Source organism: Vicugna pacos, unplaced genomic scaffold (assembly GCF_048564905.1).
Source record: "Vicugna pacos unplaced genomic scaffold, VicPac4 scaffold_113, whole genome shotgun sequence".
NCBI classification, from domain to species: domain Eukaryota; kingdom Metazoa; phylum Chordata; class Mammalia; order Artiodactyla; family Camelidae; genus Vicugna; species Vicugna pacos.
In genome coordinates this window covers 305,022-375,670 of record NW_027328793.1, presented here as the reverse complement: position 1 = coordinate 375,670, position 70,649 = coordinate 305,022, and the positions used below count along the sequence as shown (strand labels likewise).

General features: G+C 48.9%; 1 protein-coding gene and 5 long non-coding RNA genes across 6 annotated transcripts; 4 read left to right on the top strand and 2 right to left on the bottom strand.

The window, feature by feature from the left end:
• Window positions 1-1,234: 1,234 nt before the first annotated feature.
• LOC140694941 (endonuclease/exonuclease/phosphatase family domain-containing protein 1-like) lies at window positions 1,235-9,777 on the top strand. Its single transcript, XM_072957935.1, has 4 exons — window positions 1,235-1,336; window positions 3,859-3,969; window positions 7,347-7,481; window positions 9,638-9,777. Exons 1-4 carry the CDS (start codon window positions 1,235-1,237, stop codon window positions 9,737-9,739), a joined length of 450 nt encoding a protein of 149 aa, XP_072814036.1. The 3' UTR covers window positions 9,740-9,777.
• An 8,686-nt stretch (window positions 9,778-18,463) lies between these two features.
• Window positions 18,464-20,565, top strand: LOC140694947 (uncharacterized). The gene is made up of 2 exons (XR_012070602.1): window positions 18,464-18,834; window positions 19,738-20,565. It is a non-coding gene; the product is annotated as an uncharacterized lncRNA (long non-coding RNA).
• A 2,769-nt stretch (window positions 20,566-23,334) lies between these two features.
• On the top strand, window positions 23,335-39,554 carry LOC140694951 (uncharacterized). Its single transcript, XR_012070606.1, has 4 exons — window positions 23,335-23,624; window positions 37,806-38,264; window positions 38,582-38,671; window positions 39,332-39,554. It is a non-coding gene; the product is annotated as an uncharacterized lncRNA (long non-coding RNA).
• On the bottom strand, window positions 28,622-30,548 carry LOC140694956 (uncharacterized). The gene is made up of 2 exons (XR_012070610.1): window positions 29,188-30,548; window positions 28,622-28,824 (listed from the first exon to the last, which is right to left on the bottom strand). It is a non-coding gene; the product is annotated as an uncharacterized lncRNA (long non-coding RNA).
• LOC140694952 (uncharacterized) lies at window positions 32,451-37,843 on the bottom strand. Its single transcript, XR_012070607.1, has 2 exons — window positions 37,639-37,843; window positions 32,451-34,611 (listed from the first exon to the last, which is right to left on the bottom strand). It is a non-coding gene; the product is annotated as an uncharacterized lncRNA (long non-coding RNA).
• A 7,637-nt stretch (window positions 39,555-47,191) lies between the features above and the next one.
• LOC140694931 (uncharacterized) lies at window positions 47,192-48,662 on the top strand. The gene is made up of 3 exons (XR_012070596.1): window positions 47,192-47,359; window positions 47,684-47,773; window positions 48,433-48,662. It is a non-coding gene; the product is annotated as an uncharacterized lncRNA (long non-coding RNA).
• The last annotated feature ends 21,987 nt before the right edge of the window (window positions 48,663-70,649 follow it).

The following is a 70,649-nucleotide window of genomic DNA, read 5'->3' as shown; positions in this document are numbered from 1 at the left end:
CTCTTTTATCAGCCATGTAATCTTGAATGTGAACTCATTTTGGGGCATAACCTTTCCAGGCTGTACTCGTGAAGAACTGGTAGAGTGAGCGCTGTGCGGGGCCAGGGGCGGTGTGTAAAACGGGAAGGCTCTGGAGCAGGCTTCTCAGAGCTGGCTGAGCTCATGAACCCTCCCCACCTCCGGGAGCTTGGGAAAATACAGATCCCAGTGCAGGAGGTCTGAGCTGGGCCTGAGAGCTTGCACTTCTAACATACTGGTCCACGGCCCACACTCTGAGTAGCAAGGACCCAAAAGATGCTCCCATCCTTAGGTTTGCTGCGAACTGTAGGTGCAAACAGACAGCTATGTCAACAAGCTGGCAAGTCTTTTTTCAGCCCTAGAAATAGAAGAGAATACCTGCCCCTTACCTGACGCTGATCATGAAAGTTTAGGCATAGGGGGCTTTCGGCCATCAGCAGTCTTCTCCCTGGTCCCTTATATTGTTAATTGTCCCCAATAACATGAGAAATACTGAAGAAGAGGGCAGGGAAAGGGACGATCTACTCTGTGGGCCCAGAGAGGTCATCAAGGACCTTACAAAATACCTTACATACCTCAGGGTTCAGGAGTTATGGTTCCTTATCTCCCAGAGTTTCCCTGTGCAGAGCGTCTTTCAGGTATAAAGCAAAGAAAATGGAGAACGTCTTTCCTTCATCAGTAACACCAACTTGCATCTCGAGTCAGAGTCGCCTGGAGGGGCTGTTAAAGCACAGATTTCCAGGCTCCTCGCTGGGGATTCTAATTCAATAGCATGTTCAGATCCCAGGGGATACCGATGAGCACACTTGGACTAGCACCACGTGAGTCCCCAAAGCCTGTCTGTAGGAGTGGTGCACGTGGGAAACATGCCAGCCTGTGCCCCCTCTTCCCGGTTCTCACCCTGCCGATCACAGTGGCTTTGCCAGGAGTGGGCATGTTTACGCTGCACTGGGGTTTGCGGCGTGAACGAGAGGTTCATCTGTCTCCAGATGTCTGAAGGTCCTGCGAGGGTTAGGAGAGATGAGATTTCCGGCTGCCTGCAGATGGCTCTTCCTAGCACAGCGGGCCCCGAGAGGCTGAGGCTCTGTAATGTGGCTGGTTGGCTGATCACCTGGGGGGGGATGTTTAAAAATAGAGCTTCCTGGGGTACATCCTAGGAGACTCGGGCGAGCAGCCAGGCTTGGGACCCCCTGCGTGGAGAGCAGCGAGGCACCAGATGGGCAGTGGAGAGCTGCTCTCACTTTTAACGATTCTTGGATTCAGCTCTAATGATTACTCTACTGAGCAAATGATTCCCCAGCAGGAAATTGGACCATTTGTAAGTACATTTCCTCGCTGGATCCCTAAAGTCAGAGTTGATAAATTCCTCTTGCATTTTCCAAAGTGGTTCATTTCTCTCCCAGGGATAGTTACCAGCCAGGACCATCTGGTCATGGGGGTTCATCTGGGGTGAAGCGTCCCTCGGGAATAACACTGTCCACGGCCTCTGGGCAGTGTTGAAAGGGGAGTGGACAACAGTCACCGATGAGCAAATCCCAGAGAGAACACTTCCCAGGCAAACTCAAAGTCAGGTTAAAATTGAGGCAATGTTAGATAATTAGCTTCAAGGAGCAATCCCTCCTCTCATTTATCACACGTGGATTTGAGGACGGTGGTCTTCCCTGGAGTCTCCTGGTTCACCAGGAGATGCTTTCAGAGCGTCACTGGGTGCCATGCGCTGTGCCAGGTGGGCTGCATGAAGGTGACTCGGGTACAGTCCCTTCCCTTATGGCAACCACTGTTGGCGAGAGGCAGGCACTTAACATCTAACTGTAAAGGCAGCTTAACTCCTAGAGCAGCGTGTATCTGGAGCAGCCTCCCAGCACGCTCCACCCTTGCCCGGTCTCATTTTCTCCATAGCAGTTGCCACAGAAATGACTGGCTGAGTACTTGCTTATGCCTCATCTTCCCTCTTACAGCATAAGCAACAGGAGAGCAAAGAGCAGACCGTTAGATCCTGCCATCTCTCGGCCACTGGATGTGAGCACCTCAGGAGGGGCACAAGTGCTGCTCTCTGCAGCTGAGGCCTTCCAGGAAGGGGCTGCCCCAAATCTGGGGCAGATGCTTTGGGAGGAGGTAGCAGCTACAGTGGTTCTCAGACATTAGCAGACATCAGGATTACCTGGAGGGCTTGTTAAAACACAGATCACTGGGCCTCACCCTAGAGTTTCTGATCTAGTAGGTCTAGGATGGGGCCAGAACTTTTCTAACAAGTTCCCAGGTGATGCTGATGCTCCTGGGCCCAGGACCACACTTCGAGGGGTGGGGCATCAGTGCAGCCGTCACAACTGACCCAGCGGACAGGTGGAAGGTGACCAGGTAACAGAGGCAGGGAGACTTCTTAAAAGTGACCCAGGTGAGAGGAGATGGGGCTCTGAAACAGGCCACAGCAGTGGGACTGGAAGAAGAAAGAGGGTGCTCCAGACACACGTGATGATGGGCGGGGCTGGATGCAAGATGGGACACAGGAGGAGAGGCAAGAGTCAGAGCAGCCGGAAGGATGCAAATGCCAGGAACCAGGATGGGCATGGGGTGGGGCAGAGGAATGGCATGTTCCTTTGGGACCTGCTGCTGGGTTTTCACTTCTATAGAGACCTCCAGATGGGAATGTTAAAAAGGAAGTTGAAATGCAATTCACAACTCATGAGGGAAATCTGAGCTGCAGGTATAGATTTGAGGGCCTTTGGGGTAGAGGTGTAAGCTGAAGCCGTGGGGCTGAGTAAGATTAGGTAAGGCTGGCTCATTAAAGAAAGAGCAGTGATGCCCCAGAAGGAAGCCAAGAGACTCGCTTGGAGTGCTGGGCAGAGACAGAGAGGAGTGGGGTGCTCCGAGGTGCATGAAGCAAAGGGACAGGAGGGTGTCACTGGGAAGGGGCAGTACCAGATGTCAGGGCATCTCAAAAACTGAGCCCGTATCTGAAAAATTCGAGGACCCCTCAAAGTAGCCATCCCCAAGCGGCGGGGTTGCATGTGAGGCGTGAATTAGAGGAACTGGTCCACACACTTTCAAGCCCATAGTTTTTCAACTCCTCATTTTACTTTGCCTGTGCAGTTTTAGTTTTCCTTGACGATAAAGTCGCCTTCTGGTTCCATATTGGTGGAACACGCACAAGCAGAAAGAATCTCACCCTGTAGACACACGTGGGGCGTAGGAACCATCACGACAGGAGGCGTTTCTTCTCAGAGCAAAACCAAGGTGGACAGTATGATGGCTCATGGTGAAGCTAGGGGTCAGCTGGTCTTTCTTCAGTTGAGGCATAATTGACTTACAATATTGTATTTGTCGCAGATATACCACATAGTGGTTTGATATTTTTATACATTATGAAATGATCACATTGTCTAGTTACCATTTTTCATCATGCAAGTTATTTCACTATTATCAACTAAATTCTGGGGGCAGTTTTTGCACCTCTAAGCTCCACGGTGGGAAGACAAGACACCATGTATTCATCTTTTTTCCTCTGCATCTGATACTGATGTAGACCCTCGTGGAACCTTGAAACCCCTAGTGTTACAAGAATTAAATGGATTCTGACAACTTGTTTTGAACTATTTGCGGTAAAATGCTGCAAAGAGAGTCGATTGCTGTGAACTGAGTGTCCCCAGGTGATAATTGTGTCTTTCATAGGTGGACAGTTTGTTTAATTTGTGGTACCTGTTTTGTCGTCTGGGTCTTTGCAGACCCTGGTTTTTGAGAACACGGGGATGGAATCTGATGAGACTCTGATGAGTCAGGATCGAGGTTTACTGGCTCTGCCTGCTGTGAGAACACACACCAACCTGTGCTCTGTCTTCACAGTTCTGTACGGAGCTCAACCAGCCAATCCTGCCCAACATCCGCAAGTGGAAGGGGCCCCGAGGATGCTGGAAGTTCATTGTTTCAGAGACGCCCTCGACTCAGCTCCAGAAGGTATCCTCATCTGCAGAACTTGGATTTTCTTCCCATTTTCTTTTCCTCCCAACCCTAGACATTTAAATGTTTCCTTTGCCAACATCCTTGGTGTGATTTTGTATTTCTGCCCACTTTTTAGCTCTTTGCCATTCATTTCAAAATGCCCTGGTTCTCGTTTCCTGTTTGGATCGGGAAGGGACTGCCGCCCAGCGGAAATGGGAGTTTGGGTGTTGGGAGGAGAGGAGAAATCCTGTCTGGAACCAAGGCCACAAGTAGGGTATTTCTGTCCTTTGTGCTCATAATCCCTTCTCCACGGTTCCAGCCACTGCCAAGTTTGTGGCGAGCCCATGTTCATTGACTGAAAACTTCAGACCCACTTAATTGCGTGTGCACTCTTGGCTTTCAGTGGGAGGAACTGTGCACGTGGAAATGGTCTGTGGGAATTTTCAGCCGATTTTAATTTTGCATGTTCTTTCAGTAGGATCACCCATCTGGGTTTGGGTAAATCTCTGTATATATAGATTTTCACTCTGGCATATCATATTCAAGATCGGTTTTTATTCACTTGAAATGTTCAGTATCAGTGGAGTTGTAGATTTAAAAAAAAAACCCGGCTAATTATGAGTGGAAAAAATGTATCATCATATAATTTTTCTATAAATGCAGATGCTTTATTTTTTTCTCTCTAGTATTCCTAGTATGCTGGTAAACACACATGAATGGTGCTTAGCTGAGTGATGTTGAGATTTGAGGCTTTTAACTGATAAATGTTTACTGGATTAAAAGTATCCAGTCATTTATTGACAGTAAGCTCTCTTTTTAGCTACACCTTAAAGTGTGACCTATGTTCTATTTCTCTGGCTTTTGGAGTGTGTAAATGGTTGCTGTAGGTGGGAGCCAGCGTGCATTCACAGGAGGCTGGAAATACTGTCAAACTGGAATGTATCTGGTCTTTACCACTCAAGCCCACAGCTGTCCCTTCTCAGTCCACATGAAAATAACAATAATGCCCCTTTCCTTTTTTTTAATAGCACTTCACACATAGGTAGGTTCACAAGGCTCTTAACAGCGCATTTAACGCTTTTTATTCATTCATATTCAACAAATCGTTAGAAAGGCGACTGCATGCCAGGCACTGTGTTACAAGCCAGATCTATATGGTGACAAAAACAGACCCAGCCACCCAGCCCAGCTTGTTTTCATTCATTGCATGTCCGGGGATCCGAACCTGAGCCTGACAGAGCCTGTGGTGGGGACAGGCCGGGTAACCGGACTCCAGGTAGGGTGTCAGGGCTGTTGGAGAACAGCAGGGAGGCCCAAGTTCAAGCCTCTTAAACCTCGCAGCTTCAAGTCCTTCATCTGTAAAACGGGAGCAACTAGCCCTCTCTTCACTCACAGGATGGCTGTAGGATTTAGAAAGATAACGTGCATTGAATGCTTGATTAACAGGCACGGGTGGCAGACAGGCCCGGTGGTGCTGGGCAGGGAGCGGGTGCCTGTCTCAGGTTGCCATGGAGAGTTGTGGGCCAGTGGACAAATCTCCTGGTTTCTCAAAAGGTGCCAATATCTGGATTTTAATGTGAAATTTCCTGAATTTTAAATGTGGGTAGATCATTTTAAAATTATTTTAAACACTGTCTGGATGTAACAAACAGTGTGCAAGTCACAAATGTGCCACCTGGACCGCGGAGCAGCAGGAGAGAGTGTGGCAGCAGCTGCCGTTTCTCCAGTGTCTGAAGGGACGTCCAGGTGCCTCCTCCTTGGTCTCCAGCCTCACCCCCTGGTGGAGGGGCGGTCCACACATGAGAACACTGAGGTCTAGTGAGACAAAATGATTTGCCCAGAAGTCATCCAGCTGATGCGAGGTGGGGTTCAGGCCCCGACCCAGCTAGCGCTCTCTGACTCTAATGCCCCCTCTCCTCCCACCACGCCATGTTGAGGGCAGCTCTTCTGGATAAGGGCCCACCTGAGCTGGGGGCTTGGGAAAAGCTCCCAGAAGGATGTGAGGAACCAGTAGTGGAAGAAGCAGCAATACAAGGCCAGGAAGGCCCAGTCATGCTGGGAACATAGGCGAGCAGGCGTGCAAGGCAGTGATGAACCGGGAGGTGCCCACCCGGAGGGCCCCTGGGTTTTACAGCAGAGGGTGACCTTAGTGGTACTTAAGGTTACTCTGGCACCACCGCTTGGGAAACAGTAAATTGGGGGGAAGGGTGTATCACCCTCTGATCCAAACAGGGCAAATCATATTTCCTTCACTCTACACCTGAGAAAACAGGTTTAGAAAAACACAGCAGCTCCCCAGAGATCCCACCGCTAAGTGGCTCAGGCGGTTCTGAGACCCAGGTCTTCTCATTGTTAAACTAGTGCCCCCACGAGTGGGTGGGCAGGTCGATCATTTTAAAATAGAAAGGCGCACAGCAGGCAGAACGCTGTTCCTCCCTTCCCTCCTCTGCCACACACGTGCGGCCGGGACTAAGCTGAAGCTGGCGACTCGGCCAGAGCCCACTCAGGATATGCAGTCACTTCTCCTTTCGCAACGAGCATCGCTGCCCCCACCGGGTGACACTGCTGATACCCGACCCCTGCACAGAGCCCCCAGCAGCCGGACTGGCGGTAGGGGGAGACTTTCCTCTTTCCACAAGGCACCCGGTGGCAGCAGCAGGAAGCAGGCAGATTCAGAGTGGTCCCTCTGATGGCCAGAGACCTTGACCCTGCTCACACCACCCTGTCTGTCTGCCCCACTCACTGGCCCTCGCAGCGCACTGCCCTGGGGCTTCAGACCCCCACATGGGGCCCCATCCACCTGAAGAGGACCCTTGACCGGTTCCAAACCACTGAGACTGTTACTCCTGACCTCTGTTCATCTAGCACATGTTTATTGAATTTCTGCTAGGTGCCAGATCCCAGCTGTTGTAAGCAAAACCACCCTTTGGATTCTCGTATTTGATCCTCAGCATTGCCACTTACCAGCTATGGGGTTTTAAAGAAGTTACTTAACCTCTCTGAGCAGCTGTCTTCATCTGACAGATGGGAGTGTGAGCAGCTACTTCATGGGGTGTGATGATTAAAAAGATAACTCCATGCCTAATCTGGGTCCCCATTCCCGCCCCATCCCCTCAAAAAGAGAAGAGCCCAGGCACCCCTGGCAGTATGTGAAGCTCCCTGAAATTGCCGGTCTGGGAAATTGGGTGGGGGGACAAGGAGGCACACGCTGTGGCTTTGGGTGTGCTTTTGTCTCGGAAGCAGCCCCTGGGCATGTAATCTCAGGACCCAGAGCAGAGCTTGCTGCTCCCCATCGTCTCCTCCTGGGCTCACCTGCCTCTTCCTCCGCTCAGGGCTGAGCCCTGCCACCAGATAGACCCCCTACACACACTAACCCTCGTCTTCTCCTGCAGGGGCCCGGGTTTGCGGGATTCCTGTGGGACACAGCAGCCGGGGTGGAGCTGAGAGACGCCGCCTGGCAGGAGAGCTCGCCTGGCAACGGGCACGGGAAGCCCGTGGGTCCCAGCCCGTACCTTGCGAGGTTCAAGGTACCGCTCATGTCGCCGTGAAGAGCCACTCCGTCTGAAAAAAGGGAAAAAGGCCCTTTCTGAACTGTGAGCTGGAGAAGCTCATCTTTTGCCTTGGTTTTCTTCTCTCTGGGCTGGGGCAGCACACCCTCCTGGGGCTCCCTTGGCTGGGGACCACGTCCAGAGCAAGAATGAGAGGGATCTGGAGGATCTGTAGCTCTGGTCACGTTGACATGCGGGCGGGAAGGTCAGGGGGCTGCTGCCCAAACCTGACCCACCTCGGAATCACCCGGAGAGATTCTTAAGATCAGGGGTTCCTGGACCCTGCCCCAGACACACACAATGTCTGGGTTTCAAGCTTCAATGCTTCTTCAGTCTTCCCTGCACAGGGGTTAACGAGGCTGGGCATTTGGGACTCACTGGATTAGAGGGCAACTGGACTTCTCTGAGGACCCTCTCTCTTACCAGGGAGAGGGGGGACTCTGAAGGGGTCATTTGGGCTTGAAAGGGGCTCAGAAGGAGCTTCTGGGCAGTGGAGCCAGGGAAGCCCTATGACTGACACCTCCAGACAAGCCCTGTCTCACCAGAGTCCAGAGCAGCAAGCAGCCAGATCTGTGCTCTCTCTCTAATTTCCCCAGACATCCCTGGGAAATATTAATAAACAGCAAGCAGTCAGAAGCTGGGCAGCAGGAGCAAGAAGAAGCCAGCAGTCAAAACAGATCAGCAAGTCAGCAGTTGGCCTTATCCCTGTGAAGTCACAGGATCAGGCAGCGGTCCCTGGCCATAGCACTTAGCAAGCCACCTGCTGCCCACCCCGCCCACCCACCACACGCTCCAGAGAGGTTCCGTAGCCTGCGAATTGCTGCAGACCCCAGCACAGTTTCTGGCAGCGCCGGGCTGGGGCAGCCAGTGCTGGGGCTGTGATGGCTTTGGTTGGGGTCCAGCCCAGGACTGTCCCCCTCAGGCCCATAGCTGTAGAGGCACTGGTGTTCCGTGTGCGCGTGCACACACACACACACACGCACACCCCTGGGGTGTCTGTGGGTTGTGCTTATGGTGCTGATGTGGAATTCAGCCAGGTGTCACCGTTAATACCAGTCTTGCCTCCACACTGGATCCCTTTTCTCTGTAAAGTGGCTGTAATGGTTTTGGCCAAGCAAGGCAACAGGCAGAACCAGCCAGTGACGCTAAGAGGCAGGCTGTTTTTAATGGCCAATGAAAAATGCTGTCAGGTCACGAAATATTGGCCAAGGCGTCCAAGTGAAGCGATCGCCTCGACAGACGCGCAGCCTGCCGCACTTCATGGCATGTCGCGGGCCAGACAAGTGGTAGGAGCAGAGATGCGGCTCACCTCTCCACACTGGGTTTTCCTGCCCACAGCCTTGAGGTGGTTCCCCCACGGTCAGAGCCACAGCTGCAGAGAGAGCCCTCCACCCTCCAGGCTGGGCGGTGGTGCTGGCACATCTGTAAGGCAGAACTGGCAGCCTCCACTTCCTGCACCCTGCTGCTGCTTGGCAGCGCTTACTCTTTGTTGCCATGACAGACGGAAGGGCAGGTTGCTGAACTCTGAGCAGCTGAGCAACGCTGCGGTGCTCGAGGACCGCCCGCACTTCGCGCTTCTGCACCTGTGCACCACGGCCACCCCTGGGGACGCGGCACAGGCATAGCCTGCGCTGCTAGGGTCCGGCCGGCTGTCGTTCTCGACATGTCTGAAATCGGGTGACAGCGCGCATCAGGGCACAGTGGTCTCTGGTGGGAGAAGAACATGTAGGGGTGGGCAGTGGGGAAGGAGGAGGGTCCCAGCAGTGGGTCCTGGCAGGGGATGGAGGTCTGGCCCTTTGCCTAAGAGCCCCAGGTCTTTGGTAACAACCAGTCGCTAGACCCCCACTTCCCCCGTGTTAGTTGCTTAGAAGAGAAAAAGCAAAAAGCAAAAATTTGCCATTTCCAGATGTGCCCAATTTTCCAGGCCCAGGAGGAGCAGGTACGATGTCGGGGTGCACTGATAGAACAAGATAGGTCTCTGTCCTGCAGGGGGTCGGAAAACCCTTCCGGTGCCCATCTCCCAGGGTGCGCCAGCCTCTGTGCTCAGCGCTGGGCGTGAAGCTGTGTGTGAGTCAGATAAAGCGGGAAGTAAGAGCATCGCGCCTGTCCTTGATGTGTCCTTTCCTCTTGCCCAGGTGGGAAGTAATGACTTGATCCTTGTGAACCTTCACCTGGCAGCCCTGACGTTCCCAGGGAGCGAGAACCCGAGCAGGAATCACAGCGACAACCACCGCTAGGCCAGCTTCGTGCAGACCTTGCAGGAAACCCTGAAAGGTAGGAGGCTGTCTTTCTCAGCTCCCACTTCTGCAGGGCAGGAGTTGTAGAAGGGGTTGCCTCTGTGTGCCCCTCCGTCCGATCCCTTCATCTGGCCATCTGGCCAGAAGGCAGCAAAGCCCAGGAAACCACCACACTCCCTGCATCTCAGGGAGCCCAGCTGCCCTGGACATGCTGACAGCTTTTCTTCGTGAGTCTAGCACACGGGTTCCATGGTGTCAGCTTTGCGGCTCTTCAGCCTCTGTTTGATGGAAAGGATTCAGTGATGACACCCTCCCCGGTGACAGCTCACTGTGGGTCAACTGCCCTGGGTGCGCTGCCTGCACATCTGCACGTGCTCTTCTTGTGAAGGAGGAAAAGTTGATGACAAGGGTGGGAAAGTCTGGTCGAGCAGTGAGTTGCATTTTTCTCTCCGGTGGGATGCAGACCTTACCGAAGGAGCCTTGAAGCTGACGGGAAAGCTGAATTTTAACCTCAGCTCTTTCTGTAGGACAGAAAAAGTTACCACCCCTTCAAGCTCCGTCTAGCGGGGGACGGACAGTGGTGACCTGATAGGGTGCTCAGGGGGCTTGGTGACCTTCTGAGGAAGTGCCCAGCACATAGTAGGCACTCAGCTAACATGAATTGACTCAAAAAAAAAAAAAAGCCAATGGGTTTACGAAAACATAGAAAAGAGCTGAACTTTAGAAGAAAGGTGGGCTGTCTGTTTTCTGGGTTCTGCCGCCAATAACACAGAAGGTTTTCTGTGCATGGTTTACCAGAAAGAAAACTTGACATGGCCGTAAAGATAGGGACGTGTGTGACTGCGCTTGGTTTTTTCAAAGCTTCTCTAGATGAGGGTTCACAGCTGGAGGCTGGAATTCTCTTCCATAAACTAGAGTCTTAACCAGTGTTCTCTAGCTTGCTCAGCATTTTTTTCCTTGTTAAGTTGGCCCCTCACAATGGGCTTATGAAGATTTGGCTATAAAAATAATTCAGTCAGACTACAAAGTTACATTTTGAAAAGACTTCTTATTGTGGTAAAATACGTATAACATGAAACTTACCATCTTAACCATTTTTAAGCCTTCAGGTCAGTTATATTAAGCATATTTACATTGTTTTACAACCATCACCACCATCCATCTCTAGAATTTTTTCGTCTCCCCAAACTGAAACTGCACCCATTAAACATAAAGTCCCCATACCTCCTTCTCTGGGTCCCTGAGCATCTCCATTCAACTTGCTGTTTCTATGAATTTGACCACTCTGGGTATCTCCTGTGAGCGGAATCTTACAAAATTTGTCCTTTTGTTTCTGGCTTATTTCACTTAATGTTACATCTTCATGGTTCATACTATGTGTCAGAATTTCCTTTCTTTTTAAGACCAAATACTATTCTGTTTATTGGTCAATGGACACTAGGGCTGTTTCCATCTTAGGGCTGCTGTAAACATTGATATGCAAGTTACATTTTGAACCAGGATGTGCTGTGACCAGCATTCTCCTTAAATTATGAGTCTTCAGGCTAAGATAGTATCAGAAAGATGTTTAAGCTGAGATATTTCATCCAAGGAGCAACTATGTGGGAATTGTTCACCTGCAGTCTCCAGCCTAAAAAGGCTGACTTGATAGCTTTTCAGATCCATGCATGTTTCTCTTCTTTTCAGTCTCAAGGTTTTCCTTTTCGTGGAAGCAGAAAGGAAAGATGCCAGCCTCTAGCTTCTCTGATAACCTTAGTCTCTCTCTGTTTTGGTTTTTTTTTTCCCCTCCCTGATATCCAGGGACTGGTAAGGTTTTTGTTAGCAAACCTAGGCAGGTTATGTTCCAAACTGCCAGGGGACTATCGATCGACCCACAGCCTGGCTTGGCCTTGACACACCCATGTATGGACAGTGACTCATGTTTCTGTGTCCCCCTGTGTGTAACTAAGGTCCAGTTCATTGTTAACTGGTGACGCGGCAGACCCAGGATTCAGGAAGTGCTGCAGCCTGCCCGGGGGGCAACACGGGTGCATCGATGAGCAGAGGCGTTTCAGCTAAAACAAAGACTAAGCCTATATTCCACGGGCTTCTTTCTATCAGAGCAAACAGAGCCGACTTGATTAGTAAACTCTGGGCTTTTCTGCCTTTGTCTGGAATGTGCACCCAGGTTGACGTCAGCTTGGGTGTGCCCATCCTCTGATGGAATTCTCTGCTTTCACACCCGCCAGGGGGCCTTCTCTGTGAACTCAGCAAAAGGGACACAGGGTGCAGTCATCCTTGACATCTGGGGGGGACCTTCCTTCCCCCCGTGGGGACCGGCTTCTGCTGTTTTCACTGGCATTTTATAAATCCTGAGACTTGGAGCAAATCAGCCCCGAGCATTCTCCCCTCACTCCCAGCAACCAAGATGATTAAGGCACCCACCCCGGTGGACAGCCTTCTAGGAGAATTCCGGTCTCCACACATCTGGGGACTCTCAGGCAAGGACTGTCGCCATGTTATCACCCAACTGATTTAACCGAAAGAAAAAGCCTAGACGTGCCTGTTCAAAAAGAGCTGTTATTTTCATCCCTAAAGTTACACAGAGCTCGGCTCATTGACCCTCGACACCTGCATCTCCCCTGGCTTCAGAAGTGTCTCATATGGCTCACACTTCTTCAGATCTGCACCCCAGTGAAAACCTCCCTGCCACATGGGAACCTCCTGCCTCAGACTTTCTTAACTTCAGTTTTCCTTGATAGTCGATAAATGCAGCACCTTTACCTTCTTTCCTTTCAAAATTGCACTGCACCCTAATTTTGAGGTTTTCCCCTCACTTTTTTCCCCCTCGCCTTGTTCACTGTTTCTTCCACACGTGTCTATCAAGCATCTGCCGGGCAGCAGGCACTGTTCCAGGCACACGGGGCTTTTCCATCCTTGCTCTTTGCTAAGAGCCCTGGATTTGAGTGCTGGCTCGGTGACCCTGGGCAAGCCTTTCCACCTCTCGGAGCCTCAGCCTCGTACCTGCACAGAGGGTCCAGTGCACAGTGAGGGCTCGGTGAATGGTCATTAACACTGGCCACGGATGAGATGTTATTAATGTTATTCTCAAGTTAGTTTTGCTATTTGGAAGGAGGCACCAATTTCTCAAGACCACGTGATTGGGCTCACCCTGCTCTTGTTAGGATCTAGCATGAGGGGTTAAATCTCTGTGGGCCACACAAGTGGCTGCAGGGAAGGCTTCCCTCCACTTTCCTTCTGTTCCGCCCGCCCCTCGGTGGAGGGCGTCACGTGCAGTGAGCAAGAGCCCTCTGCTGGTGGCGTGTGTCCTTCCACTTTAGATTTCTTTCCCTCCAGCCATTGTTACTGAAGCATGTTCATGTCCAGGAAAAAGATTTGCTGAGTCTCAGATGCATTTGGCCTTCGTTTATGAACTGCTTTCCTTAAAGCTTCCCTTGCAAGATGAGACAGAAATGCCGCTCCCTGTGATAACGTGGCTCCCCTGAAGGGACCTTGGAGACAGGCCATGACGGTCAGGCCGTCCATACGAATCCCAGGGAGGCTCGCTCGGGCCCACTGTCCTCTCTGCTCACTTTGGAAAGTACTTCATCACTATCCCACTCACTCTAGTAAATCAAACTATGAGAGAAATATTGAAGATACTTTAAAGGGAAAAGCTTTCCACTTTGGCCCTGTGTTAGTGTGCTCAGGCTGCAGTCACAAAATACCACGGTCCAGGTGGCTTAAACAAAAGGAGGTTACTTTCTCGCAGTTCTGGAGGCCGGAAAGTCCATGGTCAAGGTGTGGGCAGATTTGGTTTCTTCTGAGGCCTCTCTCCTTGCCTTGTGGATGGCTGTCTTCTCCCTGTGTTCCCAAGATCTTCCCTCTGTGCTCGATAAATGTTTGTTGAGCTTTTGTTAAATACCTGAGCAGGACCCTTAGGCCTTTTTGTGCTGTGAGATTTGGAGCCCATGGGTTGGAGCAGGGGTGATCTCTCCATCACACTGACCCCCATTTCCAGATGTGTCACTAATCTGTTCTTAAGTTTGGGAGGGGGTTGGCACAAGGAGTTTGGAAACACTGGGAGAATAAGAACCATGCTGTAGTCCTAACCTTAAGAGTCAAATCAGACAGCCACGATCCCACTTAAATGGGCTGTGGTCAGTGTTGGGTTCATTTCTCACCTCCTCTTAAACTCCTGATTTTCTTTCTTTCACTTCCAGGAGAAAAAGACGTGATCGTTTTAGGGGACTTCGGCCAGGGGCCAGACAGCACTGACTATGATATTCTGAGGAAAGAAGAATTCTGCCCCCTGATCCCCGCACGCAACTTCACCAACATCAGCACCAAGAATCCTCAAGGTTCAAAGACTCTGGACAACATCTGGATCAGTAAAACCTTGAAGAAGGTTTTCACAGGTAAACACAAGTCACTCGTCCTTCCTCCTGCTCCGAAATGGAGTAGAATGCACCTGTCTGAGCTGACAGTTCCGGATCACTTGGTTTGAGCAAGAGCCAGGAGTTGCCTTCCCAGGCATTTACTGGGTTATCATTTAGGTGACTGTGTCATTATCATTCAAATAGAGTCACATTTAAGAGTGAAGGGGTGTGAAAAATAATTAAAAGGCATTCACTGATGTACCACAGGGACAACGCCAGTGTATCCTGGGCAGCATCCCCAGATTCCAAGATGAGCTGATAATGTAGCCTAATTTTAAGGACACTTAGTCATTCAGCAAACACCTCTCCAGACCTATCATGTTCAGCCGCTGTGTTGTGGCCTGAGGTTTACTGACTCACCGTCCATGCCCTGAGGAGCAGTGGTTAGGGGTGAGTTGACAGGATGGGAGAAGTGCTTTAAACAGGACTCCTCCAGGACCAGGGTGTGGTGGGTGATCTCAGTGCTGAAAAGCAGTCCCCCCCCATAGCAGTCACTTGCTGAGCAGACTTTGGATCAGAAAACAGAAATATAGTCGCAATGGTAGGGTCTTTTGATGAAAGACAAGAACAGTTGTTCTCAGTCCTGCCTGGAAGCTTCACTAATGCCAATGGATGCAGAGTATACTTCAGCGAGACATTTAAGAATGTTTTAAGTACTAATGCTGGGGTCCCACTGTGAGACCCCGACATGCAGCTGAGACTTAGATCCTCAAGACTAGAATTTCCCATCCTGGGCACCGGTTTCCTGTTGGACTGTGTCATGGGAGGATCCAGAGGATGAAGAAAGTGGGTCTCAAGAGGAGTGACAGTCATCAAACTAGGTGAGATGCAGTTTGTAAGAATGGCCTGCTGGCAAGACAGAGACTGGGGCTGCAAGGAGGCGCTAGCGGAAGGCAGTGCTCTCACCACGGGAGCTGGGGAGCCTGAGAACACTGGGCTGTAGGGAAGTTAGAAATCATTTCGTCTGCCCCCTTGCTGTTAAGCTTTTTAGGGGTAGTTTCAGTGCTTACCGTGGTAAACCCTCACTTGCTGAGAAAATCAAATGGGCTGAGACAGCGCATTTGCACAGACAAGCCAGGCTGAGTCTCATCAGGGAGCCCAGGTGTGCAGCCACTTGCCAGCCTGCGACACCCCGCCCTCACATCCCCCATCCCCTATATCCTGACCTCTGGTTTCTTTTCCCTCTGCCTCAGGTCACTGGGCTGTCGTGAGAGAGGGCCTCACGAACCCTTGGATTCCAGATGACTGGTCCTGGGGCGGAGTGGCTTCCGAACACTGCCCCGTGCTGGCGGAGTTTTACACGGAGAAGGACTGGAACAGGAAGGAAGGCGCCCGGAACAGCAGCGGGGTCACCCTGGAGCGAAGTGAAGCCAACATTAAGCACGAGCAGTGATGACAATGAACCGGGTTTCCACCCTTGGACCCCGGAGGCCAGGAGCTCCCCCTCCCCGGTGAAGATGCAGAGCGCCAGGAACTGTCTTTTCATCTTCATTCTGACCACGTCCGCGCCCGGGCCTGGACCCGCTTGCCGTCTTGGCGGATGTGTTTGGACCTCTGGCAGGGGCGGGAGCACGCTGGGCCCTTGAAGTGCTGGATGGTCAGATCAGAAGCCCAGCAGAGAACGGAAATGTGTGCCATCTGCGGTTGCCGCCAATCTCAGCCCACCGGCTGGCCACGCCCGCTGCCTGGACCGCTGCCTGGACCGCAGCCCGGAGAGGAGCAGCTGCGGCGGCCGAGCAGCAGGGAGTGGGAGATGCCGGGCCGCCGGGACCTGCCCGAGGGCTGCCGGGAGCTCTCCTCTCTGCCCACCAGTCTGCGATGTTCTGGCTGCAGATCACATAAAGCTTTTAACTTGAGCAGTCTTCTCAAACATTTTGAGTGGTGGCTTTTAGTTTTGTTTTGAAAAAATAAACAGAGATGAACCAGCCTGGCTGCAGTGAGAGCCCGGGGACAGTTCCCCTGCCGTGTGTGTTTTGTGCTCCCTTTGGATGCCCCTGGTGGGCTGTGGCCTGAGGGGTCCCGAACACAGTGCAACCCCCCAACCTCAGTCCCCAGGAGCCTGCTTCCTTTTCATCCCCGCCTGAGACCTTGCACAGGTGTCTGTCACAGCCGCGTAGACCCCCTGAGACCTCTGTGTAATCTCAAATCATCTCCTGCCTCCCAGAGCGCGCATCTTCTGACTTTTGGTCAGACCGTCTGTTATGTGTGTTATTACATTTGTGCCTCCAGATCCAGTGCAGGTTCCCTTGTGCTGGGGGACAATTCCATCAGAACGATGTCCTTTACTCTTTCCCTCCCTCCGTCCCTCCCCACTCCACCCCCTTTCCGTGTCCCCGCCCTCCCAGCCTCTAGCCCAGAGCCTCCCTCTGCTGCTTCTGAGGAATAGCTGTTGATTCTGGACCCACAGGGAGCCTGGGAACACTGGGGGAGGGAGGGTCCTTCTTTGTCGGTGGGTGTTGGGGGCCGGGAGCACGTGTTAACTGCCACCAGGCACCCTTCCCTTCCTTGCGTTGGGTTCTCACTGAGGTCCCTGTGAGACCAAGATGATGATGCCCATTTCACAGCCGAGGAAACTGAGGCTGAGGGAGCTTCACATGAAGGTCACTCAACTAGTAAGTAAATAGACAAGATCCACGCTCAGTCCAAAGCGCATGCCTATGGGTCAACCCTGTGCTGCCAGAAGTAGTGTGTCAGAGAGAATCAACACAGAGAGTGAACATGTGAGCCGTGACCCGGCTCCTTGCAGTTTACCACGGACTCTGAGGGCTTAGCCCTCCTCCAGCACTGAACACGGCATGGACCACCAGCATCACGCTGTGGGAACCCAGGGACGTGATGGCCTGTTTTCCACCAAAGGCCACCTTTGGGGCCACCTGGCTCCAAGGAGCACCACTGGTCATTGGCATAAGAAGGAAGTCCTTTCTGGGGGCTCCAGGTGTACCTGGGTGTCAGCCACGCCCACTCTGAGGGAGTGTCTCTCCAGTGGGAGGGTGAGTGGCACCTGGAGGCACTGAACCTGTGAGGGCTGAGCCTTGACCCAAAGCAGCTGAGTTAGAGTGAAAAGTCATGGCAGGTTGGAAAGGGTGCTTCCCTGCTGAGCTGACTCATCTAAAGCTAAAACCTCCACCTGCATTCAGCAGCCAGCTGCCTCGAGTCCTTGCAGCCAGATTTCTGCCCCAAAACTGGGGGAAGAAAAGGCTCCTCAACTGTGAAGAGGTAAAAGAAATTCAGTTGAATGACCTCTGGCTCATTTGGTTTGAGCCAGAGGCTGGGGAGCTGCATTACAGTGGCCACACCTCACAGGCAGGGTGGGCTCGGCCTCTTTGCTTCTGACATCCAGGGCCGGCTCGGGGAGCCTGGCCACAAGGGGCCGCTGGTCTTGCTCTGGGCCCAGCCCTCTTGAGTTTTCTTTTTGGATCTTTTGTTTGTGTTTTGTTTTGTTTTGTTGTCATTGTCTTTAATTAATAGACTTTATTTTTAAGAGTAGTTTTAGGTTTATGGAAAACTTGAGCAGAAAGTAGCCCCCCAAGCCCTGTACAGTTTCCCCTATTACTAATGTCTTGCATTAATGTGATACATGTGTTAACCGTTGATGAATTAATATCGGTATATTATTAACGAAGCCTGTAGTTTACACGAGGGCTCGCTCTTTGTACTCCATGTGGGTTCTGACAGAAGCATGTTGACATCCGTCCACCTTACAGAGCATGCAGAATAGTTTCTCTGATCTAAAAATCCCCTGTGTTCCACCTGTTCATCTCTCCCCCTCCCCCGGCAACCAGTGATCTTTCTACGTCTCCCTAATTTTGCCTTTTCCAGAATGTCATGTAGTTGGAAGCATACATACGTAGCCTTTTCAGACGCTTTTTCACGTAACAACCTCCCTTTAAGTTGCTTTTGTGTCTTTCCAGGACCTGAGAGCTCACTTCTTGTTATTGCTGAATAATGTTCCATTGTATGGAATTTTTCTGCTTGGCCTTCAGATTGTTTCTAAGCCCCTGCCCTTCTCCAGAGTTTTCTACCACTTCCTCTCCCCAAATACAGCATCTCTCTCCGATTCTCCCCTCCCCATTCTTTCCTTCCTTCTCCTGCTGTCAGGATTGTCCAGGAAGAGGCCCAACTGTGGAACCACTTTGTCAGAGAAGCCAAGGCGTGTCCCCTGATGCTGAGCTGGGTTTCTGGAAGGAGGTGGGGCATGGGGAATTAAGTGCTAGGGAAGCCTTGAGAGCCCCCAGCTGCCCCTTTCCCCCTGCCCCAATGGAACCTTTGTCTCCTGCGCGCTGCCCCGCAGGAGACCCTGTGATGGGAGAGCCCAGCCCTTTATGCAGGAGCCCATCAGAGGCCCGCAGCCATGTAGCTCAGTCCTGCTGCCCCAGCCCTGCCCTGTAACAGACTTAGCCCTCCTGAGCCTCAAATAACGGGGCCCATGCTGTGACTCCCTCACAGCTGCTCTGGGGATGTCAGGGGGAGCAAAACAAGTGGGGTCCTTGGTAGAGGGCTGCGTTCTGCCAAAGCCAGAGGGATGTCACTGTCTTCTTTGTGTTTCTCTGGGCCTGATGGTTGGAGTTCTCCTCCAGTGCAGATACCTCGTCCCACTCGAGAGCCCAGACACCTGGGCTGTCAGAGTCTGTGTCGTCACCCAGCCTGGCTGACGTCCCCGCCACCTGTGGATGGGAGGTAAGTGCACCTCACCTGAGGCCACCACGGAGTTTGCTTTCGGAGCAAAGGAAGTAATGGCTGCAACACCACTCACTCATCTTACACTGGCTCCCATTCTCACATGATCCTTGTCCTCTCTTCATAGCTCCTTTAAGCACTTTACACTTTTTTTGCATTTGAACTATAGTTTATTTACAATGTTGTGTTAGTTTCAAGTGTATAGCAAAGTGATTCAGTTATGTGTATATATACATTTTTTTCAGATTCTTTTCCAGTATAGGTTATTACAAGCTATAGTTCCCTGTAAGCACTTTATATTTTGAAGTGCTTTATTCCTCAGAAGAGTCCAGTAAAGTTGGTACTGTTATCGGTCATGGATTCCTTTTACAGATGAGGAAACTGAGGCACGGAGGAGGTAAGAGTCGAGGGCCATCAACCAGGAGTGGCAAAGCTGATGGGAGCCAGGCCATCCAGTGCCCACATCCCACGATTGCCACCACGCTCGGTTTTGGAGTCTGCTCACTGCTTCCGCTAAGCCTGAGCTGGACGCAGACAGTGCAGATGCAGAGTAGGGGCACAAATCACCCGAGGACCCCAGGAGTGAGGTCACTGCTCTGTGGCCACAAGCCCAGGGTTTGGAGCCAGCGGACCCGGCCACTGAGTCCCGGCTTTGCCATGTCCGAGCAGCTGGCCCTGCACACTCTGCTTGTCTGGCTGAGTCTCAGTTTTCTCCTCTGTTAAATAAAGATAGAAGCCCCCAGGGTTGTAAATAGTTAAAATCATCTATAAAGTTCTTAGCGCACTGTCTGAGCATAGGGCGCAACTCCAGGGAGAGCTCTGGTCACATGGTGTGAACTCAATCAGCAGCAGAATTTTAAAATTATGTTAAATGATTTATTGTGGTTTATATTTTATTCCTAGATTCTGTCTGTTCTGCTCAACTGGAATATGAGCTTTGTGGCTTCCCAACAGTCTGTGATCCTCAACTGAACACTGGTCTAGCTGGGCCCTTGGAAATCAGGACCACCACCCAGGAAAGACTGTCACAAGGACACATTTCACTGAAAAAGACCCGAAGTCTTGGTCAGGGTCCAAGACTGCCTGCCCCTCGCAGCTGCCCCTGGTGGAGAAACTAGGTAGCACACTCCGTGCATCATCTCCCAGGGATGACACCTGGGACTTGTTTTGTTTGAGTTGACAGGTGGTAGCAGACGGACTCCAGGCTCTCGGAAGGAATGGACATAGCATCTTACGTGGCATCACCGCTGGGCTAACGATGGGGACATTTAACCTTTGAAAGTCTCCCTTCCCAGCCGTGCGGAGTGATGGAGCCTTTCCCCAGCAAAGAGCCAGGCTGGGGAAGTAGCTGCCAGCTCCCGCCTCCGAGGCGCTTCCCCACCCGCCCGTGCGCCTTTAGCCCAGAGGCAGGATTTTCATCAAACTTACAGAATTAAAAGCTCAAGTTTTCTAGAAGCTTTAAGATGAATAATCGGATAGTCTACCTCTTCCCCTCCCCGCTGAGCAGTAAATATAAGAGGATTGAGTAGAGCTTAAAATCTAAAGGATACTTAAATTTACAAATTGTGGATAGTTGTTGAAGCTGGGTGGTGGGAACACAGGGGTCCATTTACTCTTCTTTCTACTTTTGTGTGTTTGAAACTTTTGTGTGTAATCACAATGAAATAAATGCATAAATAATCAAAAGCCCAAGCAAAATAAATAAATAAATAAAAGACATTACAACACTCAGCTGTCCGACTCCAAAGGCCTTCTTTTAAAAGTTCTTCAGGGGAGAGGTTCATAATTGAGAGCAAACACAGAAAAACTTGTATGGCAGAGATATAAAGCGCTGTGTCATTAGAGGAAGAGAGTATGTTTTCACCTGGAGGCAAATCTGAGGTCTTCCTGGGGGCGGTGTCCCTAAGCTTAATCTTGAATGGGCAGGACTGGGGGTGCAGGGGGTGAGCAGGAGATGGCATTCAGGGCAGGGGGTACTGAGGGCAAGGGTGCGGAGGAGGGAAGGGTTCCGTATAGGTCACTCTGGCAAGAGTTTATGATGTGTTGAGAGAAGAAGACCAAACAGAGCCAGAGGCCAGATTTTAAAAGTCAGTGGGCTAAGGAGCTGGGAGGCTGTTCCGCAGGATTTGTGCAAAGCAGAGGCTGCAGCAGCAGTGCACAGGGAGTCTGGCGAGGAAAGTGCAGGTCATCACACTGGTCCTGGAGGAAGCAATGAAGCCAGGAGCGGAGCAGTGGTGGGCATGGAGGGGCGGGGACCAGAGGTGGGCTCTAGGGGGCAATGTTAAGTGGTAGGAGGGCATGAGTTCCAGTCCTGTCTTTGCCCTGACCAGCTGAGGGCAACCACTGGAGTACGTGGCTGGACCCTAATGAGCTCCGTGGAGCTAGAGCCACATCTGTCTGGGGTAATCCTTGAGCTGACTTCACCATTTCAGGGATATCGTGAGGCAGAACTGAGGTCGGGTTTTAAGGCACCACATGTGAAGCCTGGAGCACAGCAGTGCTGGCACAGAGCAGAGCCAGTGCCTGTGGGCAGATTCAGTTGAGCTCCGGTGGCTGTAAGACAAGGTCTAGGTCATTGGAACTGCGCAGGGAAAGCTGCCCTTCCAGAGGCTTCTATGCCTGGGCTCCTGTGCTCCCATCAAGGCCAGGACACCCCTCCACGAGGACACACATTGTCTCAGGATGCCTTGGTTTCAGGCCTGACTACAAGGCCAGACTGTTCTCATCTAGAGAAGCTGGAGAATTCTGGCCCACTCTTGAAGATAATGATCATGATCATCACAATGACTCGGATGGTTTGTCGAGGGCAGGGGTCCTGTTACCCAGTATAATGGATTGAATTATGTTCCCCCCCAAAATGTGTTGAAGTCCTAACCCCTCTACCTCAGAATGTGACCCAATATGGAAATAGGGTCATTGCAGAGGTAATTGGTTAAGATGAGGTCACACTGGAGTAGAGTGGGCCCTTTGTCCAGTATGACTGGGGTCCTTATACGAAGAGAAGATAGAAACACGCAGGGAGGAACCCACATGATGGTGGAGGCAGAGAATGGAGTGATGCATCTATAAGCCAAGAATTCCAACAGCAGAAGCAGGACAAGGCAAGAAAGGATGCTCCTTACAGGTTTCAGAGGGCACACGGCCCTGATGACTCCGTGATTTGGGACTTCTAGCCTCCAGAACTATGAGATGATACATTTCTGTTGCCTTAGGCCACCCAGTTGGTGGTACTTTGTGACAGCGTCCTCAGGAAAAAACTATAGTCATCTCTGCCTCTCCAGAACCTGGCACCTCACAGCATTTGAGGAGTGAGCGAATAAATGAAGCTTAGGGAGGGATGGCGGGGGGTGGCGTGAGCAGAAAGCAGCAGTGTGGGGTGAGACAAGAGAACGACTCAGCCCTGCGTGTCCAGTGGAACGGGTTGTGCTCACCTCTCGTAGGAAGGCTCTGTGGCCAAGAACGGCAGCAGATGGGCTGAGGGGAGGCACCAGGGCAGATCCTGAGGGGCAGGGAGAGGCCAGAGAGCCTAGAAGCCCCTGGAGGTGACCCATGAAGCTGGCTTCTCACCTCAAGCGTATCCCCTCTCCTCCCCTGCTCCAGCCCACACTCACTCCCACTCTCTGCAGTATCTGCATTCGAGCCAAGGCGCTCTTCCCCCAGCACTGGTCTGGCCCTGGGGAGCAGACCCCTGGAATGGTCCCAGGAGGAGCTGGAGCCCAGCAAGGCAGAGGGTGCTGGTGGGATGAGAGGGAGGGTGGTGCTGAGTGGCACCAAGAGCTCAGCTGGAATACGTGTTATAGGCCCAGGCTCCTGTTTAAATCCATCTAAAACTTACTATTAATGTGACTTGGGGCAAGTTACTTGACCTTCCCTGAGCCTGTTTCCATATCTAAAAAGTGGAGCTATGTCTACCTACTCTGTAATAGCATCCTAAAGGCGAAATGAAATATTAAATGTGTGTGGTGCATCCTCCTTCTCCGCACCATCATCATCGTCTTCTGTGGTGGCCAAGCCTCTCTGGGAGAGGGAAGGGTTGGGGAGTTCCCCGACCACATCTCTGCCCAGATCCGGTGACAGCCCCCAGCTAAGCATGAGGAGACCCCACGGGGTGAACCAACACTATAAAGACGGACATGAGGCCAGATGCTAGGGACTGACTGGGAGCTGGGTTTCAGGGAGACCTGACTGCCGCTGAGAAGCAGGCCATGTGCCTAAAACCAAAAGTGGGAGGACCCGTATTGTGGAGGAGTTTGTTGGGCATAAAAGAGGCCACCTGTGGGGGTGGGGGACAACCCTGATGTTCAGGGTCAAATGGCACGAGGAGGCTTCACCTGGCACCTGTGTTTCTGAGGCACTTAATGGTGTCTGCTTACCAAGCTCAGCTCCCAACAGTAGCCAGTGATAAAAGTGCCCTGCCACCTCCACCATGATGAATTAACCAATTAAATGATTCTCATTGTGGGTGGGGAGCATTAAGGACTCAGGTGTTGCTGTGATAAGGAGTGCTGTTGGCCTGAAACACATCAAGCAGATAAAAGAGGCCTGTGGAAAACAAGTGGCAGGTGGAGCTAAAGCAAAAGGGAAGTCCTGGGAGTATATCTGGTGGCCTCCTCCTCACTGGTAACTGCTTGGAGGCTGAGTAGCCCAGGCTGACCCGGGAGTTGCTCCTGCAGCACACAGACTGAAGGAAAGCACGGAGCAGAGGGCTGGGGAGGGGGGCAGGCCCCCAGCCACTGCGGGCCAGGGTGCAGTGCAGCCCAGAGCAGCAAGGACGAGCTTCGAAGGCAGAGGTGAGGTGCCGTCTGGGTCCGCCTGGGGTCTCCGTTTCTCCCTTCACCCCTGGGTGGAGGCTGGAGGGGGACACTCTCTCCATCTCAGATGGGGGTGGCTGGGAGGCCAGGTTGGGCTTGGTAACATGGGAAATCCCGGTTGGTGAGAGCAGGGATGTTCACAGGCTGAAAGCAGCAGGGAAAGAGGGTGCAGCCTTGTGCTTGTGTGGAGGTGCTCCAGGTGGCCTGGGAGGGAGGGAGGGAGGGAAGAGCTGGGGGGAGAGGAAAGGTCCCAGAAGAGATAGATGCCCCACCTGCTGGCATTCTCCTGCTTCTTGGGGGTCAAACCACACAAGGCAAGCTTCACTTGGTGCTTTTGGTTCTGGGGTGCCTAACAGTGTCTGTACAGTCAGCGACGGAAGATGGGCTCCCCTAAGTGCCCCGCAGCCTCCATTATGATAAATCGTTTAATTAAATGAGTTTCCTCACGGGTGGGGAGCATTAGGGCTCAGACCCCAGGCTGAAGACCATTATTAGCTGCTAAGCGGGGAAATCTCTTTGGCCAAAGAATCTAGTGTCTTTACTCAATGTGTCCTTCTCTCTTTTTCTCTAAAAGGAAAACACTGGTTTTCCTGAGAACCATCTTGGGTAACTATGTTAGGAAGCTGTGGTAAGATAAACAACATCTGAATCTCAAATTGCTCACATCTCACATTGCTTGTTTCAGACACATTAAAATGTTAATGAAGATCTCTCTCAAGACTAAATAATACATACTTTAGCACAGAATAGACTCTCTATATTTATACAGAGTATGTATATTGCTTTTCAGCCCAACCCATCTTAAGGAATTTTATTTCAAAATTGCTCAGGAGAAATTTAAATTGGACAGAAGAGGAAACAGATTTTGGAACAGGCCTGCAGGACACTTCATAACTCCTCCTCTTTATCTCTTTAGAGCGATAGGCAACTCGTTCCTAGTAAAGCTATGCCTGCTTAAAATCAGAGCATATGTTTGGGTGTAGCTCCAAGGGTCGATCAGCACGATTAATCATCTCCAGGGCTTCCAGCCTGAAGTAAAATACTAGAAGGGAAAAGAGCTAGAAGGGAAGGGAAAAAGAAGAGCTGTGGTCCCTCTGGTGGACAGTTTTGGAGTGGCACCCAGAAATTCACTCAAGAATTCTTGCCGGTGCTCAAACAGCTCACAGGACTAGATCTTTCAACACGAAAGACGGCTGTTGTTTCCCTAAATCCAAGAAAGTCAGTCTACATGTAAAATCCAAGCTACTTAATACAGTAATTAACTAGGAAAGTACTGTAAATGTGATAGAGGTAATTTCTAAAAGACAAGAAAACCAAATATCTGGTTTATCTGAATTTTAGATGTTTACTCCTTAGGTCATCACATATTTGCTGCTCTTAAGAACTCTGATATATAATGAAATTATTGCCATTGAACTTTCACTTAAAAAAAGGGAAAGAAATTTAGTTGATGTACAATATTTGTTTCAAGTGTGAGACGTAGCAGTTTGACATTTGCATACATTGTGAAATAATCACAGTAAGGCTAGTACGTCTGTCCCCATAGAAAGAGAGAAAAAGCAAAAATAAACAAATGGTACTACATCAAACTAAAAAGCTTTTACACAGCAAAGGAAACTATCAACAAATGATTTTTTTTCTCTTGGAGACAGATCCAAAAACATATTTCTAAGACCAATGTCAAAGAGCATACTGCCTATGTTTTCCTCTGGTAATTTTATGGCTTTGGGTCTTACATTTCATTTTTCTGATGCAGTTGTGTTATCTTCAGTTTCTTTCATCAATATCTTATAGTTTTCCAAGTACATCTTTTACATCCTTAGATTTATTCTTTTTCATGCAGTTATAAATGGGATTGTTTTCTTAATTTCTCTTTTTGATAGTTTATTGGTGTATAGTATATAGATTCCTGTGTTTTAATTTTATATTCTAAAACTTTGTGTTACTTTTAACAGTTTTTTGTGACATCTTTAAGATTTTCTGTATATAGTATCATGTCATTTGCAATCTACAGTGACAGTTTTCTTCGTCTTCAATTTGAATTTTCTTTATTATCTTGTCTGATTAATGTGGCTAGAGCTTCCAATACTATGTTGAACAAAAGTGGTGAAAGTGGGCATCTTTGTCTTGTTCTTAGAGGAAATGATTTCAGCTTTTCACATCGAGTATGATGTTGGCTGTGGGTTTCTCATATATGGCCTTAGTATGTTGAAGTATTTTTCTTCTATACCCTGTACTTGAGAGTTTTTATCATGAAGGGACGTTAGATTTTGTCAAAAGCTTTCTCTGCATCTATTGAGATGACCATATGATTTCCATTCTTCAATTTGTTAATGTGGTATTTCATATTGACTGATTAGTGGATATTAAATCATCCTTGCATTCCTGGGAGAAACCCCACTTATTCATGGTGTACGATTTTTGTAATGTGTTATTAAATTGGTTTGCTAATATTTTTTGAGAACTTTTGCATATATATTCATCACAGAAGTGGCCTGTAGTTTTCTCTGTAATGCTGGCCTCAGGATGAGTTTAGGAAAATTCCCTCTTCAATTTTATGGAAGAGTTTGAGGAGTGGCATTAATTTTTCTTCAACTGTTTGGTAGAAAGCTCCAGGGAAACCATCTGGCCCTAGGATTTTGTTAAGAGTTTCAATTACTGATTCAGTCTAACTCATTATTGGTCTGTTAGAGGCTCCATTTCTTCCTTATTAGTTTTGGTAGATTGCATGTTTCTAGGAATTAATCCATTTCTTTAAGGTTATCCAATTTGTTGGTGTATATATAATTGTTCATGGTAGTCTCATGATCCTTTGTATTTCTGTGGTACCAGTTGTAACATCGTTTTCATGTCTGAGTTTGATTCTTCTCTTAGTTTAGCTTAAGGTTTATCAATTTTATCTTAAAAAAAAAAACCCAGCTCTTTTGTTGACCTTTTGTATTGCTTTTTCTGGTCTCTATTTCTGCTCTGCTATTTGTTATTTCTTTCCTTCTATTAACTTTGGGCTGAGTCTATTTTTTTCTACTTCTTTAAAATTTAAAGCTAGCTTATTCATTTGAGACTTCTTTTTTATTAATGTTTATCACTATAAACTTACCTCATAACTTTTTTGCTGCACCCCATGAATGGTTTTGGTAATGTTGTGTTTCCATTTTTGTTTCAAGATTTTTTAAAAAAAAATTTCCTTTTGATTTCTTTTCTGACTCATTGGTTGTTCAGGAGCGTGTTGTTTAATTTTCACGTATTTGTGTACTTTCCAGTTTTCCTCCTGTTACTACTCATCTCTAGTTGATGCCATTCTGGTCAGAAAAGATACTTAGTATGGTTTCAGTCTTATTAAAGTTTTTAATACTTGTTCTGTGATCTATCATGTGATCCATCCTGGAGGATGTTCTGTACGCACTTCAGAAGAATGTGTACTCTGCTGCAGTTGGATTGACTGCTTCATATATGTCTGTTAGGTTAATTTTGTCCAAAGTGTAGTTCAAATGTTTCCCTACTGATTTTCTGTCTGGATGGCCCATCCATTGTTGAAAGTGGGATAGTGGGAGTCCTCAGCTGTTACTGTAGTGTTGTCTGTTTCTCTCTCCAGATCTATTAGTATTTTCTTAATATATTTGGGTGCTCCGCTGTTACACAGTTGATTGTTACATTCTCTTGAATTGACCTCTTTATCGTTATATGTGACCCACTTTGTCTCTTGTACAATTTTAGCTTAAAGTCTTGAAGTCTATTTTGTCTGATTTAAGTATAGTTATCTCTGCTCTCTTTGGTTTCTACTTGCCTGGAATATTTTTTTCCGTATCTTCACCATGGGCTTATGTGTGTCTTTAAAGCTGGAAGAATCTCCATAGGTAGCATATAATTGGGTCTTTGGTTTATTTTCTTGCTTTTTTCCCCCCATCCAGCCACTCTATGTCTTTTGTTTGGAGAACTTAATCTATTTACATTTTGAGTCATTACTGATAGGTAAGAATTAATGCAATTTTATTGTCTTCTAGCTGTTGTGTTGTTCTTACTCCTTCCTCCCTCTCTTGCTGCCTTTCTTTGTGTGCTGCTGATTTCCCATAGTGATATGCTTTGATTCCCTTCTATCTTTTGTGGAGCTACTGTAGGTTTTTGCTCTGTGGTTATCATGAGTTCCACATAAAACATGTTGTAGATGTAACAGTCTATTTATGCTGATAACAACCTCAATGGCATATGAAAACTCTTACCACTTGTACATTTTTATGTCACAATTTACCTCTTTTAATATTGTGTATTCACTAAAAAATTTGTATAGCTATAGTTATTTTAATGCTCTTGTCCTTTTACCTTTACACCAGGGTTATGTGATTAGCACACCACCATATTAGAATATTAGAGAATTGTAAATTTGGCTATATGCTTATTTTTTTATCACTGTTACTAACTAGCATCCTTTCATTTCAGCTTCCTGAAAGAAATTCCTTTAGAAATTCCTGAAGAATTCTTTTAGCATTTATTTATAGCATTTTCAGAGTTCTTTATATATTCTATATACAAGCCCCTTTCAGATACAAGATTTGCAAACATTTTCTTCCATTCTGTGGGTCATCTGTTTTTTATGGTATCCTTTGAAGAACAAGAGTACTTAATTTTGAAAAATGCCCAGTCTATTTTTCCTTTTGTGGCTTGTGATTTTGGTTCTAAGGTATGCAACTAAGTGGAAATAGCAATATATGGAGATTTATGTAACAATCTAGTTTTCTGAAAAAGGATGGATGAGAATATATATTTGTTTGCCTGTGTATGCACAAATTGGTAAGTTATATAGGAAACTGAAAAGAGCAGTTGTCTTTGGTTGGGGAGAACTGCAGGGATTGGAGTCATGGGTGGGAAGGAGACTTTATGCCATTTTATTTTTTCATGTGAAATTTAAAAATTTTCAAAATGCAATGATTAAGAGTAAACCTAGAATTCTAACACTCACACTGATTAAAATAAACATGGACTCAAAAAGGCAAGAAAATTTTAAAGACAGTATATGTATATGGCAGAGAACATTCAAATAAAAAGAGCATGGAGTGAAAATGGGTCCCTTACTCCTGAGTCCTAGTCCTTCAGATGTCACCACTCTTCCCAGTGTCTGGTGTAGCCCACCAGAAATATTCAGTGAGTATACACATGTGTGTACAGGTACAAACATATACCATTCCTGTTAAAAAAAAAAAGAAGACTAAAAACACTGTCCTGAAACATGCTTTTTATACTTAATAGATCTTGGAGATTGTTCTATAGTGATGTAGAATCTGCATCAATAATTACAGGTCTACTTTATTTTTAAACAGGCTAGTTTTATAAATGTCATCTAACTAGTCCTTGCTAATGAATTTTAAGGTTGTTTCTACTCTATTTTTACTACAATACTGCAGTGAATTTCCTTATACATATATATTTGCACAGGTGTACAATGTATATGTGATGAATGTGTGTAAATACTGTGCAATTGTGGGGTTAAGGATATATATGCTTTTAACATTTTTGTGTATTTTCTAATAGAACTCTATAATCAACTTACCAAAAATACCCTTTGAGGATTGTGCCTGGAAACATTTCTTGGAAGGCAAATCTAGTGCTGATGGACTCCCTCAGCTTTTGTTTGTGTGGGAAATTCTCTCTCCTTCATTTCTAACGGACAGCTTTGTCAGGCAGAATGTTCTTGGTTGGCCATTTTCTCTCGGCACTTTGAAACTACCATTCTGCTCTCTCCTGGCCTGTGAAGTTTCTGCTGAGGAGTCTGCTAGTTACAGTATAGGGGTTCCCCTGTAATTCACAAACTTCTTTTCTCTTGCTGCTTTTAAGATTCTTTGTCTTTGATTTCTGATAGTTTTATTACAGCGTATTTTGAAGAAGATCTCTTTGAATGATAGATGAACTTGGATATCCAAATTTGTCCTCAGATTTGGGAATTTCTCAGCCATTATTTCTTTAAATAAGCTTTCTGCCCCCTTCTCCCTCTGGAATGCTAATACTTTGCAAGTTGTTTCTTTTGATTGTATCCCATAGGTCTTATAGGCTTTCATCATTCTTTTTTGTTTTCCTGACTGAATAATCTCAAAGTTCCCATCTTCTACCTCATAGATTCTTTATTCTGTGTGATCAGTTCTGATAGGAATGCTATTATATTCTTCACCTCATTTTATTTTTCTACTTCAGAATTTCTGGTCCTTAATATCTCTGTTAAACTGCTCATTTTGTTCATGTATTTTCCTGATTTCATCAAATTGTCTTTGTGTATTCCTATAGCTCACGGAGTTTCCGTTGATCACCAGGTCATCCAAATCTGGGTGACAGTTGGGTTTCCTCAGGGGCACCCAATTCACAGTGGGTGATCAACACGTTAAAAACACTTATTTAAATTCTTTATCAGGTAAATCACAGCTCTCCATGACTTTGGGATCATTTACTAGAAGATTATCATAATCCTGTGGTCATATTTCCTTGATGTTTTGCTTTGTTGTCTTTGTATCTGAAGTAGCAGTCACCTCCTCTAGTGTTTACTAACTGCTTCAGGAGAGAAGTAATTTTAGTAAGCCCGGCTAGAGATTCTGAGGCTTTCTCAGATCGGTTATGGATAAGCCTGCTCCACACTTCTTGCTGTCTTGTGGTATGCCTTCTCTTGATTCGGCAATGCAGAAGGCTGGGTGCTGACACCCTCCCTTCCACCTCCCAAAAAGTGGGGCTAAAGCTTACGCTGTGGTCTCTCCCTGTCCTGTAGATTCAGGCTGGCTTTGTTTGCAATGCTCACTAGCCAGCTGCCAAAGCTTCCTCTCGATGCTGTCAGGAGCACATAGAGGAGCCAGCCACAGGGTGTGGGGGGGTGTTGTGTAGGTGAGGCATTGCTGGTTCCATGGGCCAGTCAGGAGATCTACCGGTAAAGTGTCCCCAGCGGTGTGGGGCTAGCTTCTTGATGGGACCATAACAGTAGGCTCTGTGACCCTTCAATGCCCTCCAAAGGTTCTGTCTGCTGCTGTTCTAGCAACTTCCACCCTCTGGTCATGCAGCTCATGATTCAGTAGTCTGGATGAGAAAGAGGGGTCTCTTTGGCAGCATCCAATATAGTTGTAAAAGCTTGGTACTCAGTCTTTCCTTCCCCTCCAGGAGAAATCACAGGTTGAGGTCTCTCTTGATACTGAACTGTGCCACCTTAGGGGAGGGGTGATGAGAGTAAAATCAAACTGCTCCTCTTCAAAGCATCTGAACTCATTAAATTTTATTGCTTCAATGGCACGCTGAAAATTCTCCACTGGAAACCCAGACTTTCACAAAAGCCTTCTTGTCCACGGTGACTATCTAAGATAAAACTTTCCAGGGGTTTCCAGAGTGTAGCTGAGTGGGACTGGAGCTGGTTCACAGACCACTGCAGGGTCCAAGCAGGGACCTAGGTCTGTATGTCTATTACCCAATGCCCAGGTGGATGAGATTCCTACCAGATTGCTTGGTACATGGTGTTGGCTCACAAAGCTCCCACAAAGGCATTTTTGTCTGTAAGTGGATGCCAAATTGTTGGGGGTGGGGGACACAAATGAGGGATGGCTTACTCAGCCATGTTGATGTTACTTCTGAAGTTGGTTGTCTTTGAGGATAAATGGATGGCTGGGGCGAAATGAGTATTCAGTAGTCTCTTCTTAGTGATCAGATTTCCTTGCTTTGCCCTCTTTCTTTAGGTACAATTCTTTTCAGTTCTGAAGGCTAGAAGTTCAAAATCAAGGTATTGGCAAGTTTGATTTTTTCTCCTGAGGGCCTAAAGGGAGAGGATCTGTTCTAGGCATCTCTCTGGCTTGCAGATGGTCGCCCTGTTGCTTCCTCTGCATATGCTTTTCACTCTGAGTACTTGAAATTCCACATATTCTTAAAGCTAGTGAACAAATGTTGGTATTCCACATCGTGGCATTAGTTTCAAGATATTAATTCTTTCAGCCATTGGAATCAGAGTGAACAAAAATGAATGAAATCATAGCCAGCTAACAAGGCTTTCACAAGTGCCATAAAGGTTTGAATTCAAAGACCAAGACAATTAAAGATAAAGTGTTGACTCTTTTGGGCACTTGCTGACAGCCTCAACGGCTTCCTCCAGGCCTCTGACAACCCCAGCCACTGTGTTCCCGGTCTATTCCTTCCCCTGGGCTAAAGCTGCTCAGGCTCCGAACCTGCGCCCTGCAAAATATAGTAAAGAAAGAACATTGTGAACATTCACTACTTTGCAAGTGATCTTTCTCTCTGTGCTTCAAACACATGAGCAGGTCCATTCACTGTGGTTTACAGTCTTTTGGTGACACTTCCCGGGTGTGGGACTGGCAGTGCTGTAACCCGGGTCTGTGCCACTCTTCCTCACAATTGTCTTCCTCATCAAAGGACCTCTGACACTCAGCACAGATCCTGGCCCTCAAGAGGTTCTGCATGACTCTTGACTCAATAAACAGGGTAGTAAATTAAGACAGAATTTTCCCTATGCCACTTGAGAATATAAGCTAAATTAATTAGGGGAAAGGTAGAGTGTGGCAAGTTGAATATTTCTCTCTCCTATAAATAAGAACGCTAGAAGACAAACATCGTCTTTTCAATAATAACCACAATAAAAAACCAGAAACACCACGATAAAAGTATTGTTCTGGCAAAACAGAAGTTTGCATGCGTATATATCCACATAGTTCATTTGAGAACCTCAGGGCTCTTTATTTCTGTTACAGCTAGACACAAAATGCTCAGATATATAAAACAAATGATAACAAACTGTAAACACTTACAAAGGTGAAAATATAAAGAAATGAAGATGATGGATTTATGTTTGCAAACAATTTTACTTTGAATCTGTCTGGTGTGAAAACCTACCAGTTTATCAAAATTTGTATGTGATACAACTGTACGTTAGAATTACAGTGGACAAAATGCATGAGATCCCAATCATCAATACCCTACAGCAATTAATGATTATAATTAAAACTAATATGACCTCCAACTATTTTCCTAAGCACTGCTGTTATGATTTTCTATTTAAAATTTTCATTTTGGGGAACAAAACTGACCTTTATTCTCTTTCTTGAAAAAGTATGAACATTAATTAAATCTTCAATCTCAAGTTTTAAAACTTAGAGCTCTTTAAGTATTTCTGCTAGTCTTTGACTATTTTTGGTACATTGCAAACTTTAGGAATACCTTGATCAATGTGACTTAAGGTCATTTTTTTTTTTTGGTCTGGATAGTGCTCATGCTTTTTGTCTTTATACCAAAGCAGTAAGGCAAGAAAACTTTTCCTTTTTCGTATCACATAAAGAGACAATATCTATTCATTTGAAAATTCAGGGACTAGGAGCAGTGCAGATAATCCTACCCACAGGAAATTAAGGCTGCTGTGAGTTTCCTTTCTATTTAAACCATAACATAAGATGAGCAGTGTCACTGCCTATAAATGTTGTTTATAAGCATTTGGGCTTAAGTCACAGGAGATAAATATTGCCATTTCTGTTTGTATTTCAATACTAGTTAATAAGACACCGTTTTCACAATTACCTTTGATAAGTTTAAAGGTGAAGTCAGAAAACACTACACGAAGCTGAAGCTGGATGACTTTGCTACAAGGAAATAATGGTTGAGGGAACAAGAATGGTTTTCCAGTGTCTGGCACTGTGCCCCTAGCTCTGCAGAGACATGCAGGCCACACTCCAGCCAGCATGGCACAGGTGTGGGCACCTTCCCTGCTCCAAAGGGCCTGACCTGCTATTGCCAAAGGCCCAATGCACAGCTGTGCATGAACCACCAGGTGCCAGTTAGAGTATATCCTGTTTGCTGAAGTGTATCAGTCTTTTCTGAGGCAAGCCTTTCTAGATATGTGAAAGAGAAAAATCACAGCCTAGTCTTACTGTAAGAGTTCCCAAAATCATTTCCTAATATGAACATGAACTCGGCTTTGCAGTACGCATCCATCAGCGTTAGCACCATATTTAAGCCTGAATTGAGGTAAAGATAAACTCTCAGACTTTGGGTAGAAATTACAGCAGCAATTTTGAATGGGGTGTTAACATCGGTATTCTTTCTGATCATTAAAATAAGTTGTTTGAAAACTACTTGATCCCAGGTATACATGCCCAAGTATATATTGAAACTGATAAATTATAAAGCTGGGTGTATGAGCTTTTTAGCCAGAAATGTAGCAAAGCAGAATTCACATTTCTGGAGTTCAAAAAATGTTATTATTGGCTTGATGAAGATTTTGTAAAAACACTGTGAGCCAATATCACAAGGCTGGCTGATCAAATGGCAATGCCTGAGACTGTTTCTCAGAGCACAGTCAAGTTTCCTGTGAATGCCACCCAGTCAACACCAGTTCCTGCACGAATCATCCCCTGCTTGTTGCTCATTAATAAGAAGGTAAGTAGGTTTTCTTTTCCCCAGTTATTTGAATTTATGTAGAAAAACTTCCCTGAAACTTGTACTTAACATTTGTATAAAGGAACAGGGAGGAAAGACCCTAAAACTTAGTTAAAATTTTGAAGGGGTAAGAGTGAAAGGATAACTGGACTCAACAAGGGAATTCTCTACTTAGTTCCTGTAAACTGATAAGGTGAAACAACGTATAAAACAAAAAACTAGGAAAAACTTTACAAATTGCTTTTCCCTCCCTTTAACAGTACTTAACATATAAGAGAAATAATAAATCTTAAATATAGCTTTTGGGGGCATAACACAAACTAATTTTTCAAAGGAGAACAATTACGATTATTTATTAAATAAAATAGAACCTTGGAGTTTGAGCAACAGTGGAATTCCATCTCTAGTCACAGCTGGTCTTGGTGCGCAGGCAGGGGCACTGAGACCAGTGCTGACTGCTCAGGCAGAAGCTTCTCACTCAGTTTGACCAATATTCCTCAATATTCATCAAAAACACTCATCAGCAGTATTTTCATCTGACTCTGAGATTTAGATGAAGATACAAGTAACTTCCCTGCAGACAAAAGAAACATTTTAGGGAAACAGTACAAGGTTTGTTTGTAACCTCAGTATTCAGCTGAAGACTGCAGATCATTCTTCACAAAACCCATGTAAACAGTCACTCTTCTTTATAAATCTGCTGGTGCTAACTGCACCTAACTGCTAATAGACATGGAGGTACAGCTTTGCTAAGTTTGCAAGAATCCTAGTTAATATATAAGAACTCTCAGTTCCCTATCGGTCAGTTCATTCACTTCCATGATCTTCTCTAAGTGTTCCATGCATCGACCATGGTCCTACAAAAAGTAAGGGACTCTCATATTTTCAGTAACTGCCAACCCTTTTAAGCGATCCACGTCTTCTTAAGAGACCTGAAAAAAGGAAGGTGGGTTACTCTTTAAATGCAACTGGGGCTGAGCCCCCTCTGTGCCCACCCGCACCTTCTTCTAAAAAATCCCACTATGAATCCCCTCCAGCACCCGACCTAGACTTCCATTCCCCTGGAGTGATTTGTGTTTCGTTTTGCTTCACTTTCCTCTGTTTGTTTCATATTGGTTATGGCATCCTTTATTTTGCCTTTTTAAGATACTTTTAATAAAATATAGACTTTGTCCCTCTGAACTTGTGCAATTCAGGAGCACTAGGTGCCTTCACGATGCTGTGCGACCATCACTACCACGCAGGCTCACACCATTCCTTTCTTCAAAGCAAAACCCTGGATCCAGAGCACGCACTCCCCACCACCACCCCAGCCCCTGACAGCCCAGAGTCCTCTTCCCCTCTGGGTGTCTTTACCTCTCCTGGGTGTTCCCTGTCAATGAAGCCACAGGAAAGGTGGCTTTGCATGCCTGCCCTTGTGGCTTAAGTGGGGGCTGGAGATGTTTTCTTTTGTTTTCACTTGAAATCGCATTTTGATCATTTGAAAGGGAAATCCAGGTGGGCTAAAGATGTCATGTGCAAAATGAAGCCCTTTCAGTAACTGTGCATAACCTCAGGAGAGGTACTGCTCTTCCCCCTGTCACACCAAAGCCACAAGACAGAAGGGAGATGCTTAGCTCTTCCTGGGGAAAAAACAAAACCTAGCAAATCAAGAAACCAGCAAAAGCCCAGAAATATAGCCAGAAAGACACTCCACGACCCGTAAGATGCGTTCCTCAGAACCCAACGTTGGAGAAAGGCTACACATCCCTGGGGTCCAAAAACCTCTCGAAACCCAGTGCTCTAAACAAACACAACACACACGGGCAGTTCCAACGAGAGGCACAGCAGATGGCCAGTGTGCCTTAGAGGTGCTCGACCTCTTGGGGGAGGACACAGGCAGATGGACACACTGTGGAGACAGCACTGGTCACCATGACGCTGGCAGGTCTTTAGCCTGGTGACAGCCAGCCCTGGTGACAACGTGAGGAGGCAGAGGCCCCAGCAGATCCCCCGGAGGGACGAGAGAACAGACACTCCTCTCCAGGGAAACAGTGTGCAGGACACATCAAAGGGCCACAGGCGCAGCAGCCCTTCCCCGGCAGTGCCGATCCTTAGAGCTGACCCCACCAAAGTGCTCACACAACTTGCAAAGAAGTTTTACTTCAGCAACATGAAAAGAATCAGTATGTCATCAAGACATTTTCAGAAGTGACCTGCCCTGGGCCCTAATGATACAAACACGTAAATACACAGATACGCACATGCATCCAGGAAAAGAGACAGAGAGACTGAAACACAGACAGGCAGAGGGAGAGAGAAACAAAGAGAGAGAGAGACAAGACAGGCGCTGAGAGACACAGAGGGGTAGAAGGAACAGCAAAGCTGGGAACAAGCGGAAGTCACGCCCATTTTCAAAGCAAATATACTGAGGATGAAAAGCTTATTTCATTTATTCCAGAAAGAAAGCTACTCATAGGCTATCTTTATTTCAGAAACTAATTCTCTCCTGGTCATTTATTGCGATGATATATTGAATGGATAATAGACATGTTCCATTCAACATATACACATTTATATGCAACAAAATATATATTATACATAAATATATATATTTACATGCTCAATTTTATATTTTATAAAAGCAACCTGAAAGAATTTGAAGGGCAGAGTATACAGTTGTACAAAAAGCCACCTTTCAGAACACATTAGGCGATGTCTTTCCTATTTCTCTGTAACTCCTATGCTAGCCAAACGAGCCGCTAAGCAGCCTAAAGATCTGCAATGAAGGGTGCCTCTCTTTGCAACTTTTATGCTTTTCATGTCCACAGCATAATCGGTGATAGGAAGAAACTGATTGTTTTGGCCTTGGACCTAAATGTCACTATGCATTTGGTTGGCTTAGACTTTCCAAAGGATAAAATCATCCCTTTGTCACGTCAAAGAAAGTACCAGAAAACAAAATTGTCAAAGGAGAGTTATAATTTCCTATAATGGAAAAAGAACCTACCTTGTGAGAATGGAAGATTTCCAAATTATAAAGGAGTCAGATCAGTTGGGCAGGAGCGGGAGGCAAGGGCACCAGCCCGCTCTGGCCAGGCAGGCCGCGGGCGACTCTGAGAGTCCAGGCGCGGGGCGGGCTTGGCGGCGGCCCGAGCTCCACGGAGGCTTCCGCGCCCGTCAGCAGAGCGCCCAAGCGGAGGGGGCACAGCTTTGGGGCCAGGGGAGGGATAGGGAGCAACAAGGGCTCCAGGGTGCTCAGCGTGGGGACCGACCAGGGCTCCGTGGTGCTCAGGGTGGGGAGCGACAAGGGCTCCGGGTTGCTGAGTGTGGGGACGAAAAGGGCTCCGCGGTGCTCAGGGTGGGGAGCGACAAGGGCTCCGGGATGCTCAGGGTGGGGAGCGACAAGGGCTCCTGGGTGCTCATGGTGGGGAGCGACAAGGGCTCCAGGGTGCTCCCCGCGCCCTCAGCCGTGGCCCCCGGCGCCCAGACTGCCGGCGACCGCCCTCCCCGCCCCGCAGAGGCCCGGGGGCCTCCCTCCGTACGCGGGGACCCGGGGCGGCAACCACCGCATCCTCCCTCCTTCCAGCGCCCCGTGCCCCGCCGCCGTCGCCGTACTCACCTCAAGGGCGCAAACGGCACAGCCGGCCGTCGGCCTCGTTCCCGCCGAAGCGTCTCGCTGCGGTACTCCCTGCGTGGGCGGGCTGTTCCCCGGCGGTCGCACGGGGTTCCGGGGTGGGGGAGCGGGGAGCAACGAACAGAAGCGCAGCCTGCTGGCATTTTCCACAGGCCGGCGCCACCGCAGCCGCCTTGGGTCCGCACAGCCCCTGCCGGCCGCAGCTCTTGCTGTCCCGCGGAGCCGACAAGCCTTCGCGGACAGAGGATGGAGCCGCGGCGAGAGACGGAGTTCGGGCGGCGGTGTGCGCAGACTCTTTCCTGTGGGGATTGCGCGCATGCTCAGCAGCGGGGCGGGACCCGCGGCCGTTGGGTGGGGGCCGGCCCCGCCCAGGGGCGCTGGTCCGGCTCAGCCAATCGCGAGCGCCGGGTACCCCGTCGCGGGCGCTTTGAATGCTTCGTGGGCCGCCTGAGGCAGGGGCAGGCTGGCCACGCCGCTGCCGTTTTGGGAGATCTTCTGAGATCGGGAGGGGAACCCGTCCCTCATGCTTTCGCTGGAGCCCCACCCTCGCCTGGCCGCGGGACTGGCGGAAAAAAAAAACAGCTGGGAAAGTAAAACAACACTGACTTCAGGTAAGTTACCTCTTTGGATGGAAGGAAGGGAATGGGATAAAGGAAAGGTGAAAAAGAAACTTCAAGCATTTGTATATTATTTGATTTCTTAAAAGAAAGATTTTTAAATGCTAACATTTTGCCAGAATGCTTAAATTTTTTAAAGAAATAAAATGTTTATAATTTTGTTACAAAAATACCCAAAATATATTCATGATATGCACACAGATATGCATATTGTATATCTAAACGTAAAAAACATTATTTAATGAATAAAAGTATAGAAATTTTCTTTATCATTGAACTTTATTCTTTTCCTTAACTTACTATTCTTTCAGGTACTTCAGGGCTCCAGTGCTTGCCAGGAGATGCACATATCCATGAAGGCCAGTCCCCAGCAGGGAAGCAGGATGGAGCCCCAGGTGCAGGTAGGTCAAGGGAGGATGGGGATGCTGGGGATGGTCGGAGGCAGGCAGGCAGGCTCGAGGTTGGGCAATGGGGAGGGAAGCATCGGGGTCTATGTGGGGCACAGGTAGGCCAAGGCAGGATGGAGTGAGGGCTGCTGTGTGGGACCCAAGTAGGAAGGGAGGGGAGGGGTGCTTCAGGAGCCAGGGTCGGGGTATCCCCCCCAACCTCCTGCCACCTCCCAGAGCAGCAGCTGAATCCCTCCTGAGCTCCCTGTCGGACAGGCCCAGCTTTGGTATCTGCATCCTTGCTGCAAGTTGCTACACAGCTCCCCTCATCTGGATCCCACTGCCCGCTTTTCTTCCCCGCCAGCGACCTGTGCTCAAAGGCCCCGCTGGCTGGGACACCAGACCCAGTGCACCGTCCAAGGGACACCAGGGGGATTCCCTTGTTCTGTGAGCCAGTGTTCTCCAGGTGGACAGTTTTCCATGCCTCTCCTCCCGATGTGCAAGGCCTTCTCTCTAGGTGCTAAGGCCCTACACATTGACCTGTTTGGGTTTGTTTCTCGGCCTCCAATTTTACCCTGTCAGATGACTGTCCATAAGTTTATAAGAAGCCTTATAGGGCTAGGAGGGCAATGTACACTTCTTGTTCTTGTTCCATTTTATCTTGGCTCTTCTTAGAAATTCCTCATCCCCCACCCGTGATGTCCAAGTCCTTGGCTGCCCTGAATCAAGAATCCTGGTGCTCGATACCTGACCAAGCTCCTCTTGGTACCTCTCCATCCACAGAGCCGCATACTCTGCCCGGTGGCCAAGAACCCTCAGCTGTCTTTGCTGTATCTGGAGTGGAGTCCGATCTCTCTCCCTTTTGGCACTAGCCTTGAATAAACTCTTTCCTACCATTTTTAACAAGTGTCCAGTGAATACTTTCTACTCACCAGCAGCACCATGGAGCCTGCCGCGTGGCGGTCACAGCTCAAGCACACCCAGGCTTACACCCTCAGTTACTAGGTTTCCCGCACACGCCCGCACGACACAGAACCTGAGAAAAGTCTGAGCGCTTCCAGAGCGTGGAACCCGCGCACCCCACCTCTCCTCCAGTGCGTTCTCCTGGGGTCTCATCCTGCGCCTCCCTCTGCCCATGGCTTCCTAGTGGTCCAGGCTCCCCACTGGCAGTTCTCAGATCTCCATGGTGACCGTGCTCCTCTCCTGGCCATGCTTCACACCACCCCACAGGCTCATTGGGCAGGAAGCTTTGGAAGTTCCAGGGCAGGGATACAACTTAACCTGCTCTCAAGGGGGACAGAGGCACCCACTGACATTCTCTGAGGATGCAGGAGAATTAGCATCTGCCACAATTAGGGCCCACACTCCACTCTGGGCTGGGATGGATTTTTTTCCCTAAATCACAATAACAGCCATCACTCACACAATCAGAAGGGGAGCAAACCCCACGCCAGGGCCCCGAAGGAGGACAGGTGACTGCATTGTAGAAAATGACAGGGTACGTGAAACACACAGGAGTGTCTTTAAAACATCCACACAGTCGTCTGTTTTTCAATTAAATTGGCCACGGAGTTTAGTCAAGCAATTTTTTTCCATTATTTTTGTTAAATAAGATTCCAGAGAGTATAGTGCAAACACTCAGTACAAAAGTTGCAATTAAGAAATGTACATTCACATTTAACATTTCAGTCCACTTTGTTTTTAAATAAAAATAGGACAAATTATTCAATGACTTGTCTCAATTTAACAATCTTGGAAAAGCCTGGAAGGTGCTCTACAGTGTGCAGTGGATGTAAAAATAGACCCGTATTGATTATACAAATCTATCATGAGAAGTTACCCAGTGATATTGAGTTGTGGTCCTTCTGATACAGACATCTCATTTCCACGTCTACAGAAGCGTTCTCAGTGAGCTCTACTGGTGGGAGGATGTGTCACCCGGGCCACTCTGTGCCCAGGAAGGGACACGGAAGGACTGAAGGGTTCCCACAACCCTTCTCAGTGCGTAAAGAGAACCCAAGAGTGGGCTTTGGGTTTACCTTAAATGAGAGTGGAATCTGCTGCTAAGAGGTGGCCATGATCACCTTACATCATCTCCGCGTGTGCAGGGTGGTGTGCGGTCAGTGTGCACAAGAGACGGGGAGGGGGCCGGGGCCCAGTGGGAGCGCTGCAGGAGGGTTGCGGGAGCCGCTGAGGCGCGGGGGCCAGGACCCGCCGGGGCGGGACGCACTGCGGCCAGCCGGTGGACGACCCGTGGTGACCGGGGCCTGTCCCTTTGCGCATGCTGCGTGTCTTGGAATCCACACTAAGTGACACACAATTAGGAACTTTACAGCATGCAATGCTGAGTGCAAAGGGCTTGTGCAGCCAAGGTTTCGCCAGGGCCAAAGGCAGAACTGCGGGCCTGTCTGGGACTGATGCCTGGGTGGGGAGAGCCGGCGCTCCAGGCCGGCAGAAGAGGCCACGGTATATTCATCAGGAGTCCCAGGACGTGGGGGTGGTCCCCTGAGACGTGTGCTTTGTGCCCGGGCCTCAGGGGGCGTGGGAGTTGCTGGTGGGAGGCAAGAAACAAGTTCTGGCTGCTGGTGGGCCCACTGCCCAATGCACATGCCCCGGGGAGGGAGAGCCCGCGGACGGGACGCTGCGTGGCTATGCCTGCAGGCGGCCCTGCGCAAGTTTACAAAGCCCGAGCGGTGGACAGATCTCTTGGGGGTTGGTCTGGGACTTCCTCGCTGTTTAAACACCAATTCTTAGTCAACGACTGCCAGCTGTTTTGGAATCCAACCCATCCAAAGTCTGATCTGCCTGGAACCACAGAAGTCAGTGCCTGGGGGAGCCCAGGACACCCATGCTCCAGCAGCTGCCAACTGCTCACCATCCATCATGATCCCCATCTCGCCTCCCGAACATTTTCAGTGAAATCTGTTCTTGTATGTCCTCTCATCCCCAGGAAGGAACAGTGACCACCTACATCGCTGCACAGCATGACGGGGACACGGGAGGGCTCTGATCAGGCATTGGGGGCTGGGTTGGCTCCACATAAGTGGAGAAGCGTGTGGAGTATGAGGGCATCTGGGGGCCCGCGTTCTCCCCCTGGCTGATGTCAAAGAGGCCTTACGGAAAGAGACAGGACAAGTGTCCTCACTGAGGGAAGAGTCTGTGTTTTCTAAGACGCGCTGGCAGGTGGCGCTGCCGGATACAGTTTTAGGATAGAACGTACGCTAAGATAAGGCAGGGAGTTTTCAGGCCAATGCTGTGTGACTTTGCTAGAGATCCTTCATTAAAGCACAGTCAGGGCTCAGCTCACAGCCCATGTGCTATCCCAAACTCACAGCATGAGGCCTAAGTGAGGGTGACTCTGTGCCTGGGCACATACGGGGATGGGCGGTGGGGCAAAGCCGATGCCTGGGGACCTCCATGGCTGTTCCGAACCAGCCGACCAGGCACCACAAGCACCGTGCACGCATGAGCTAAGGGCTCCAACAACACCAGGACAACTTTGCAGGTGTCACTGTTAGCTGAGAGGTGCTGAACGTGAGTGGCTCCCTGGGTAACTGGGAGGGAGGTGGGCGGGGGGCTGCCGGCTCTTCCCTCCAGAATCCCTGCACCAACACACACCTGTGCCTCTCCCCTAAGGCCATCACATATACTCAAAACCAAAACACAACAAAATGAAACAAAGGACGAACTAGGGAGAATGGGACCAATTCAGTGCCTTGATGCTGCAGGACTGCAGTAAAAGAAAAGTGAAAAGAGGCTTTCTTCCTCTCTAGGAGACATTGGAGACAGACACCCAGGCACCACTGGGAACTTGGTGGGAGTCAAGGCCACCACTGTGTCCCAGAGCTGCTGCCCTCCCACAACCGGGGTCAGGATTTCTGGGGGAAATCAAGTCATGGCCGTCAGAGAATACCCTGAGTGTGGCAGCTTGGGGAAGGGGACCCTGGGAAGTGACCTCACTTCCCTGGCAACCGAACCCAACAGAATTTAGACCCGAGGTCACCGGGCACCCACTCTGTCGAGAAGCCCCTACTCAGCTCACCCGGTTGGTGAACTCAGCTCAACTCAGTCACCCATGTTCTGCTGCGTCCCAACACCCCGAGGCTGCGGTGCCCGGAAGGACCGCAGCCAGGGGCTGGGCCAGTGGTGCCGGTGCTGGCTCAGCTCTCACCCCAGGCGCCTCTGGCCTTTTGGCCACAGGGACCCAAAGGTAACCCAGGGAGGCCCGGGGCAGGCCCGACCAGCCCAGGCCACCACTCAGGCCCCACCCGGGTATAGCCCCACATCCCCTTCCCTTTGCTGGTGGAGGTGGGCTGTCATGTTGGGCTGGGTTGGGGGGCCTGCCTCAAGCACGAGCAGGTCAGAGGCCTGGGGGGCCTGTCACATCCGCACCCCGGGTCCCAGCTGGCGGGCTGGGCTGTGGCCAGCCGGGCAGGGACCTGCCGCACGAGTCCAAGCCCGTGCCCTCTGGCTGTGTCTCTTCCCTCCCGGGTGGCCGTCTCAGCTGACCAAGGTCCCAGTCTGATCTGGCAGCAGAGGGTCGAGCGGGCAGAAGCGGGTGTGGCCCTGGCCGGGCAGGGCTCTGAGACCTCCAGGCCGGGCCCGCTGCCACTCACTGTCATTGCAGAGCCGGAGACTGCAGGAGACGCTGGATCGGGACACCCACGCCGCCTCCCCGAGCGAGGGGCCGCTGCACGCTTCTCAGGGCCAGCACCAGCTCCGGGTGAGTCTGCACACGGAAGGGTCCCCATCACCACGACGGCCTCCTCCCCAGAAACCACCCAGGTGGCACGCCAGGGTCCTGCCCGCGGCTGACAGGCAGCTCAGCAGACCCAGCTCTGACCATAACCCTAACCCTAACCCTATCCCACATGTCCCAGGGAGCAGCTCCCTGGGAGTCAGGTGGAAGACCAGGAGCCCACCGAGGCACAGCCCCAAGGTGAGAAGGGCGGGGCTGGTGAACCTGCGCAGCTGAGGGAGGGCCGAGGGCTGGGCCACACAGGGAGGTGTCCCCGGAGGCTGCTGCTGGCACCAGAGCAAACATTGGCCTCAGACCACCTGCCTACAAGAGTTCAGTCACAAAACACATCCTGTGGGCACTTGCTGGGTAGGAGCTGTCCACAAAGCTCTGGGAAGATGTCCGCCCTTGAAGAGGCCCACGGAAAGGGAGGCACGTGGCTCAAGTTTTCCTCTCTCAAAGCACGAGCGAGCGCATCCACGAGACTCAAAGCTCTCTCCACTTCCAACAGTCACAGATCCAGAGCAGGCGCGGGCAGGGGAAGATGCCACAGACCAAAACCAGGACCATCAGGATCCAGCAGGAGACCCCGAGCTCCCTCCTGCTGCTCCTGCAGCTTCTGTAGCTCCAGCAGCTAACACTGCTCCAGAAGATCCTGCCGCTCCTGCCCCTCCAGCATCTCCTACTGCTCCTGACGATTTCGCAGCTCCTGCTCCTCCAGAAGTTCCCGCAGTTCCTGCTGATCCTGAAGGTCCCACAGCTCCTGCTGCTTCCAAAGGTCCTGAAGATGCTGCACCTGCAGCTGGACCGCTGGGCCACTGAGAACCATTTCAGGCATCATCAGCCCCTGGGGCTGAGCCCCCTCTGCGCCCACCCGCACCTTCTTCTTCAAAATCCCACCATGAATCCCCTCCCGCACCCAACCTTGACTTCCATTCCCCTGAAGTGATTTGCGTTAGGTTTTTCTTCACTTTCCTCTGTTTGTTTCATATCGGCTATGGCATCCTTTATTTTGCCCTTTTAAGTTTCTTTTAAAACAATATTGACTTTGTCCCTCTGGAATTGTGCAATTCAGGAGCACTAGGTGCCTTCACGATGATGTACGACCATCACTACCTGCAGGCTCACACCATTCCTTTCTTCAAAGTAAAAACTTGGATCCACAGCACGCTCTGCCCGCAACACCTCATTCCCCAGCCCCTGACAGCCCCGAGTCCTCTTCCCCTCTGGGTGTCTTTACCTCTCCTGGATGTTCCCTGTCAATGAAGCCACAGGAAAGCTGGCTTTGCCTGCCTGCCCACGTGGCTTAAGCGGGGACTGGTGATGTTTTCTTTTGTTTTCACTTGAAATCGCATTTTGATTATTGGAAAGGGAAATCCAGGTGGGCTAAAGATGTCATGTGCAAAATGAAGCCCTTTCGGTAACTCTCTGCATAACCTCGGGGGAGGCGCTGCTCTTCCCCCTGGGATGCCACAGCCACAAGACAGAAGGGAGATGCTTAGCTCTTCCTGGGGCAAAAACAAAAGCACACAAACCAAGAAACCAGCAAAAGCCCAGAAATATACCCGGAAAGAGACTCCACGACCCGCGAGGTTCCAAGCTTGGAGAAAGGCTACACATCCCCGGGGTCCAAAAACCTCTCGAAACCCAGCGCTCTAAACAAACAAAACACACACGCAGATCCAAGAAGAGGCACAGCAGGTGGCCAGTGTGCGTTAGACGTGCTCGACCTCTCGGGGGAGGACACAGGCAGTCGGACACACTGTGGGGACAGCACTGGTCACCATGACGATGGCAGGTCTTTAGCCTGGTGACAGCCAGCCCTGGTGACAACGTGAGGAGGCAGAGGCCCCAGCAGATACCCCAGAGGGATGAGAGAACAGACACACCTCTCCAGGGAAACAGTGTGCAGGAAGCATCACAGGGCCACAGGCGCAGCCCTTTCCCGTCAGTGCCGATCCATAGAGCTGACCCCACCAAAGTGCTCTCACAACTTGCAAAGAAGTTTTAACTTCAGCAACATGAAAAGAATCAGTATGTCTTCAAGGCATTTTCAGAAGTGACCTGCCCTGGGCCCGAACGATACAAACACGTAAATACACAGATACGCACGTAAATGTACACGCACATGCATCCAGGAAAAGGGACAGAGAGACTGAAACACAGACAGGTAGATACAGATAGAAACAGAGAGAGCGAGAGACAAGACAGGCGCTGAGAGACACAGATGAGGAGAAGGAACACCGGAGCTGGGAACGAGCGGAAGTCACGCCCATTTTTAAAGGAAAGATACTGAGGATGAAAAGCTTATTTCATTTATTCCAGAAAGAAAGCTACTCATAGGCTATCTTTATTTCAGAAATCTAATTCTCTCCTGGTCTTTTATTACGATGATACATTGAGTGGATAATAGACATATTCCATTCAACATATACACATTTATATGCAACAAAATAAATATTATACATAAATGTATATATTTACATGCTCAATTTTATATGTTATAAAAACAACTTGAAAGAATTTGAAGGGCAGAGTATACAGTTGTACAAAAAGCCACCTTTCAGAACACATTAGGCGATGTCTTTCCTATTTCTCTGTAACTCCTATGCTAGCCAAACGAGCCACTAAGCAGCCTAAAGATCTGCAATGAAGGGTGCCTCTCTTTGCAACTTTTATGCTTTTCATGTCCACAGCATAATCGGTGATAGGAAGAAACTGATTGTTTTGGCCTTGGACCTAAATGTCACTATGCATTTGGTTGGCTTAGACTTTCCAAAGGATAAAATCATCCCTTTGTCACGTCAAAGAAAGTACCAAAAAACAAAATTGTCAAAGGAGAGTTATAATTTCCTATAATGGAAAAAGAACCTACCTTGTGAGAATGGAAGATTTCCAAATTATAAAGGAGTCAGATCAGTTGGGCAGGAGCGGGAGGCAAGGGCACCAGCCCGCTCTGGCCAGGCAGGCCGCGGGCGACTCTGAGAGTCCAGGCGCGGGGCGGGCTTGGCGCGGGGCGGGCTTGGCGGCGGCCCGAGCTCCACGGAGGCTTCCGCGCCCGTCAGCAGAGCGCCCAAGCGGAGGGGGCACAGCTTTGGGGCCAGGGGAGGGATAGGGAGCAACATAGGCTCCAGGGTGCTCAGGGTTGGGAGCGACAAGGGTTCCGGGGTGCTCCCTGCGCCCCCAGCCGTGGCCCCCGGCGCCCAGACTGCCGGCGACCGCCTTCCCCGCCCCGCAGAGGCCCGGGGGCCTCCCTCCGTACGCGGGGACCCGGGGCGGCAACCACCGCATCCTCCCTCCTTCCGGCGCCCCGCGCCCCGCCGCCGTCGCCGTACTCACCTCAAGGGCGCAAACGGCACAGCCGGCCGTCGGCCTCGTTCCCGCCGAAGCGTCTCGCTGCGGTACTCCCTGCGTGGGCGGGCTGTTCCCCGGCGGTCGCAGGGGGTTCCGGGGTGGGGGAGCGGGGAGCAACGAACAGAAGCGCAGCCTGCTGGCATTTTCCACAGGCCGGCGCCACCGCAGCCGCCTTGGGTCCGCACAGCCCCTGCCGGCCGCAGCTCTTGCTGTCCCGCGGAGCCGACAAGCCTTCGCGGACAGAGGATGGAGCCGCGGCGAGAGACGGAGTTCGGGCGGCGGTGTGCGCAGACTCTTTCCTGTGGGGATTGCGCGCATGCTCAGCAGCGGGGAGGGACCCGCGGCCGTTGCGTGGGGGCCGGCCCCGCCCAGGGGCGCTGGTCCGGCTCAGCCAATCGGGAGCGCCGGGTACCTCGGTGCGGGCGCTTTGAATGCTTCGTGGGCCGCGTGAGGCAGCGGCAGGGTGGCCACGCCGCTGCCGTTTTAGGAGATCTTTTGAGATCGGGAGAGGAACCCGCCCCTCATGCTTTCGCTGGAGCCCCACACTCGCCCGGCCGCGGGACTGGCGAAAAAAAAAAGCAGCTGGGAAAGTAAAACAACACTGACTTCAGGTAACAGTTACCTCTTTGGATGGAAGGAAGGGAATGGGATAAAGGAAAGGTGAAAAAGAAACTTCAAGCATTTGCATATTATTTGATTTCTTAAAAGAAAGATTTTTAAATGCTAACATTTTGCCAGAATGCTTAAATTTTTTAAAGAAATAAAATGTTAATATGTAATTTTGTTACAAAAATACCCCAAATATATTCATGCATATGCACACAGATATGCATATTTTATATCTTAATGTAAAAAACTTTAGTCAATGAATAAAATTATAGAAATTTTCTTTATCATTGAACTTTATTCTTTTCCTTAACTTACGGTTATTTCAGGTACTTCAGGGCTCCAGAGCCTGCCAGGAGATGCACATATCCAAGAAGGCCAGTCCCCAGCAGGGAAGCAGGATGGAACCCCAGGTGCAGGTAGGTCAAGGGAGGATGGGGATGCTGGGGATGGTCAAAGGCAGGCAGCGAGGCTCGAGGTCAGGCAATGGGGAGGGAAGCATCGGGGTCTATGTGGGGCACAGGTAGGCCAAGGCAGGATTGAATGAGGGGCGCTGTGCGGGACCAAAGTAGGAAGGGAGGGGAGGGGTGCTTCAGGAGCCAGGGTCGGGGTATCTCCCCCTACCTCCTGCCACCTCCCAGAGCAGCAGCTGAATCCCTCCTGAGCTCCCTGTCAGACAGGCCCAGCTTTGGTATCTGCATCCTTGCCCCAAGTTGCTGCACTGCTCCTCTCATCTGGATCCCCCTGCCCGCTTTTCTTCCCCGCCAGTGACCTGTGCTCAAAGGCCCCGCTGGCTGGGACACCAGACCCAGTGCACCGTCCAAGGGACACCAGGGGGATTCCCTTGTTCTGTGAGCCAGTGTTATCCAGGTGGACAGTTTTCTCTGCCTCTCCTCCCAATGTGTAAGGCCTTCTCTCTAGGTGCTAAGGCCCTACACATTGACCTGTTTGGGTTTGTTTCTCGGCCTCCAATTTTACCCTGTCAGATGACTGTCCATAAGTTTATAAGAAGCCTTAACACCTCGGAGGGCAATGTACACTTCTTGTTCTTGTTCCATTTTATCTTGGCTCTTCTTAGAATTCCTCATCCCCCACCCCTGATGTCCAAGTCCTTGGCTGACCTGAAGCAAGAATCCTGGTGCTCGATACCTGACCAAGCTCCTCTTGGTACCTCTCCATCCACAGAGCCGCATACTCTGCCCGGTGGCCAAGAACCCTCAGATGTCTTTGCTGTATCTGGAGTGGAGTCCGATCTCTCTCCCTTTTGGCACTAGCCTTGAATAAATTCTTTCCTACCATTTTTAACAAGTGTCCGGTGAATACTTTCTCCTCACCAGCAGCACCGTGGAGCCTGCCGCATGGCGGTCACAGCTCAAGCACACCCAGGCTTACACCCTCAGTTACTAGGTTCCCCCCACAAGCCCGCATGACACAGAACCTGAAAAAAGTCTGAGCGCTTCCAGAGCATGGAACCCGCGCACCCCACCTTTCCTCCTGTGCGATCTCCTGGGGTCTCATCCTGCGCCTCCCTCTGTCCACGGCTTCCCAGTGGTCCAGGCTCCCCACTGGCAGTTCTCAGGTCTCCATGGTGACCGCGCTCCTTTCCTGACCATGCTTCACACCACCCCACAGGGTCATCAGGCAGGAAGCTTTGGAAGGTCCAGGGCAGGGATACAACTTAACCTGTTCTCAAGGGGGACAGAGGCACCCACTGACTTTCTCTGAGGATGCAGGAGATTTAGCATCTGCCACAATTAGAGCCCACACTCCACTCTGGGCTGGGATGGGTTTTTTTCCCTAAATCACAATGACAGCCATCACTCACTCTACTAAATGCTGTTCCCAGCAGCCCTGGATTGTGCTGTTTCACCGAGGCCTCTGCCTGGAGGTGGCTATCCCCATCTGCCCAAAGGGCCCAGGACTCCCTAGGTCTGCATGGGGCACAGACCAACAGTGAGGCTGGACCCTAACTTCCATATTTCATTTCAGTCAGGCAAGTTTTTTTCCTATTGTTTTATAAAAGATTAAAATAGCGGGAAGACACTGGTTAGAGAGACTAGTCATGAGGAATTACAAATAATTCAACTCTTCTTCCCTGGAATCTCACATTTAGGTGCAAAAATTGAGCACCAAAGTATGCCCATCCACTGCTCCCACCTGTCACGAGATGGGGCTGCTCATCAGAAGGGGAGCAGACCCCACGCCAGGGCCCCGAAGGAGGACAGGGTGACTGCATTGTAGAAAATGACAGGGTACATGAAACACACAGGAGTGTCTTTAAAACATGCACACACTGATCTGTTTTTCAATTAAATTGGCCACGGAGTTTAGTCAAGCAATTTTTTTCCTTTATTTTTGTTAAATACAACTCCAGAAAGTATAGTGCAAACACTCAGTAGAAAAGTTGCAATTAAGAAATGTACATTCACATTTAACATTTCAGTCCATTCACTTTGTTTCTAAATAAAAATAGGACAAATTATTCAATGACTTGTCTCAATTTAACAATCTTGGAAAAGACTGGAAGGTGCTCTACAGTGTCCAGTGGACGTAAAAATAGACCCGTATTGATTATACAAATCTATCATGAAAAGTTACCCAGTGATATTGAGTTGTTGTCCTGATTCAGACATCTCGTTTCCATGTCTTCAGAAGCGTTCTCAGTGAGCTCTACTGGTGGGAGGATGTGTCACCCGGGCCACTCTGTGCCCAGGAAGGGACACGGAAGGGCTGAAGGGTTCCCACAACCCTTCTCAGTGAGTAAAGAGAACCCAAGAGTGGGCTTTGGGTTTACCTTAAATGAGAGTGGAATCTGCTGCTAAGAGGTGGCCATGATCACCTTACATCATCTCCGCGTGTGCAGGGTGGTGTGCGGTCAGTGTGCACGAGAGATGGGGAGGGTGCCGAGGCCAAGTGGGGGTGCTGCAGGAGGGGTGCGGGAGCCACTGAGGCGTGGGGGCCAGGACCCGCCATGGCGGGACGCTCTGCGGCCAGCCGGCGGACAACCCGTGGTGACCGGGGCCTATCCCTTTGCTCATGCTGCGTGTCTTGGAAACCAAAGGAAGTGACACACAATTAGGAACATCACGGCATGTGATGCTGGATGCAAAGGGCTTGTGCAGCCACGGTTTCGCCAGGGCCAAAGGCAGAACTACAGGCCTCTATGGGACTGATGCCTGGGCGGGGAGTGCCGGTGCTCCAGGCCAGCAGGAGAGATCGTGGTCTATTCATCAGGAGTCCCAGGACGTGGGGGTGATCCCCTGAGACGTGTGCTTTGTGCCCAGGCCTCAGGGGGCGTGGGAGTTGCTGGTGGGAGGCAAGAAACATGTTGTGACTGCTGGTGGGCCCACTGCCCAATGCACATGCCACGGGGAGTGAGAACCCGCGGACTGGACGCTACGTGGCTGTGCCTGCAAGCGGCCCTGCACATGTTTTAAAAGCCCAAGAGGTGGCGAGATCTCCTGGGGGTTGGTCTGGGACTTCCTCGCTGTTTAAACGCCAATTCTTAGTCAACGACTGCCAGCTGTTTTGGAATCCAACCCATCCAAAGTCTGATCTGCCTGGAACCACAGAAGTCAGTGCCTGGGGGAGCCCAGGACACCCGTGCTCCAGCGGCTGCCAACTGCTCACCAACCATCACGATCCCCATCTCGCCTCCCGCACATTTTCAATGAAATCTGTTCTTGTATGTCTTCTCATCCCCAGGAAGAAGCAGTGACCACCTACATCGCTGCACAGCATGACGGGGACACGGGAGGGCTCTGATCAGGCATTGGGGGCTGGGTTGGCTCCACATAAGTGGAGAAGCGTGTGGAGTATGAGGGCATCTGGGGGCCCGCGTTCTCCCCCTGGCTGATGTCAAAGAGGCCTTACGGAAAGAGACAGGACAAGTGTCCTCACTGAGGGAAGAGTCTGTGTTTTCTAAGACGTGCTGGCAGGTGGCGCTGCCGGATACAGTTTTAGGATAGAACGTACGCTAAAATAAGGCAGAGAGTTTTCAGGCCAATGCTGTATGACTTTGCTAGAGATCCATTGTTAAAGCACAGGCAGGGCTCAGCTGACAGTCCATGTGCTGTTCCAATCTCACAGCATGAGGCCTAAATGAGGGTGACTCTGTGCCTGGGCACATCCGGGGATGGGCGGTGAGGCAAACCCGATGCCTGGGGACCTGCCTGGCTGTTCCGTACCAGCGGCCAGGCACCGCCACCTCCGTGCACACTTTAGCTAAGGGCTCCAACAACACCAGCACAACTTTGCTGTTGTCACTGTTAGCTGAGAGATGCTGAACTTGAGTGGCTCCCTGTGTAACTGTGAGGGAGGTGGGCAGGGGCTACCGACTCTTCCCTCCAGAATCCCTGCACCAACACCCACCTGTATCTCTCCCCTCAGGCCTCCACGTATACACAAATCCCAAACACAACAAAATGAAACAAAGGACAAACTACGGAGAATGGGACCAATTCAGTGCCTTGTTGCTGCGGGACTTCAGTATAGGAAAAAATAAAAGAGACTTTCTTCCTCTCTAGCAGATGTTGGAGACAGATGCCCAGGCACAGCTGGGACCTTGGTGGAAGTCAAGGCCACCTCTGTGTCCCAGAGCTGCTGCCCCCTCTCCTCCCAGGGTCAGGATTTATAGGGGAAATCAAGTCATGTCCGTCAGGGAATGCCCTGGGTGTGGCCGTCATTTGTTCATGTTCCAAATTAATTTGTTCTTTATATGCATCCATCTTAATCCCAGGAACAAATAAGTGGTTTTAATTTTGCCTAAGCCATGCCATTCACACACACACCACACACACACTTGCATTAAGCATGACCTCTGGCAGAATAATTTCTTTTTATCTTAGAAAACAGATTTGATATGGAACAGATTATATTTTCAGGGTAATTAAGGAATACAAATGTTTGAGTCGTTAACACAATGTCAAGTCGTGTAAGGAGGTCTAGACCCAATGTAGGACCCTCGAAATTCGGTTTGTTATGAAACAGATGATGGAGGAGACAAATTCCGCTTCACCATCACAGGACCTGCCTCCACAACGTGTGCGCGCACACGAGAGACAAAGGGAAACTCCCCGAATCCTTTCCAAAGCATCCTGTGGCCTCCCAGACGTGAAAGTTCACCAGGCGCTCCCCGTCTGGGGTGCCGGCCCCTGACCACGAGAGGGAAAATCTAGGTCAGATTCCAGTTGCTAGGGCTGGTCCCATGGTCCATGCTGGTCTCACTGGCCACCCTGCTGGCCACGCCAACCCCAGTCCCAGCCACTCGAGTGCCCCCTGCACCCCACGCTCCTACATGCATCCCTATGTTCAGCTGCCCCGCCCACACTGCATCCCTCCCAGGCACAGGGCCTGCCTGTGGCTCTTGCCCATCAGGTCACACAGAATCAAGGGTGCCCTCCCACCACTGAGGGACTGGGCGGTGGTGGACAACTGTCTGTCAGTGCTCCCTGGGGCCAGCTACCCCTGCCTTGGACGGGATTCACTCGAGCTCCTGAGTCCATCCTGGGAAAACTCACAACACTATTCCCCCCACCGCCCACTTTGCCAACCACTGGGCACCTGGCCTGGATATTTCTGGCCACATATGTCACTGGACGATGTGTACTGTGGAATCGGAGCTCTTCAAATCTCTTTGCTGTACCCCAAAGTCAACTTGGAAGCCTGACCCATCACGACCGCCCTCCTGACACCCAGGTGGGGGTCCCCGTCCTACCTGCTGACCTCTGGGCCTGGTGACACAGCTCCCAGCAGACCTTGAACCTCCTGATTTAGACCCACCCACAGCCTCACAGCCTAAGGACTTGTGAAGCCAGATGAAACCCAATGCGCCGTACGGAGAAACGTCACGTCTTTCATCATCCACAGCGGAACCTGGAGTATTACATGAAAATGAGAGGCTGCTAGTGCAAATTCGACTTTCAAAGCAAACCGCAGCAGGGGAGGCGGGATGTTCAGGCCCAGGGACACTGCTGAGGCCGCCAACTGTCAGCTGGCCACAGCTCACCCCTCATTTATTTCACGAAACCAAAGTATTTTGAAACTCATGGTCTCTACGGAGTTTGGATTTTTGGTTTTTGCTTTGTTGCTCTTTTTTTCACCGAAGCCATTACAAAACCAAGGATAAGTCAGTTTCTGGGGAGTTAGTCACACATAACTAATGGGGCTGCATACTGAGAATGACAAGTGTACCAGCAGATCTGTGACCCCTCCCAAGAGAGCTACTCAATACAGGGCACAGTGTGACCTTGCATTTCCTGCGCGGGCGACACACACGGAGGCAGCGGTTTCCTTACAAGTCATGTGTGCGGGTCAGGGGCAGGGCTGGCCACGCGGGGAGTCCAGCAGGATCCCAACTCAGGCGATCACAGAACACACCATGCAGAGGGGTGGGCGCACCCTGGAACCTAGATGGTTCACCCCCTGCCAGGGGGTGAACCTGGACATGGTGACAGGCAAACCCAGCCCTTCCTTCTCGAGAGAGAGGTGAAAGCAGGAATCTAAGCACTCTATCCAGCTCGCTCCTGGGACGATGGTGCAGGATTTCTATCAGCTGCAGACAGAGCATCGCGTCTCTGAAGGCTGGCCGGATCCTGCCTGAGCCCAGAGCCCACCCATCAGCCAGGGTTTGGGGGTGTCAGCCCCCACGGTGCCCTGCAATCTGGGGAAACTTGTACACATGGCTTGTCTCTGAATCACCAATCTGCTTTGGACCAGACCTGTCTCTACAGTTTAGAATTAGATATTGCTTCTAGTGACAGAAGATATTGGAAGCCCTGGTGGCTTTGGAGTCAGATAAACATGGCAGGCTCAGGGTGGCTGGGTCTGGGGGTCCACCCTGCAGGACACAGACCCTGGAGTGGACTGGCCCAGGGTCAGGGTACATGGAAGCATTTGGAAGTTCGAGGCTGTCCTCTACTGAGGCTGGGGCACAGGAGGCATGCAACGGTCTCAAGGGGACACACGGAAGGGGTCGTTCCAAAGGGCAGCAGACTCGCCAAGCAGGGTGTGATGCATTGGGAACCTCACACACCGGCTACGGCGGGCTGTCCACACAGGCGGTCATGCCTGTCTTCATTTTGGTCAGAAGGAAACAGGCAGCACCTGCAAGCGGTGCACTATTTACAGAGCATCCTAAATAACTTAGAGAGACTCCTATTAAGAAGGCGCTAACATTTGGACACGAGTATTGTACAAGGTTAAAAATAACTAAGGCAGTATCATACAGTGTAATCACAAATAAAAAGGAAGTTGTTGACGAAACCCCAAGGAATGTTATGGCCGAACGGGGCCCCTGTGCCCGCAGGAAGCAGGTAGGGTTAGGAACTGCTGATGATGGAGGAGGTGCTGCTCACAAAGGGGAACATCACTGTCTCAGCACAGCCGAGGCCCTGATGGCTTCCCACGGCAGCGGTGACAGCTGGCCACATGTTCCATGGCTTTGCCAACACTCGTAGGGGGTCCCACGGCTCTGCGGACCTGAGGTCCCGACACGGCCAGACTGGACTCTCGCCCAGAGGCCCAGGGTCCATCTCACTCAGGTCGACGTGAATTCAGCGCCCATGGGAGTGGGTTGTGGGAGTGCCGATCACTTCCTCACAGGCTGATGGCTGGGGCGTCCTAACATTAGACTGGCTGTGGCCTCTGAGCTTTAAACAGCAGCCTCATGATTTGAATCTTACTGACCACCCCGCCTGCCTCGTCCACTTCTAAGGGGCCACATGGTCACACTGAGCCGACCCACGTGGCCCAGGATCCCCTCCCCAGCTTGTGGCCTGAGCTAATGCTCCTCCTGAAGATCCTGCAGCTCCTGCCGCTCCCGCAGCTCCTGCTGCTCCTGACGGTCCCGCAGCTCCTGCTGGTCCTGAAGGTCCCGCAGCTCCCACTGCTTCCGAATGTCCTGAAGATGCTGCAACTGCAGCTGGACCACTGGGTTACGGAGAAACATTTCCGGCATCACCAGCCCGTGGGGCTGAGACCCCTCTGCGCCCACCCACACCTTCTTCTTCAAAATCCCACCATGAATCCCCTCCCGCACCCAACCTTGACTTCCATTCCCCTGAAGTGATTTGTGTTTGGTTTTTCTTCACTTGCCTCTGTTTTTTTCATATTGGTTATGGCATCCTTTCTTTTGCCTTTTTAACTTTCTTTTAATATAATACAGACTTTGTCCCTCTGAAATTATGCAATTCAGGAGCACTAGGTGCCTTCACGATGCCGTGCGACAATCACTACCATGCAGGCTCACACCATTCCTTTCTTCAAAGTAAAACCCTGGATCCAGAGCATGCACTACCCCCCTCCCCCACCCCACCACCGAGCCCCTGATAGCCCCGAGTCCTCTTCCCCTCTGGGTGTCTTTACCTCTCCTGGCTGTTCCCTGTCAATGAAGCCACAGGAAAGGTGGCTTTGCGTGCCTGCCCACATGGCTCTAGCGGGGGCTGGTGATGTTTTGTTTTGTTTTCACTTGAAATACCATTTTGAATATTTGAAAGGGAAATCCAGGTGGGCTAAAGATGTCATGTACACAATTAAGCCCTTTCGGTAACTCTGTGCATAACCTCGGGTGAGTCACTGCACTTCGCCCTGAGACACCACAGTCACAAGACAGAAGGGAGATGCTTAGCACTTCCTGGGGCAAAAACAAAACCAAGCAAATCAAGAAACCAGCAAAAGCCCAGAAATATAGCCGGAAAGACATTCCACAACCCGCAAGAAGTGTTCCTCAGAACCCAAGTTTGGAGAAAGGCTATACATCCACGGGGTCTAAAAACCTCTCGAAACCCAGTGCTCTAAACAAACACAACACACACAGGCAGTTCCAACTAGAGGCACAGCAGGTGGCCAGTGTGTGTTAGACGTGCTCGACCTCTCGGGGGAGGACACAGGCGGACGGACACACTGTGGAGACAGCACTAGAAACCATGACACTGGCAGGTCTTTAGCCTAGTGAGAGCCAGCCCTGGTGACAACGTGACGAGGCAGAGGCCCCAGCCAATCCATTGGAGGGACGAGAGAACAGACATTCCTCTCCAAGGAAACAGTGCCGCCACCGCCCCGCCCACTCCCCGCCCCCTGACCAACCCGCATCCGCCTCCCTGGAGCAGGCCAACACAGAGAGCTGAACCTCTTGTACCTAGGGAACCAGAGACCGACACCAGGACCGGCCAAGGAGGAGATGGGAGCAAATATATGGGCTGGGAGGGGCAGACCTGCACCCTCACTGCAGCCTCTGACCGCAGAACGCCCACTTCCGGGGAGCAGGTGGACCTGGAAACATGCATGCTGTGAACCTGGGGCAGGAGATGCCGCCCCCAGGCCAGGCCCCTGTAGAGATGGGAGCAAACTGATCGGTTCAGCCTGGTCAGTCCACTGCCTGCTTACGTAACTGTTCCCTGAAATCACCGGAACATCATCCCAGACATGGCTGACAAGGAGACTTAAATCCCGGAAACCTGGGTTGTAGATGCTGCCCAGAGCCCAGGAGAAGGGGAGATGGGAGCAAAATGACCAAGTCGTCGAGGCATTCCTTTGAGCTGCTGTGCTGCCCCTCCTCTGCCCCCAACCTCTTCCCTGGCCCTCACCAAGCCTTCGCCTGGGGGCAGGCGGGCTTCAAATGCTTGAGTCCTGCGAATCTGGGGAAGCGGAGGCCGCCTCCTGGAAAAGCAGCTGCGGACAAGGGAGCAAATCCTCTTGCTGGCCAGTGGCATCCTCGTTCCCCGTCGCCGCCGCCGACCCCAACTCAGACCGCAATCAGCCCCTAGTGATTCTGTGTGTCTGACTTCCAGCCTGACTGCCATCCATTGGAGGATGGGAAGGGCTAGTCTACGAGTGTGTCTGTCTGTTTATGAAACAAAGGGGAAGACGACTAGCATGTCTATCTCCTTGCCTTCATATCTATCTATGTATCTCTCTACTTATCTATCTATCTATCTATCGATCGATCGATCTATCGATCTATCTATCTATCAAGGTGAGGTATAGGAGTAGGCTAGTGTGTCTTTTATTTTTTTGTCTGTTGAAGGAGGAGGTTAGTGTGTCTATCTACCTATCTACCTATTTGAGCAAGCGGATGGGGGCAGTATGTGCGTGTGCGTGTTTGCATGCTGGTCTGTCAATCTATGTATCTGTAAGTAAAGCGGGAGGAGGCTACTGTGTCTATCAGTCGATATATGCATCTAATGGAGGAGGAGAAGGCTAGTATGTCTGTGTGTGTGTCTGTCTATGTATAAGCTATCCATGTATGAACTTATATCTAATCGAGAAGAAGGAGGAGGCCCGTGTGTCTGTCTATCAGTGTGTCAATCTAGCAAGTGTAAGTAGAGGCTTGTGTGTGTATCCATCAATCTCACTATGTATCTAATGGAGGAAGATAAAATTCTATTAAGATTGTGTAAGTATTATCTAATGGAGGAGGAGATTAGTCTGTCTATGAACCTGCGTAATTTATGAACAGGTGGAGGTTAGAGTGTGTGTGTGTGTGTGTGTGTGTGTGTGTGTCTGACTAGGTATGTATCTGTCTACCTATCTAATGGATGAAGAGCAAGAGGTTAGGATATATGGCTGTTTCTAAGTGGAGGAAGAGGCTAGTCTGTCTGACTGTCTGTTTATTTGTATGTGTGTCTGTCTGTCTGTCTGTCTGTCTAACAGGGGAACCCTCCCAGGACTCGAGCGACCTGGAGGGATGCCAATTGCCACCCTGAGGAAGCAGAGGGCGCCCCAGAGCAGGCTGAGGGGGCCACAGGGTGGAAATTCACAGGCTTGCCTGGCCACCACGAGCGCCCATCTTCTGACTTCCCTGTAGCCGCCACCGTCCCGCCCACTCCCTGCCCCCTGACCACACCGCATCTGACTCCCTGTAGCAGGCCAACACAGAGAGCTGAACCTCTTGTACCTAGGGTACCAGAGACCGACCCCAGGACCGGCCATGGAGGAGATGGGAGCAAATACACGGGCTGGGTGGGGCAGCCCTCCTCCTCACTGCAGCCTCTGACCGCAGAACGCCCACCTCCGGGTGGCAGGTGGACCTGGAAACGTGCCTGCTGTTAACCTGGTGCAGGGGATGCCGCCCCCAGGCCAGGCCCCTGTAGATATGGGAGCAAACTGATTGGCTCATCCTTGTCAGTCCACTGCCCGCTTACGTAACTGTCCCCTGAACTCACCTCACCATCATCCCATGGCCTGGATGACAAGGACACTAAACTCCCGCAAACGTGGTGAGTAGATGCTGCCCAGAGCCTAAGAGAAGGGGAGATGGGAGGAAAATGACCAAATCGCCGAGGAATGCCCCTTAGCTGCTGTGCTGCCCCTCCTCTGCCCCCAACATCCTCCCTGGCCCACACCACGCCTTCGCCCGAGGGCAGGCCGACTTCAAAGGCTTGAGTCCCTCGAATCTGGGGGAGCTGAGGCCGCCCCCAGGCAAGGCAGCTAGGGACAAGGGAGCAAATCCTCTGGCTCTCCAGGGACATCCTAGTTCCCTGTTGCTGCTGCCGACCCCAACCTGGACCGCACCCCACCCCAGTGAGTCTGTGTCTTACTTGCATCCTGACTGCCTATCTATTGGAGGATGGGAGAGGCTAGTCTATGAGTGTGTCTGTCTGTTTATCTAACAGAGGAGAAGATGATTAGCATGTCTATCTCCTTGCCTTCATATCTAGCTATGTATCTCCCTATGTATCTCCCTATCTATCTATCTATCTATCTATCTATCTATCTATCTATCTATCTAGGTGAGGCATCGGAGTAGGACAGTGCGTCTTTTATATTTTTGTGTTTTGAAGGAGGAGGTTAGTGTGTCGGTCTACCCATCTACCTGTTTTAGCAAGCAGGGGAGGGCAGTGTATGTGCGTGTGCGTGTTTGCGTGCGGGTCTGTCAATCTTTGTATCTGTAAGTTAAGGGGGAGGAAGCTACTATGTTTATCAGTCGATATATGCATCTAATGGAGGAGTAGAGGGCTAGTATGTGTGTGTGTGTGTGTCTGTCTATATATAAGATATCCATGTATGAACTTATACCTAATTGAGATGAAGGAGGAGGCCCATGTGTCTGGCTATCAGTGTGTCAATCTAGCAAGTGTAGGTAGAGGCTTGTGTGTGTATCCATCAACCTCACTGACTATGTATCTAATGGAGGAAGATAAAAAGTCTATTAAGTTTGTCTAAGTATTATCTAATGGAGGAGGAGATTAGTGTGTCTATGTACCTGCATAATTTATGACCAGGCGGAGGCTAGATTGTGTGTGTGTGTGTTTGTGTGTGTGTGTGTCTGTGTGTGTGTCTGACTAGGTATGTATCTGTCTACCTATCTAATGGATGAAGAGCAGGAGGTTAGGATATATGGGTGTTTCTAAATGGAGGAAGAGTCTAGTCTGTCTGTCTGTCTATTTATTTGTCTGTCTGTCTGTCTTTCTGTCTAACGGAAGAAACCTCCCAAGACTCAACCGACCTGGAGGGATGCCAATTGCCACCCTGAGGCATCAGAGGTCGCCCCCAGAGCATGCTGTTGGGGCACTGGGTGGAAATCCACAAGCTTGCCTTGGCAGCCGGCGCCCCCTGCATCCGCCCCCTGAACACCCGGCGCCCGCCTTCCGGGAGCAGGACTACCCGGAGATGTGCACCTCCTGTACCGAGCATAGCAGAGACTGACCGCAGGACCGACCAAGGGGGAGATGGGAGCAAATACACGGGCTCTGTGGGGCAGCCTCGCCTCCTCACCACAGCCCTTGACGGCACCGCGCCCGCCTCCTGGGCCAGGCTGACATGCGAACAAGCATGCTGTGAACCTGGGGCAGGAGAGGCCGCCCCCAGGCCAGGCCTTTGTGGAGATGGGTGCAAACTGATCGGCTCATCTAAGGCAGTCTGCTCCCCACGACGTCCGTTTACCCTGAACTCACCTCGTCAGCCTCCCAGGACCCGGCTGACATGGAGAATTAAATCTCGCACATCTGGGGTCGTAGATCCTGCCCTGAGGTCAGGAGAGGGGCAGATGGGAGGAAAATGAGCAAGTCGGTGAGGCATCCCCCTTAGCTCCTTTGCCGCCTCTTGTCTGCCCCCGACCTCCCCACGCCCGCTCCCAGGAACAGGCTGCCTTCAAAGGCTTGAGTCCTGCAAGCTTGATGGAGTGGAGGCCACCACCAGGCAAGGCAGCTAGGGACATGTGAGAAAATCCTCTGGCTCACCAGGGGCATCCGTATCCCCGGTCGCCGCCTCCGACCCCGACCCAGACCGCACCCCACCTCTAGTATGTCTGTCTGTCTGACTGTCTGCCTGCCTCCTTATCTACTGGAGGTGGGGAGAGGCTGCTCTATGTGGGTGTCTGTCTGTTTATCTAACGGAGGAGAAGACGAGTAGTATGTGTCTATCTTTCCCCACCGATCTATCTATCTATCTATCTACCTATCTGTCTATTTATCAATGTAGTGGAGGCATAGGAGCCATCTAGTGTGTCTTTTTCTCTGTCTGTCTGTCTGTCAGTTGGTAGAGGACATTAGTGTGTCTATCTACCTACCTTCTTAATTGAGGAGTAGGAGGAGGCTAGTGTGTGTGTGTGTGTGTGTTGTGTGTGTGTGTCTGTCTATGTATGTAACTGTCTAATGGATGAGGAGGAGTAATTTAGGATATATGTCTGTTTCCAAATGGAGGAAGAGGGTAGAGTTTCTGTCTATTTATCTGTCTGTCTGTCTGTCCAATGGAGGAATCCTCCCAGGACTCGACCGATCTGGAGGGATGCCAATTGCCACCCTGAGGCAGCAGAGGGCGCCCCAGAGCAGGCTGAGGGGGCCACTGGGTGGAAATTCACAGGCTTGCCTGGCCACCCCGAGCCCCCAGCTTCTGCCTTCCCTGTAGCTGCCACCGCCCCGCCCCCTCCCCGCCCCCTGACCACCCCGCATCCGTCTCCCGGGAGCAGGTCAACACAGAGAACTGAACCTCTTGTACCTAGGGTACCAGAGACCGACCCCAGGACCGGCCAAGGAGGAGATGGGAGCAAATACTCGTGCTTGGTGGGGCAGCCCTGCCTCCTCACTGCAGCTTCAGGGGGGAATTCTGACCTTGAGACTTGCATATTGTGAATCTGGGGCTGGAGAATTCGCTCCCAGGCCAGGCCGTTGTGGAGATGGGAGCAAATTCCCCACCTCACCTGGGCAGACCCCTTGCTCCCTGCGCTACTGGCTGTTTTTGATTTTGTACATTATTAATAGTTTCTATGGGTCAAGTATCCAGGCATTGCTTAGAGTCCTGCTTCAGGGTTTGTCATAAGTTTGTAAGTAAGGCGTCATTTAGGGCTGGGGTCTTGTGTGAGCACTCAACTTGGGACGTATACATCTCCAAGCTGACATCAGTGTTGACAGAGTTTAATTCCTCTAGGCCTGTTGGACTGAGGGCCCAAAACAGCTTCTGGCTTTGTCAAAGTGTGCAAGTCAAGAATGCATTAGAATGTTTTATAGTGAGATGGAACACACGGTTTTATGATATACAATCATGAAAGTGATAACCTCTCCCTTTTGCCATAGGCTATGGATTATGTCCCACCCACACTCATAAAGTCAAGGCGTTACACCAATTCATGAATGTCAGAAGGCAAGAGTAATTGGTGGTTATTTTTAAACTTGTAACTACAACTGCCCTTCCCACCTGTGTTTCTCCCACATCTGGGTTAGGAACTACCTTTGTATGCGTTAAACTCACCCAGTTATTGGGTATATCAATCACATTATAATTATACATATTTCTTCCTGCTAGCATATAAACTCCATGAGGACAGAAATAGTCTATCTCATTTCTTTATGTTACTTCACGTAAATAAACTTTTATTGACTGTTTATTTGTTCCTTTGAATAGGAATCATTTATCTCTATTTTCAGTGCTTAGTACATTAGCTATTACATGGTAGACATTCAACTCAGGTTTGTCAAAAGACTGCTTAGAAAAAAAGAATTTCACTGTAAATTTAACATTCAGAGTCACTCTTTAAAATAGCAGTAACCAGGGCTACAAATCTCCACATGTAAAGATAATAGCACAGACAGCATTAGACTGCAGGGGCTGAAAGGGACTTCCCGAAGAACAAGAGCTGTTCTGTGAACCCCACGTCTCCTGCTTCTCTGCTACAGCTGCGCAGATTCTGGATTATGGCGAGGGAAGTTGTACACTTCAAACCCCGGGCTTAACTTCTCAGTATAGACCAAGGCCAAGCAGCCATGCCCCGTGAAGCAGAAACCAAAGCCATTGCTGGCATTCTGCTCTCCATTCCCTCCCATTTACCAGGCAGGTTGCATGGCTGCAGCTTGGGCGCCGTCACTTCTGGAGTGGTTATGTTCCTTTGTCCCTAAAAACTGAAGATGGTACTTTCCTATAGAAATAATAGTATACATTTTGACTGGCTTCCTGGGCCAGCCTACAGTACAGATCTCACTCAATAAATGGCCATATTACCCTTTTTGCATTCAAAGTTCTAGAATTCAACATTTGGCAAATTTATCTGACCTACCATATTCTGTCTACATTATAGGTTAAATAGACTAGGTTGGAACCTGAGCAACAATCGTAAACCTCCATCTGAAATATGGTTCTCTCTGATATTCATTAATTAATTCATTAATTTAATGAACTTTTATGAGGACATTCCCATGCACAGCTAGAGCATCATCACCTTGCGTTTGTTAGAGCCCCAGGTAGATGGCAGCCCCAGAATGAGACACACTTATACAAACTGATAATTATGATTTAATGTAGAGTTTGTGGGAGAGGAGAGGTGAGCATGCAGTGCTCTGGGGCACCAAAGAGGGAGTCTGCCTTATGGAGACTTGACCCTATCTTGAAGAATTAGGAAGCATTTATCCTATATAGAAAGATGCGCGTGGCATTTTAAGTCAGAGGAATGCCACATGCAAAAGCCACAAAGTTCTGAAAGGCATGGTGTTATTTAAAAATGACCAGAAAAAATCCAGTGGTGATAGATAATGAGAAATGATGGGAGATGCAGAAAACGGTTGTCAGAGCCTTGACTGAAAAGGTTCTATGATCAAGAGTGAAAATATTTCTAGAAGAGCTTCAGTGAAGTTTATGTGGAAGAGTGACTGGGTATGATTTGTTTTGTAGGAACTTTGGGAGCAGAAATATCCATTAGAAAGCTCCTGAAAATGTCCAAGTGTGAAACAATGATAATCTTATTTTGGCAATGGCAGCAGCAGAGTTGAAAAGGAGGATGTTCATGCAAGAAACAATCCTGAAGTAGACATATCAGAATCTGATGGCCAACTAGGGAGGCAGTGGCAGAGGACAGGAAGGATAACAGTGTTGGAAGAAATGGGAAAAAAGAGTAGAGGATACTGCAGAGATTTGTGTTTGAGGAGCTAAGGATATGTGCTCGTGAAATATGAGAATGAGCTGAATTGGAGTGATAAAAAATGAATAGATGATGCTTGGATTAGAATTACAGTTTTAAAACTTAGGAGCCTACATGATTTTCTGAAAATCTCTTCCAAGTTTCAGTATCTCCTTTTACTTTTTTTATATCTTGGGGCCCAAAGGAGTGACTGATTTTCATTTTATTCTCAAATGTGCCTTCTAGACAATAGACACCAATCTCAATTCAGTGTTCCTTTGGAATCTAAGCGAGGCAGAATGACCATCCCTGCCTTGGGCCCCCACTCTACTCCATGCAGTTTTATTTTTGTTTGTTTTAATGAAAAGTTGTCAAGACCTGTATCTTATATGATGTATGATTTTGTCACCCAGAATAAATGGATAAATGAATGAATAAGTTGGGTTCTGGTTCAAGATGATGGTATAGGAAAACCTTGAACTAACCTCCTCCCAGAGACATACACAATTACACCTATGTAAAGAGTAATTCCTCCTGAGGAATAACTGAGGGCTGATTGAAAAGCTTCTGCACAAGGAAAGATAGAGGGACCACACAGAGATGGGTAGGAGGGAAAGAGACATGGTGTCAATGGGAACCCCACCCTGAGGCTGCAACTTGTAGTGGGAAGGGATATCACTGAGGGGCCAGCATGCAGACGCATCCACCATGAGAAATAGTGGAAAAAACAGTCATTTAAAGGGCACCTAGACTATGTGTGAAGGAAATCCATTTACTGGCCCTAGAATATCTGCCAAACAGGCAGGGAACTGCTAGAAGTCTCTTTGGGCTCGGAGGTGCTCAGGAGTACTGTTTTGCATTCTTCCAAAACCTTGATTGTGCCAGGGGAACATGGTCCAGGCACTCTAGCCAGCTTGCCAAGGTTACCGCAGAGTGCCCCAGGGCCCTGGCACACACCGGGTACAGACATTCTCCCAAGGCAGCCCTGGTACAACATGCCCTTGTCTCCCCTGCCCATACCCATTCCAGCTCCATCTGTCTCACCAAGGTTGCCCCATCACAGCACACCCCAGGACCCCAGGTCCATATCTTTTCTAACTCGAGCCGTTCCACCAAGGCAGCCCTGTTGCAGTATGCCTGGGACCTCTGTACAGGTTTGCACACACTCCATCTCCAGCCAGCCACAGCTGCCCAGAACATGCAGGTCTACACCAGGAATGCACCTACATATACAGTGCCATGCTTTCAAAACCAGGTGAAGTAACTATTTTGCCTAATTCATAGAAACAAACACAGAAAGTCAAACAAAATGAGAAGACAGAGGAATATGTTCTGGGAAAAGAACAAGCTAAAACCCCAGAAAAACCCTGATGAAATGGAGATAAGCAATTTACCTGATAAAGAGTTTAAAATAATGTTCATAAAAATGCTCACCAAACTTAGGAGAATGAAGGAGAAAAGATCTTCAACAGGGTTAGAAAATATAAGAAAGAACCAATCAGACCTGAAGAATATACTAACTGAAATTAAAAACTTGCTATAGAGAATCAACAGCAGAAGAGATGGCACGGAATAACAGATCAGAGAGCTGGAAGATGGGAGACAATTTTAAAAAGATAAGAGTAGTTTAAGGGACTTCTGGGCCAACAATAAGTATACTAACATTCTCATTATAGGGGTCCCAGAAAAAGAAGAGAAAGAAATGGATAGAAAACTTATTTGAAGAATAATTCTGAAAATTTTCCTAACCTGGGGAAGGAGACAGATATTCAGATCAGAAGTTCAGAGTCTCAGATAAAATGAATTAAAAGGGATCAACACCAAGGCATATAATAAAAATGGCAAAAGTTAAAGAGACAATTTTAAAGGCAGCAAGAGAAAAGGAGAGAGTCACATATAGGGGGCCCTCATTAAGTTAGCATCTAATTTTTTAGCAGAAATTTTGCAAGACAGAAGGGAGTGACATGGTGTGTTTAAAGTGCTGAAAGGAAAACACAGTCAAGAATACTGTACCAGGTAAGACTGTCATTCAGAACTGAAGGAGAGAGAGAGCACTTCCCAGACAAGCAAAAAGTAGAGGAGTTCATCACCACTAAAGCAGCCTTATAAGAAAAGTTAAAGGATCTTAAGTGGAAAAGAAAAGGCCATAACTAGAAATAAGAAAATATATGAAAAAAAAAACACTCACTGGTAAGGCAAATATATAGCAAAGGCAGTGATCATCAAATATATAGCAAAGGCAGTGATCATCACGTTCAGCATGAAGACTAAAAGACAAAAGCAATAAAATCACTGATGCCTACAATAAGTAGCTAAGGGATGCACAAAATAAAAGATGTAAAATATAACATCAAGAATATAAGATCTGGGGAAGGAGGTAAAAATGTAGTATTTTTAGAAGGTATTTGACTTAAGTGACTATCAGCTTATTAAATTAAGTGCTATATGAATAGGTTGATATTCACGGACCTCATGGTAACCACAAACTAAAATATACAATAGATACATGACAAATAACACTAAAGGGATTTGTCAAACCATAAGGGAAGAGATCAAGAAAAAAGAGAGTGGACCCAAATGAAATCAGAAGTGAAAGAGAAGTTACAACTGAGAACAGAAATGCAAACAATCATAGGAAACTACTGTGAACAATTATACACCAATTTTTCCAAAGAAGACATACTGATGGCCAGTAGGCACATGAAAAGATGCTCAATGTCACTTCAACAGGGAAATGCAAATCAAAACCATAATGAGATGCTACCTTACATCTGTCAGACTGGCTTGTATCAAAAAAAAAAAAACAAGAAATAAAAGGTATTGGTGTGGATGTGGTGAAAAGGGAACACTTGTGCATAGTTGGTGGGAAGATAAATTGGTATAGCCCCTACGGAAAATTATATGGAGGTTCCTCCAAAAATTAAAAGTAGGACAACCATACATTCAGCAATTTCACTCCCAGGTTTTTCCCAAAAGGAATAGAAACACAAACTTGAAAAGATACATCCACTTCATTGTTCATTGCAGCATTATTTACAATAGCCAAGATATGGAAGCAGCCCAAGTGCTCATTGATAGATGAGTAAAGAAGATGTGGTGTATAAATCTACAATAGACTATTACTCAGCTCTAAAAAGAATGAAGTCTTGCCTTGGCAACATCATGGATGAACCTAGAGGATATTATGCTAAGTGAAATCAGACAGACAAAGACAAATACTTTATGATTTCACTCATATGTGAAACCTAAATAACAAATGAACAAATATGACAAAACAGAAACAGATTCATAGACTCAGAGAAAAAACTGGTGACTGCTAGAAGGTGGGGCATGTGGTGGATGAAATCGATGAAAAGAATTAAGAGGTACAAATTTTCAGTTATAAAATTAGTCAACAGGATATAATGCATAGCACAGAGAGTATAGCCAGTAATATTGCAGTAATTTTGTACGGTGACCAATGGTAATTACACTTACTGCCATGATCATTCCATAATGTGTAAAAATATCCAGTCACTGTGTTGTGCCTTGATGCTTATATATATTGTAAGTCAATTATACTTCAGTTAACAAAAAAGAAGAAATAAACTGCAGTGTTTGCCATCATTCCTAGTCTTTTAATTCAGTATCAGTAAGGAATAAACTGGAGAAGTAGAAACAGTAGCAATATAGATGTATTTTTTGTTTTTATATTACAAATCAAAGGCTTGCTTACAGGGAGTGAGCTTGTGGGGCTGGATAAGCAGTTCCTGCCTGGCCATCTCTGCGCCTGGTGCTGGCCTGATGTTCAGAGGGTGGGCAGTTGGGAAGCAACAGTCACCAAGCAGACTAGAATCACATGAGGATGCGCTGGAAGCTCATAAGGATGGATGGAAATCCATGTTCATTCTTGCTGCTTCTGACTTGGTGATGTGGGTAATCTGCAGAAGCTGAGACCCTTCATCACAGAGCCAAACACATACACCTGACCCAGGCACTGTTTCATGCAAGTGAGGTCCGATCCCAGACTGGCTTTGAAAGCTTTTTTAAATACAACTTGGACATCGTGTTCTACAGTTTTTGTTACTTTCACACAAGCTAGAGAAGCAACCCCATGTCCTTCAGTCACACTTACTTGGTTCTTTCCTAATCTTGGGTAAGCCTCAGAAAGCTTAGCTCTGTCGGTGACAGGACATCACTGTGTCAGCTGTGCTCCTGAGTATTTATGCTGCCCAAAATGCACTGGCTCTTCACTGCTCGTTTCCTACTTGTTTATTACTTCACACTGATGACTTGCAACTCTGTCTTTTCTGAGCCTTTTTCATACTTCTCAAGCTCTCAAATTTAGCCTCAATCTTCTAACATGGACTATAACCTTATCTCTTCTATCTCAGAGAATATAAGAAATAAAATCATGTGAAATTCCTGAATTTCTTTTCCTTCTCGGTGGCCTCAGAGAAAAAGTATCTGCATCCTCTCCTAGGCAAAGTTACTTTCCTAAAACTGGTGATAGGACTTCACTACCTCAACAATCTCTTCTTCCTTTTGAATCTTTTTTCACTTCCCATCCACTAAACTTATATACATGTTCACATCATCCATTTTCTTAAAAATGTATCTTGAGTCCCACCCCTATTCCTTTTTTAAACCAGCTTCCATCACAACCACTCTATGAAAAGTCCTAAAAACAAATAACTTCCTAACTGGTAAGTGTAACAGCCTCTTTCCTGTTGTCATTCTCCCTGGCCTTTCTGCAACCTGTGGCCAAGTTTCCATCTTAATGCTGTCATCTTCGATCACTCCCCAGTCTCCTTTGTCATCTCCTCCTTTTCTTCCTGGCTCCTAAATGTAGGATTCTCTCAAGATGATCACTATTCTTTCCTTGGCCTACTTACTCTAAGCTGTTCCATTTGTGATCCCTTAAGAATTCAAAGGGTTCTTTTATGTGAATAATTGTCCAACAAAGATATAATTCAAGCCACATATGTGACTTTAATTTTCCTAGTAGCCACCACAGAAAAAGTAAAAGAAACATTAATTTATCATACTTTAATTGAATATACCCATGATACATTTTAACATGTAATCAATTAAAAATTACTAATGAAATATTTTACATCCTTTATTTGTAGCATGTCTGTCAATATCCATTTTGTACTTTACACTTAGGGCACATCTCAGTTGGTACTAGTCTTATTTCAAGCACTCACTAGTCTCATGAAGCTAGTAGCCACTGTCTTGGGCATTCCAACTCTGGAATCTACAAACCTGTCCTGAATTCTGAGTTCCACAGCTGGAATCCAACTGCTACTAAGATCTAACATTCATCCTCTTGTATAATCTGTCACTCATAGTGGTAGCAATTATTTGTAAAAATATGAGGCAAAGGTTTTACCCCATTACTGACATATCTTTATGGCTTTCTACTTGCCAAATGAAAGGCAGCATGATGAGCATAAATCTTGAAGTCACAGATAATTAGACTTGAATCCAGGCTTCATGGCTAATTTGTATGCAATTTGGGACGAGTTACTTAACCTTCATGAGAGTCTGTTTTCTCTTCTAAAATGGGGAACACAGTCTTTCCTTCTGGGTTTGTTATAGGAAGACGTTGCTATTATTTCTCGCACAGTGCATGACCCATAGTAATGTCACAATAAATGGTAACTGGGCCATTAGCATGACATTCAAGGTTCTCCACAACCTGTTTCTAATATACCTTCCCAACTTTGTGTCCCACTCTGATTTGTACTCTTATTCATCTATGCCTTCATACTTTCATTCTTCAAAAAACACATACTGTGAGCTGGGCCCCATCACTAAAACTTTACTTAAAGAGTTTATTTATTTATTTATTTATTTATTTATTTATTTATTTGCTTGTTTGTTTGTTTCTTCGAGACGAATTGATTAAACATTGACTTTGTGCTGACTTCTTTTTAGAATCTTGAGATAAATTACTGAATAAAACAGAAAACATTTGCTCTTGAGAAATGGACATTTTAGTTGGGAAGACAGAAAACAAAGAGTAAACATAATTAATTAGAAAACGATAAAGCATAGGAGAAGCCTACAGTGCTGTGAGGGAAAAACAAAAACAGAACAGAGTCAGTGAGACTGAGGAGGGGAGGAGTCTCTTACCCACTGTTAGCATCCTGGATACAACAGTTTCTCTTATGCATTCACAATAGTACGTAACTAGTGCTTTGAACGTAATAAGGACTAAACAGAGATCTAATGAAGTCAGTGGGAATGCATGGGGAAATGAAATCTAACTTCTATCTAAACAGTTTAGACATGCACTTTATGAACACTTTCTTTGTTAAATTGGAGCCTTTTTGATATTCTCTAGCAGAGTTCTTGGAGCTGGCATTTTAACAGGTACCTTTGTTTCCCCACAATTTTAGTCCTTCTGAAGAGGTGCAAGGAAATAATTATAGGGGTGGGGTATGGATCCTGTGCTAATTGGAACTGAGCGCTTATGTAACTATGGATAGTTATAGTTCAATACAAACAACACGGTGGGGCTGGTAGTTACCCCCCGAATTTTGGAGCAAAGTCAAGCAGCCTTAAACATGTGAATGTATCTTAGACTCTCCAAGAAGACTACTGCATATAACACACAGCATTTCTTAAAATTAATTAACCATAGAACTCCTGGTGTATAGAGAAATTAGAGTTTAGGTAAATGTACATTTGGAAATGATATTCTAAAAAACAAATGGTAATGTAGTCAGAAGTATTTAGAATATAAAGAGGAAGGTCTTATAATTTATCATTTAAGACAGACATTTTTGAGAATGAAATGGCACTGTTAATAATTATGCCAGGAAAGTGGGAATCAAACAAGTTTATCCCAGTAAATTAGAACATGTGGTCGCTGTAGTAACAGTTTACTGCACATTCGTATCTTTCCCCCAAATACACTTTCTAGTTTCTCCTGCTCCCTTGGGAGGTGGGTCCAGGGGAAGCCCTGTGTGAAAGGAGGCAGA

Excerpts from the sequence above, each read along its gene's own strand:
- LOC140694941 (XM_072957935.1), top strand. The coding sequence starts at position 1,235 with ATGGGCAGTGGAGAGCTGCTCTCACTTTTAACGATTCTTGGATTCAGC. Across the intron at positions 3,970-7,346 it reads CCTCGACTCAGCTCCAGAAG|GGGCCCGGGTTTGCGGGATT; the intron begins GTATCCTCATCT and ends CTTCTCCTGCAG. Across the intron at positions 7,482-9,637 it reads CGTACCTTGCGAGGTTCAAG|GTGGGAAGTAATGACTTGAT; the intron begins GTACCGCTCATG and ends CCTCTTGCCCAG.